Consider the following 58,167-nt stretch of genomic DNA (forward strand, 5'->3'; position numbering starts at 1 on the left):
ATAAATTTGGCATTATCCGCTCTCAATTAGGGTATTGGAAGAGGGGCAATAAAACTTGAAACCCCTTGACCTTTCGAATAACCAATAAAGTAGCAACTAACGTTCTTGAGTCCGTTTTTCTTTCATTAGGCCTATATGGCCTAGCCTCATTTGGACAACCCCAAATATGTAAATGCCTTATCTTGGGTTTCTTTCGGTCCATAATTCATATGGGGTTTTAGTTCTTGCTTTACTAGGTACTTTCGGTTAAGGATATATTTGCAGCCTTTTAAGGCTTCACCCCAAAGAGACTCTGGTAAGGTAGAATGACAAATCATACTCCTAACCATGTCCTTTAGAGTCCGATTTCGTCTCTCAGATACACCATTTTGACGTGGAGTCCCTGGCATGGTGTATTGAGGAACGATACCACATTCCTCCAAGTATCTTGCAAATGGTCCTGGATGTTGGCCTTTTCCATCATACCTACCATAGTATTCACCACCACGGTCGGATCTGATAGCTTTAATTTTCTTAGAATGTTGATTTTCAACTTCAGCTTTATAGGCCTTAAATACATCCAGTGACTGTGATTTTTCATGAATTAAGTATAGATACCCATAACGAGAATAGTCATCGTCAAAGCGTGATAAAATACCGTTGACCATTCCAAGAAGCCGAGGAAATGGACCACAAATATCGGTATATATCAAGTCTAAGACACTTGAACTCCTGGCGGCACCAAATTTCCTTATATTTGTTTGTTTACCCTTTATACATTCAATACAAACTTTAAAGTCTGAAAAATCAAGGGCACCGAGAGAACTCCATTTGACACAAGCCTTTCAATTCTGTTTTTAGAGATATGACCCAAACGCTTGTGCCACAATGTAGAGGAGTTCTCATTAATTAATCTACGCTTAGTACCATAGTTATTAACATGCAAAGTTTCATTTAACCTTAAGTGAGAGGCAGATATAGAAGATGTATTCACTGAACATGATACAAAAGATAACTCACATTAATACATATGTCATTTTCTTTAATGCATAGACAATAATAAACTGTAATATTATCATTCATTCATTAGTCTAAATGAAAAATTAATAATCAAATAGACAAATGACAAGAAAGAAAAACATTTATAAAACTTTAGTAGTGGGCCTTAATAAGAAACCTAACACACCGTTATAATTCAAGTCTTTGGACAAGCATTTAACGTGTAAGTGGTTTTCTCTAAACACATAAGGCTAATCGACATATGTAAAACAAAGTTAGGCTTGGCCAAACAATAAGTCTTCCTTAGGGCCGACTATTGAATGCATAAGTAACTCCTAAAATTATTTTACATATATTAATTACCTTATACCGTCACTAATCCGGCCAAAATAATAAACTTCCTTTGGGCCGATTATTATTTGCATGGATTAAGACGCAACCATATACAATCTAATAAACTTTACCATTAAACCCAAATAAATTTTCCATGAAAGAGGCCACTTAGGCAGCGTATCACGTTGAACTTACCCAAATTTCATGGTTTAGATTGCTAATTTTCAAATGTTTGGAACATGCTATTATTCAATTCTATTAATTAACATGATAATAGTAGAAAAGAAAATTCCAATAGCAAACTTAAGAAATCCAAACATGATCAAACTGAAATTTAAGTCTGTCTACTTTATTGGGCTTGAAAAACTCTTCGATTTGACTATTCAACCGCCCAAAACGGACTTAAATTGAGTTATATACAACTGAAATAAGGTAATTGGGCTCAAAAAATACCAAATAGGCCCAAAACCGGGTCAAACTAGGTCCATTCAGCATGAGTAGGACCCGGTCAGCACAAGTCAAACTTTGTTTGCAAAGTCAGACTTGGCATACATGGGTCAGACCCAAGCCTAATATAGTTTATGGGTCGAGATGGACTTTGGGCTATGGGGCAGACTTTAATAAAACACAATTTCTCTTTTAGTGGGCTTTAATATAAAACAAAAAGAAAGGCCCAAAAAAAATTTTGTGTTTAGGATCGGTTTTAAAACTCACTTGCACCAGGTGAGTTGACTTTGAGAAAAGAAACTCATCGTCACTTTCAAAGAACAGAGTGCAAAAAAAAACTTTATAGTTTTCCTACCCCAAACTGCCTCCATTAATCCCATCAACTGAACGATACAAAACAAGTTTCGACCGTCAGATATCATCTCGACCATCACACAACCCACCACACCAAATTTCAGCCCCATTGGACACTGCATCTCCGAGATACATAGATTTTAAAAAACGCCAGATTCAATATAAAAACGAGTTTTTAATCACTTTTAACATCAGTTAACGACATGAATCTGAGATCAAAACCTACAAGCCACCGTACGGATTTAAAATATGGTATAAAGAGATCAATCCTGGAAAATCTCAGCACCATACATCCAAACCCGAAGGAGATCCAAAAGTCCAAACTTGACAGAAAAAAAACAGTTTCGGGAATTTTCGATTTCAACCTTCGACGGCGATACCCACCATAACTGGCGATCAAAACCCATCATCCACCGTTGGATATGATCCTTAGATGATGAAGTATTGACTCCACAAATCCCGACCCCAAAAAAAATCCGGTCGCCGGAATCCGACGGTTCAATAACGTTGAAACCGAAAAAAAAACTGATTTTTCTCAATTTTAATTTTAATTGTATAAGAAAATAAACCGTATGTTTTCTTAATGATTAACATCTAGGCCTCCGATACCAATTGTGAGAATTTCTCCAATACCCAGAATACATGTCAATCAATAAAGAAAACCAAATAATAATAGGACATACCGCGAAGCCGTAAGCGTTGATCAAGCAAGTCTATGGCGGCGAAATTTGAACGTTGTTGTCTTTCCACTCCAAAACCTTAACGTGTTACCGGTGGATGGAAAACTTATGAGAATCGGAATAGGGTTTGGGGTGGGGACCTCAACTTATATATTATGGGTGTATTTATTATGGCCCATAAATGATAATAAATCTGGCTTTAAGCCCAAAAAGTATCTCAAGACATATAGTTAAGCCCATACTTCGGCTTTATCTGGCGTGTCATGACGACGGCGTGATTTGAGACATGTAAATGACTTCGGTCATGTTCTTCAAGATCGCGATTTAGTGAGTCTTCTTAATGTCACTTTCGGACGTGGTTCGACAATTAACAATTGTGTAATGTGTATGATCTATGTAGGTACACCTTAAAGAGAAAAGTTCTAACATCCATTTCATTACCATGTCTTTTGCAGTGCATAGTGATGTTGTGGTGCATTGCCACTACTATAGTTTCATGGTGTCTTTTGTTTTGTCCCCCCTTGCATCAATAATGTATTTTGTGTATATTCTACGAGTAGAATTAAAACTAAGTTACATTGACACGGACACGTGCGTCCGTATCCGACATGGATACGGAGTGTCTGACACGGCAAGATATAAAAAATTGAGGTATATTACATACGGGTATGTGTCCATGGTCCGACATGGACACGTGTATACGTATCTGACATGGATTTGTTTGAAATATGGCGTGTCCTTGTGTCCATGTAACATAGAATTAAAACAATGTCCCATTTATTTAGATTATACATACGACTGAAGCGTATCGGACATTATGTATGTATATATATAGGATCGAAACTAGGTTTGAATTGAAACAAATTTTAGTGCATAATTTGAGATTCTTAAGTATAACAAGATGACACGCTGACCGAAAACAAGTTTGGCATTGATCTGTTATATAAATTTAGAAGACGTTAATAAGTCAATACAGATATGGCAATGGAGGATTGCTTCTAGAAATGTTTAAAAGCCTCCAAAAGGCTGTGAGCACCATATGAAGTTTCCGAGATCATTGTTGTTCATTAAAATGAAACGAAAACATTTTGTGACTAGCACGATATAATATTGGTCGTCATTCTTATTCGTTCTTGCAATTGTTTGTCAGAGTTCGGGCTGTTCCTACGCTAGGTATGTCTACATCTAAGTTTCTTTATTACAAAAAAAATGTACACATCTAAGTTGCTTCCATGTGTCTTAGTTTTTGTGATATTCGTTTGTTATGAAAAAAACACATATACTTTGGATCTACTTTTTGTTTTTCCCTGAAAGTTTGATTTGATTTGATTTTATTTGAAACTATTAAAAAAATGTTAGAATGCCAGTGACTTCATTACTCCTGCTCTCATGCTCAAATACTAATCTGTAGTAGAAACACAACAAGCTTATTTGTTCATCAGTATTGACTCAACAAACTTAGTGCACTGAATGGAGTTCAAGAGCATTTGCCTAGCTTCATGTTTTTTTTAAAACATATATTTTTTCCCATTACAGTTGACCTGGGGATTGAGTATTTATAAAAGAGGAATAGCTGATGCACAACGTGTAGCTATTTGAGCATCACTAGCAAAACATTAGCTGATGCACAACGTGTAGCTATTTGAGCATCACTAGCAAAACAAATGTTGGGTGTGATATTGTGAGGTTTATTACTGACAAAATCCTATTTGGATTGGAAGGTGCAGAAATGGTGATCAACTTAAGTTTTAAGGAAGGAGTTGATGACTTTACTGGTGTCATTTTTTTAGGGAAGTACAAAGAAGATAGGGAGGATACTTGCAATCTTGCAGATCCTAAACAAAGCTCGGACTGGGCTTGGAGGCAAATACTGGGTGGTCGTTAAATTATATTTGAATTCCCTTTCTTCTGTTGTAATTTATGGTCTACCAAGCTTGCACCCTGGCCTTTCATGTATGGCCCAGTGGTATATTGTGAATACCAACCTGACTTCAAAGAAAATCCGATTATCTTGCCGAATTACTTAAGCGGCTAATTTTGTTATATATATTTAAAATTTATAGAAGACATTTTCTCATATTTTCGTCACGCATTTTACTAGCCTTGAATTGTTCCAGTTGGGACTCCGGCCATACAAGAAACAAGCTGATTGGTCGTATCTTACTTCTTAGCAGTTCCCTTGAAAAAAGTGTCAGTCCGAGATGTTTTTGTGCTCCCTTTTAATCTAAACAAACTTATGCATGTAGTGTGCAATCAACAACATACATGATCCACTGTCTTGACTCTCGACTCCTAATCCAAGTGCAATGTTAAACCTTGAAAACATATGACATTTCTCTTACAAATTAGAATAGATTTTTTGGTATAATCCTGTACAAAAGTAGTGTACTCATGTTTATTTTGACAGTTCAGAAGGCAAATTAACACAGTTTTCCACTTATAGAATCTTATCACTGACACTTCACAGCGGTGTCTTTCTTCTATCTTGCTATTTTACTTTCAGTTTACGTCCCAAACACAAATTTGTGAAAAAATATAAAATATCCTGCTGTATTTTCAAAATTTAGCTTTCACAACGCCGGTCTTTTCCAGATTGTCTTTCGCTAGACAATTAATATTCATAGATGATAAAGTTTTACACAAGCCTTTTTTCAAAGTAGGAAAAAAAAAAAAGGAAAAAATTGTGTTCCATAGTCGTACTATGTTGTGGGTAGGATTTTTCATTTCATCACCATTGTCATATACAAATGATGTTACGTACGAAGCAAGTCAACATGCATCTTGCTATCTTACCGAAGTATCAAACATAGCATTCAATAATGGAAGACCCGCCAGTCCTAGTCCCACCACCACGTGCAAAGGAAGAAAACTTGAAAGTAAAGTGGAGACTTGAAATATAAGATATTTGCAGTACCTGGTTCACACATTTTCTCTTTATTGACTGTAGGAATTGAGGAAACAGAGTTATTGGTTTTTTTCATTTCATCGCCATTGTCATATACAAACAGCAGAGAGAGTTTTCCATACCTTTTTTGTGGTGGTCTGCTTAGCTTGGTCGATCTTGGACTAGTACTCAGCTTAACATCACTCGATCAATTATTATATTATAAGGTCAGTTTATTATAATTTTTTTCTTTTTGTTTGTTGTTGTTATAATACACTTAATTATTACTCTTTTTTTAATCTGTCAAAAATATTCAAGTGAGTGGAGCTAACGATTTTGGGCCGGGTGGGATATGTAGCCCAAAATACAGTTTGATTTGTTTTTGTCATGTCATCCTCTTTTCTCTCCGCCAAACTCGAAGAAAAAATTCTTGTCTTTCTTTCTCTTTCAATTTCTCTTATTCGCAATCTCTCTCTATTCTCCACCCTCCACCCACACCCCCACTACCACACTTGATTATTTTCGAACATGTTAGTATGTGTGTGGAACACACAAGTTGTAGAACAAGAAGAGCAAATCCTTGAATGGTTCTTCAATCCCATCCTTAAACTATAAATTCTTCTCTTTTAACCATTTTTCTCAAACACTACTTTCTTTCATAACTCCAAAACCATCACTGTCACACCCCGAGACCCATCACGCATCTCGAGGACGAAGAGTGAATCTCGAGCCTGACACCATCCCAATTCTAACGAAATTTCGGCGAAGTTTCCTTTGTTTATATTAATCGACGTTTCGTAAACTCAAAACCTGTCATAAAACATGGACATCGCCTAAGAAGTCCATCCAACACCCATATATATACAATCTTAACTTTCTAAACAACAGTGAGGTATCTATATACATTTCCACAACCATTAAAAGCAACTATTTCCAATACATCGAGTAAATACATCCAAAACGAGCTAGCTCTCAATATATACAACAAAAGAATGAACTAGACTATCTCTATACAACCTAAAATATGAGCTTGACTCTGTCCCTCGTTAAGCATGGGGGAACCCACCCAAATCCCCATAACTATCATCCTCGGTAGTAGGGAAAGTCTCCTCCGTAACGGGCTCGGCTGAAATGTTAATATAGGATGAGCAAAACAACTATGCCCAGTAGAAACGCACATAACCAATAAATTGACTACTTATAGTAAAACATTTAAAACATGCAGATTTCCATAATAATATCCAAATATCGTGACTATATAGTACATCACTAACTAGCAGAAATCATTTCGACATGCTTCGTAAATATTCAAAATATAGTTTTCACAAACATCATACAACTATTGTGGCCGCTGCATCCTATTAGAATGGTGAGGTACGACTGGTACTCAGCCCCAGTCACAAGCAATCTCGGTTCAGTACTTTCCAGTGTAAACCATGCACCGTTGTTTTCCTTATTTTACCTGGTGAAATGCGAAATTTATTGTCGTGTTCGATACACACAAAATCCCCAAAGCTTTTAGGGCTCGGTGGGCCCTATGACCACGACCCCATACCGGGTTTGTCACCTAACTTACGGTGGTCAACCGTTCGACGATAATCGCAGACCGCGGGATCGACACACATCCAGAGGGTGGACTAAACTCTCATCTCGCGTCTAAACCTCATCGAGGTAACATATAACCTCACACAAGCTACCTTACAGCGTGACACGTACAAGCATGGTTATCTAGAAAAGTAGAAAGGGAATTCCCGGACTCCATCCTGTGATGCATCCCTTTAAAGATGGCCCACCACCTCGAAAGGTGTACACCACAGTTGGGATCCTAGAGCGAACTATCGTCTCCGGAAATGTGACAACAGTTCCTTCTATATAGGAATTCACCAGTTCTTTTCCGAATCCCCTCGTGATACACGAATAGTACTATATACGCGTATTACCGGTTATTTCAAAATACTATAATTACATAGTTAGTTTTCTTTTTAAAACGGTTGATTCAGTATGTGTGGGTTCCTGGATTTCCCACAATCGAGTAATACAACCTATGACTCTCATACGGGCCAGTCATAGTAAATGACAACCGATGATTCCTGATATATGCTTGTTTACTACTACTTAGAGATATGAACTCTCTAAATTGATGCAAAAGCACTCAAAGTTCCTTACTCACGATCTTCGTTTCGTAGAGTTGGAATAAGGATTCGAACTAACCTAAGGTTTAGAACAACTACAATTTTTTTGGACATGTTCGGCCATTAAAGAACTGCCTCAAGGGATGGAAAAGTTGGTCAACCTAAGAAGCCTTGATCTCAGTCGCAATTATAAATTGAAAGAAATGATCCCCTGGGGATTGATATCCAAGTTTTCCTTACTTCAAGAGTTACAATTGTTTGGAATAAAATCGGAATATGTGTATGCGCGAGAAAGAGGGAGAGATTTTGTGCGGGAACTCTCAAGCTTGACACAATTGGAAAATCTTCAAATCGAATTTCACGAGTTGTCGGACTTTATTGCCTATGGCGAATTTGGAAACTTTGAAAGGTTAAAAAAGTATTTTATTGTGATGGAATGGGAAGACATAGATACCATCAATCAGCGTCAGCGTGAGAGATTTGTTTGGTTGTTCAATTCAAAGGGTATTCCTTGCAATGCCCTCTCACTTCCGAAACACACTCGATTTCTTTGTGTTGGACATTTCAATGAAATCACAAGGTTATCTGAGTTGCCCTTGAATGATTTGTCGGACCTAAGAGAACTTTTGATTAATTCCTGCAATTCAATCAAATTCATAGTACGGAAAGAAGAAGAAGGCATCTTCCTACAACTGATTGAGATCATGGTTATTAGTCAATGTCAACGTCTAAGCAAGATATATGAGAAGGTTCCAGAACACGGAGCTTTTCCTTGTTTGAAGAGCTTAACAATCGGGGATTGTGGTAATATCAAAATTTTATTGTCATCTAGGTTGCTTCAACAACTTCAAAACCTGGAAAAGATTATCGTGGAGAATTGTGCGGAATTGGAGGAGCTAATTGTAGAAGAAGAAGAAGAACCAGTTGAAGACATTGGTACTGGAATTGATTTTACTGTTGCACTCCCAAGGTTGAAGATATTGTACTTCGTCGATCTACCGAAACTGAAGAGCATTTGGAAGGGCGTGATGGTTTGTGACTCTATTCGAAAAGTTTATGTACGCAATTGTCCTGAATTGAAAAGGCTCCCTCTGTTCAACCGAGAACATAAGTCAGCCTTTAAAGTAATTTATGGAAGCAGAGAGTGGTGGGATTCACTCGAGTGGGATTATCCATGTCTTGAACATCTCTTTCAAGACCATTTCTTTCTAGAGCTCGAAAGTGATGACGATGATGAAGATGGTTGTGATAATGATGATGATGATCGTGATGATGACAAAGAAGAAGTTGAAAAAGAAGAAGAAGATAAAATCGATCTATCTCTGTCTCTCTCATCCACCCATTATCGATCTATGACCCTCTACAAAGAAGAAGTTGAAAAAGTAGAAGAAGATGAAGATGAAGAAAGAGAAGAAGATAATGACCCTCTTAAAATTGATCTATCTCTGTCTCTCTCATCCGCCCATTATCGATCTATGACCCTCTAAAAATTTATCTCAAATACCGTTTGTGGTGGTCTGTTTAGCTTGGTCTATTATGTCCTGAACATCTCTTTCGAGAGGACATTTATTAGGTTAGTGAAGGCTTTTATTCATTTTAATTATCTTTTCACTTAATAGTAGGCAAAATGTACAACGTACTTTATCTTTCTTTTCTTTTTCATTTTAGATACTTTATTTTTGTTTTTACACTGCAGTACAGTGTACATTAATTTTTCTTTCTGTTAACGACCATGAGCCAAATTCCGTTCAACAAATGTTGACATGTCATTTTCTTTTGCTTATATAGCATTAAGTCACTGTTTTGTATACCATAACAGTTGAAAACAGCCACATGAAAGACACATGACCCCTACTCTCCTCCCCTGGTTTTCTTGTGCACAATAATTTCTAATCTTGTTTGAAAATTAAAAAAGGATATAACTAAAAAGACATTAATTAATTAGTAAGTGTCAAAACCTTGTTAATTAGTTGGGTGTGAAGAATTCAACAAGAAGAAGAGAAACAGATAGGGTAAAGCTTGGTGGATTTCGGCTTCTTCGTTCTCTTTACTTAAGGCTAGTATTAAAAGCTACTACTCCGTCTCAATATCAATCTTCAACTATTCCTAACAAATGGGGTAAATATGAAGTTCACTTTCTTTGCTTTCAATTTAGTATTATGAGATGATAGATTGTAACTATAAAGGTAGAAAGAAATTCTAAGCTTTGGGTGCTGATTGAATTTGAATTATAATGAAAAAAGGATCTAAGTTGTTTATTGTAGTGTGAATGTGAATGGGGTTTAAGAGATTATTATGTTTGTTTCGTTTATGCAAGTGGAGAAAGAATTTTTTTAAAAAGGGTTTATGTAAACTAGTTTTGTAGAGAAGAAAAAGTTGTGAATTTTGACATTTAATTATTTTTTTCAGTTTTTAAGGAAAAAAATCACATGCTTCTCATGAAATGACCGGACACGTTGTATATTTTGGTGGCCACATCAGCATTGACCGACTAGAATTGAGTCATAGTCTCAAAATACAAAAAAACTAATTTTACATTCTATTGCAGTGCAAAAATAAAATAATAATAATAATGTAAAGTACATTGCGTATTAAGTGATTATCCTTTCAACATTTTCATATTATGATCTAATGAAAATTTCCTTACTGTATAAAATCAAGGGCCGGAAGATTTGATACTACATGATTCTAGTTTCACGGTTGCTGATCAGGCGCATCAATTTAGAGTCGCCAGCAACTTGCATTTGCAGGGCAACAAGATATCTCTGAAGAGGTTTCCGTTTCTGGAAAGCAGTTTCTTTGTTTGTGATTTGGTGTACTGTAATAAGGTTACCCGTTTATATAATGTCTACTTAAGTATGTTGTTGTACCCTTTGGGCGAAGTACTTTAAAGACGTAATCTTTGTTTCTATTGACTACTGCACCCATTCTTTTGGTGGTATTGCCTATTAAGCTGTATCTGGAGGCAACCTGACAGTTTTTAATGATCCTGGAAGCCTGTAACAGCCTGATTAAATCATTTTTGTGTCATTTTTGTATAATCTAAGTTGGTATTGCTCCAACGACTTCTTTGTATGTGGACAACATATGCAAATTGCTCGTCAAGGTTTTAGCCATTGGTATGTTGTATAAAAAATGAATCTTCTACAACATCTCCAAAGGGAGTTGTAAAACCTATAATAGACAAACTTTACACCTCCAACCTTAAAAAACCACTCCTAATAGAGTGTGTAAACCGTAGCTGTTAGAGCATTCCCAATGCAAGTCATTACGGTGGGTTTGTGACTTTATTCACTTCCAAATGGTTTAAAACTTTTGCCCAATGCAAAGGTTAATACTAAGGTGACTATTTTCCAAGTCAAAACGAAAGTGAAATCTTCAACCAAGATAGTAGCTGAGTTATGAACTTCGGACGGGATGTTGGATTCTATCTCGTGTGTGTGTTTTTTTTTTTAAAAATGGGTTTTTTTGATGAGAATATTTCATTCCGTTTTTTTTTTTTTTTGAACGAGAATGTTTCATTCCGGTTCGGTCTCATTCCGTCCGGAGCGTTTTTTCGATTTTTAGGTCTAAACGGAATCTAACATTCCGACCGAAATTAATATTCACCTTTACATTAGGCAGCTTCACCTTGCTTTTCACCAAAACGGTGGAAAATAGGAAAAATATTGTCTACGTGGAGATAAAAAGAGGGAAAAAATAATGACTTGCACTTGTTATCAATGGGTAAACCCGGAGGGAAATATCCACCTACCATACACATCTATCTAATAAAACACAATGGTGTGGGGGATTCGATGGCTTCTGATTGTCGTTACTATCGTTTAAGTTGTGACATGGCAAAATAAGCCAATCTCAAAGAGTATGCTTCTTTACGCTAACACTTTCGGATCACTTGGATCTTTTTCCTCATCTTCAAACAAAACATCAATACCCTATTCTTACTTTAATTTAAGATCCATGGCTTCCATTTATAGTTCTTTAACCCTATCCTTGGTGCTGTCATTTTTGCAGCTGGGAACCTGATCCTGTAGAGGCTGACCCATTGAAGGGTAGCAGGAATAGAAGGAAAATTGACATACTTGGCTCAAAGGATCAGCTCGTCACTAAAAAAGAATAGACGCCATTCAAACTGACGTACCTGTTGTGTTTTACATTGAAAAGTGACATTAAATGAACTGTATACAAATTTTTTTAAGCCTGGGCTACCCCGAGGATATCCCTATAGGGATGAGTGTGCCGATATCGTTGGATCCGAGCCGTTGGATCTCGGATCCATCTCGGATCGGATACAACGGTCCGAAAATCAAAAACAAAAAAGGAAGAGAGAATGTGAATTTGATTTTGATTTTCAGACCGTTGGATCCGAACGGTATTGGATGTCGTCCATATGAGGATATTCTCGGGGTAGACGAACTCATTTTTTTAATATAAAAAGAGACAAAATCAACAACCCACGTGAGGAGTTTGTGGTGTATGTAGTGCTTGCACACTCGTACGTTGATTAATCTGACGTCCATGGTTTTAATTTACCACCTACTAACAGTCCCCATCGGCTTATCACGTAAGAGCAAATCCAATGGATAGCTGTTAAATTGGGCTGCTAAAAGTGCTACATAAGTACTACATAGGCCTTTTATCTTACCCAGCCAAATTTGGCTCTCCAAAATCAAAAAACCAATCCAATTGTGTTTTCTATTTTGAAGTGTTAAATGATGACGGCAATTTTTTTGGACGGACGACACAGTTTCTGCCGTCCGTTGAAATTTAATAGACGGACGGCATAAACCATATCGTCCGTCTCCCAATATTATTATAACAGCTGCTAGCGAATGTCTTAACTTTGACTGGGTTTTTTACTCCTTCTAAATTTAAGACCCTTTTAACAATCCCATTAGAATAACATTTTTGTGGTTGGGGTGCTATATTTGCCTTTATCAACCCATATAGCCCCCATTGGACTTGCTCTAAAGTGTAAATATGAATTATACTTTAAGGTGGGATTTGGGAGTGTAAAAGTCTAGTGGTTCATATGTGGAGCTAGGTGGAAGTGTAAATCTACACTTTCCATTGGAGATGCCCTAAGTGATTATTTTGATATTTTCGTAAGCATTTTAATGGGGATGATAAAATGGTGTGACTAGTAATTGATACAATGGTTAGACTGGAAGATGAATGTGTGAGTTGGGATTGACATCGGCATGTAAGGTTTGCTGCCATTGAAAGCAGGTAGCCAACCTTCCTTTCGCGCTCCAATGTTATCCAGTTTTTATTCTAAACTTTATAATATTGTTTTGAGCAGTGCTCCAATTAAAAACAAATGGGATCGCAAAACAATCGATCAAGCAATCAAGCTATTCTTCCGTAGTTTTGTACTGGTGAATAATACCAACATTTTACATCTACTACTGTCCTCTGGTGCAGTTCCTCACTCTCATAAAAATCATAGGTTCAATCATGGTGGACACCTACCTTAAAGGAAGCAAATATGTTTTGGGGCCAACCAGATGGAAAGGTATTACAGAGTCCTTCACATAGCAGCTTGAGAAGCCCGATGGCGACAAACTAGTCAAGAAAAAGAATGGGCAACTTAGCCCAGTAATGTGTCCCACAGTACTTGTTCACAAGGGAACAATTTCATTTGTCTAAGATGGAACAAAGTCTACATTGTGTACACATGTACATGTTCGGTATTTTTTCACTTGATTACAGTATCTCTATGCAAAACACAATGAAGGATGAGATCAGACCGTATTTGAAGAGAAAACAGGAATCAGAATAATGAAGGAACATAATCAAGACAAACAAAGTTACATGTCTGGCTTGACCATTAAAAGGGGATGAACATTCACAAGGAAGAAAATCATGAGCCAAACTCAATTGGCAGGAGAAAAAAACGACGATATCCTGTATAAAGAGAGCCGAATAGAGGTATATACCAAGAGAACTTCTAGGGATATAAATTCCTGAAACAGCGGAAACTATATTTCCATTTTTTTTTTCTTTTATTGCTCTTCTAGTTGCTCTTAGCCAAACCCATTTTGGTTCTGTAGCTCTGCATCAGTGAGCATCAAAGAGTTATGATGATGAACCAAGAACCACTGCCCATTATGGAACTCATAAACATTTGTGACATGGAATGGCTCCGTCTCCATGTCAACATAGGTCTTCATGGTCAACCAAGCCATGTCTGTTAACAACCGAGCCCGGAGATTTTGTACCTGGAAAGCAACCCCTTGGCCCCAACTAAATGCAAGCTGCCAACTCTGCATAACTGCATCATACCTGTAAATTGGACAAACAGACAATCAGTTATCAATGACTTGAATTCACAACTACTGTGTAGTGATTTGTAATGCATTGAGACATCATAGAGCAAAACTCACTATCTAACTAAACTCTGCTTCTTCAAAAGAATTACTTCATCGCATATCTGTGAACATGACAGGTGCAACCCAACTTGGTGGTCCCATGTTTGAGATTGTACCACCAACAATTTTAGTGGCCAAGATGGGAAAAGTGGGATTTAGTGACAAGTCCTTACACAGCTCTCTACAGCAAGTATTGACTCAATGTTTGTAACCCTTCTCAACTACTTCACTCTTAAACTCATCTATCACCGTTATTAACTAATAATATTCTCAAACGAATATATACTTCCCGAGAGGCTACATTATTAGTTGCTCATCTTGGTCATAACCATATATACTTCTGTTGATGCATTTAGAAACAGATAAAATATATGGCTGAAAGCAGTAACACTGTTTTATTGTTGAGAGTAGGAGCTGTTGCACAATGCCCACTCTTCCACAGAGATGGGGAGGAAAACAAAAGAAAAAACAAAAAGCAGATAAAAAGGAGAAAAAATGGACCAAACACTCAAAATAGTCCACTTGAATACCCAGAAATGTCTAAACCAAATCTTTTGATCAAGAAATCTGCATCACAATCAAATAGACCAACTGCTATGACCATAATGTGGGAATATATCTTAATAACAAGTTATTTCACCAGCCAGGTATTTCCATTATACATTATGTAATACCTTTGAAGAAATGTTGTAACAAAAAACATGAATCAAATTTAACGAGGAAATGGAAAAACACAATAAGATCATTTTAAAGGCAATCATGAACTTCTAGCTTATAGCCTTCCCACGGAAGGTATAAAACAAAAAATACGGATAAAGAGAACCATACCCAGTAAGGAGCTCTCCAGTGCTATGGATACACTTGACATAATCTGCTTGAAGCCAAAAACGTCTCATTGCTGGAAGCGATCTGTCTCTGATGATGTCATAGAACTCTGCATTGACATTTACAATAGCTCTTGTTGCAAAGATAATATGCTTTCCATCCATTAGGTGGTATTACATTATCCTGCTCCACAGTGAAGTCCTGGAGATACATGATGAATAAGTTAAAAACTAAAGAATAAGTTATTGTATAGAAATGAAAGATGTAGATGACAATTAAAAAAAATTGCCCACTTAAAGCTATAATAAAAGGAAAAGAAAAAAATAAAAAAAAATGACGCTTCACTATTTGACAGATAAGCCAAAAGAAAGTTATAATATGCATAATATAATTTCTAAGATACTCAACATCAAATGATGCCGATTTAAAAGTCAAAACTTATTATTCAATATAAGCCATATTATGAAACTACCATAAGTTCGGTTTACCAAACAAAAAATGGAATAGAATTGAATGTGCAATATATGTATACAAAACAAAAACAGCAACCAGACTATAGAATAAGCTTGTGAACCAATCAAAAACCTTGGTGTACCTTTGATGTCCTAGTTCAAAGCATTTAATTTTGTCGATAGAAGGAAACCAATGAATAGAAGTATCAAGCATGTTGGTAATGGTAACACCTTCAATTACGATTCTGTATCCAAATCAAGCACTTCTAATACCAATCCAAAATGCAGAATTCCACATCATTGTTGTATCTAGTGCCACAAAAGAGCAATGAATGAAGAAGTCGGATATTTCCCTTATATAGTAACTTCAACCTATAACTAAAAATCTTAAAACTCAAGCACCAAATTGTGACAGCTTTTGCATCATGGAGTAAAAGAAAACCGAAAGGAAAAGACCTGCCAGTTTTCAAAATGGTTGCAGATATTCGCCACATTCACACGCATGATTTCAAAACAAACCAAGCTAAATTCATTGCTTCCACGATGTCTTCCAAAAACTGAGAAAGAACTAGTTCTGGAAAAGTGTAACTACACCAATGCTTTTAAGTTTTAACTGTTTTCTATCAGGAAAAGCGGCATGCTCATACTATGTAAGCATCAGACCATTAAAAGTTCTCATATGCAAGCTTTCTTAAAAGACATTGATCCCAGAGAAACTGAAAACAAGATTATGCTACTGAACTTCTTCCTCATTCATTATAAACAACAATGTCTTAAGTTATTTCTCTGAAGTTTGTAATCCGTCCTAAAACAGAAAAAATGGCAACCAAACATTCCACTTTTTCTAATAACAAATGTCTAAAATTATTTGCACAGAGCATAGTAATGATGAATTCAGCAAAGTATATCTAGTGAACATTAAATATTCATTCCCTTTACCCTAGTGAACACCTCAATGGTCTCAACCCTTGTTAGTAAGTTTGTGAATTATTCGCGTTTTAAACACGAATTTTTAAGGTATTTTTGGAATCGAATTAAATGGGAATAATTTGGAAATTATTCTGATTCGGGAATAATTCGTCAATCAAAAGTATTAAACGGGTAAAGTTCGGATTCGGGAATAATTCGGCCCAAAAATTCGGAATTTTCATAAAATTTTAAAAAACTTTTATTAGAGAAATTCTTATTTTTTACGATGAGATATGAAATTTAAAAGGAATTTTGAATTTTTTTTTCATTGTTATAGATGTTTGTTTAGTTGGAACACCTAATTCATGTAATTTCATATGGTTTTGACCAGATTTTTGTGAAATGAATGTGGTTCACATCTACGAATTTTTACTACATTATTCACGAACTACAATTTAGATGAATATTTCTGACCGGTTTTTTTTCATGATTTTTTTCGAAATTAAAATCGAATTATACCCGATTGATTCACGTTCCGAATAATTTCCGTCCCCGAACTTACTAACTAGAGTCTCAACAATAAACTTCAAACTTGTTCTAACTATTTGTATTCATAAGTTCATCTTAGTATGCATGCATCACCATTCACAACTTTAAATGAAGTTGTTTCACATTCCTAAATAGTGTTGCCCAATAAATTCATTCTATTCAAAAGAAACTTCAATGGTTGCAAACTCTGCAGTTCTCCATGCCTTTTTTGAATAGAATCATATGTTAACTATAACTAGATTATAATCATATAGTTATTGTACTTGGAAAGATAAAAGAGGAAGTACTCCAAAATTATATTTTCAACGAGTCAACATTCAAAGTTCTTCACATTTTTTCCGCTACAATTGAGGCCAGTAACACTTTTTGTACGTATATACAAGGCTATGGAAAAGGAGAGCATGTATACTTATGATTTTGATACACATAAATGGTACAATGCATTGCTGCATCCAATATGCCAGAGCCTGTATCCCAATTTCACATCCAAAAATCGTATCATCAGCAATACCCATAGCCATAACACTAAAACTTTGATACGCTGCTGGATGCGCTTATTAAAGATGTCAAAAGATAGTCTAGTTTTAAACAATGTAAATACTCTCTCTTAATTATATTCATACTATTGCTTCATAGTTTTTGTTCTGAAAGCTGCTTTGGATTCCAAAACATGACATTCGGGGTGGAAGAGTGGATTCCTCAAACCACACAAAAGCTATTACCCAGTACCACATTTTTAATACATGGCTAGGCGCTAACTAAAGATGTCAAAAGATACTCTAGTTTTAAACAATGTAAATACTCTCTCTTAAGTATATTTACACTATTGCTTCGTAGTTTTTGTTCTAAAAGATTCTTTGGATTTCAAAACAGGAAATTCGCGTGGAAGAGTGGATTCCTCAAACCAAACAAAAGCTATTACCTAGTACCACATTTGAGACTGTTGAGAAGAACAGCCACTTGCATACCCTTTGTTATTAATTTAAAAAAAACAATCGACAATGAAGCTTGAGTTCCTGAGATAAACAGAAAATTTCATGAGATATGTCCACAATCTTTATAGTAAATCCAAATTTTATCTCTCCCTCTCTCCGAATGTCTAGAGTACTATCACATCTTTACAAAGAAAACCATTAAATCTCCTTGCTGAGGAAATGCGGACGACCCTTTTGAGCATTTAGGGGTGGAGTTGGGAAACTTCAATGTATTGACCGCTTGTAGTAGAGAACTCTTCAATTTAGTTTTTGATTAGATATTAATATACAAAATAAAACTAATTCCTTGGTGAGAGAAGTTGCTCCAAACATTTCATAGACTAGAAACGTCTAAAACTTCATGCACCATTATTGCATTCAGCTTCAACTTACGGGGAAATTGGATCGTATCTTAGACAGTCGGGACCTAATCCAATTAAAACTCCATTAATGCCCCTTACTCTGATTATTCCTTATACACTAAAGCGTAAAACTTTGAAAATACTCAAACTATTCACTAAACGATAGACACCAAATAGTCACCATATATAATCTAAAAATTGTATAACCTAAAATTACCATAAATGACAATGAATCAAAGTGATATAAATAAAACGATGTACCTTGCGATATAAAGCTTTCCAGGCAGTATCATCATTAGCAGCTTTCCTCATAGAAGAATTAGTCATAGAAAGTCTACAAAGACTAGGGTAATCCAAATAACTCAAAGTATGTGTAGTTATTTCAGGTACTAATTGTTCCATCATTGACCCACCAGCCGTTTGATTATTATTATTGTTATTATTCCTTTCCATAACAACTACCGGCATTTCGTAATTCGATTTTTCTCGATTTTGATGTAAAGAAGAAGACGAAGAAGCAAGAAAATGCAGTAATGAAAACTGCTATGTATAAATTATCCATTCTTTTGATGAAGTAGACATCAAAACCCTAGAATTAGGGAAAACTAGGGTTTTGGGGAGGGTGATTTTAGGGTTTAGGTTTAATTTAGGGGTTTTTTCTCTTTCTAGGTTTTTGTTTTTGCATGGTCTTGTTTTTTGTGATTTGGGGAGAGTGAAGCTGTTACCTTAAAAAACAAAAAAAAAAAAAAACAATGTTTGGAGGGGTGTTTTGGTGATTTTGTGTATATGTGTATGGGTATTTGTGGAATTATATTATGTTTCTACGTACTTGCGGCAGACAGACGGTTGAGTTTGAATTGAAGGTGTTTACTGTTCAATATGCATCAACTACAATAAGGGTGCTATATAGGCTGCTAAATTTGTAGGGGTTGTCTAGCAGCTGCCATAATTCGGGAGACTCTCTTTTAGGTGAGATACTATCCTAGCATCAAACACTTCCAATAATTTGGTGTTTTTTCATTTTTAGAAGAGATACGTGTTGATGAAAACAGTTAAAAATAAAACCAAACACTAAATTAAGTCAAACAGGCGTTATTTTAAGTGACGTCAGGGCTTTTTGGTGTTGTATCAAATCTCTATTCTACTAAAACTATTACGGTGTTCATAGGCTTGGGTTTTAGATGTAAAATGTGGGTTTCAATCACTATGCAGCATTTTGGCGAAAAGAAAGAGATTTGGAAAGAGATAAAAAAAAAAGAAAGTTGGTGTGGCGACACATTGCGTTTTTTCAGGAAAACCGCTGGTGTTTTGACATTTTAAGATGGGCTTCAATTGGCGAGATTTTGAAAGTAAAGAATAAAGTTGATATATGACATCAGCGATTTATCAAAACAGCGTGGGCTTATTTTAATCGAATTTTTATTTGATGTTTTCTCCGATCATTTTGGTTGGTGTTTTTTGGTTTAGTGTTTTTAGTTTGGTTAAAAATTTGTGTTTTATCCGTTTCTCTCCTAAAAAAAAGCTCTTTAACACTTCAAAGCTTAACAAACTCATTAGAATGTTTTTGATTTTTTTGGGCAGTCTCACGTAGCATAAACTCCAATAGGGTCCAATTCCCCAAACATCAAATGACCTTCCTAAATTTCGTTGGTGTGATATACCCAGTTAAAATTGTAGCATTGTCCGTCCGTGCGGTGAATTTGTAACGATAACAGAATTTTCGCAGTCTGTAATAATTTTGAGTTTTGAAGACAAAGACTGTCAAAATTATAATTTGTTCAAAATACTAATAATTTTGAGTTTTGAAGACAAAGACGGTCAAAATTATAATAATAATTTGACTCTGTGGTCAAAATTAGACACACTCACTCAAGTCAGTTAGAAGTTAGAAGTACTTCTCTCTTTATTGAGAATCACAAACTCGAAAATCCATGGTTCGCCATCACAATGGCAATTGGCAGCCTTAAAACACAGGCCCCACTTCTTGCTAAATATTAGGGCCCCAATTTATTATTTTGTGAAGCCCAACCCGAATAACTGAATAAGCGTTAACAATTAGAAGGCACTCGCTCACTCGTCTGCTTCTGTTTTCAGACCTCTCCTTAAAAATAAAAATACAAATGCTTTTTTCAACATCTAGACTTCATTTCCTAAAAGCAACCCAAATATTACACAAATGTTTCATTATTATTAGGAATTCTAGTTGTTGTTATACTTCATCTGCATCTTTGCCTAGACCAAATAATAATTTTGATGATGATTATGATTCAAAGCAAATAGCTTTATCATTTAAAGATTGGTTTAGAACAACTAGAGAAGAAGATGCTTTACTAGACAGAACATTATTTGACATCTTAGCTGATAATGATGACTTAGCATCATCTGAATTGGAGTTGAGTAAATTAGGATTGAGACTAAATGAGAGGTTTGTTTTGAGAGTGTTGAATTATGGTAGAAGAGATGTTTTGTCTTGTTTGAAATTTTTTGATTGGGCTGGTAGACAACCTGGGTTTTATCATACTCGCGTTACGTTTAATGCCATTTTTAAGATTTTGTCCAAGGAGAAATTGATGTCGTTGGTGTTGGATTTCTTAGAGGCTTATAGAATAATGCAGAAAATGTCACATAGAGTCAGGTTTCATGATACACTTGTTGTTGGTTATGCTGTTGCTGGTAAACCTGATATTGCTTTGAAATTGTTTGGTGCAATGCGGTTTCATGGTACTGATTTGGACCCGTTTGCATATCATGTGCTTCTTAATGCTTTAGTGGAACAAAGTCGTTTTGAATTCGTTCAAGTTGTGTTGAAGCAACTTGAGTTGAGGGGTTTCGAGAACGAGGTTACTTTGTGTCTACGGGTAAAGAATTATTGTAAGCAAAATAAGTTGAGAGAGGCTGTCTTTTATTTGCGCAGGTTGCAGAGTAGAGGTGATGTCGTAAATGATCATATGGTGGGTCTTCTTGTTGATGCACATTGTAAGAAGAATAAGTTTGAGGGGGCACATCGATTGATGGAAGACTTTTGGGGTTTAAGCAGGTTTCCACTTGGGCATACATATGGTATCTGGAATAGGGATCTTGTTCAAGCTGGCAAACTTGATGGGGTAATGGATTTCTTGCAAAGTAAGAAGTCAACGGAAGGGTATGTTCCCGAGGTATTCCGATATAATGTTTTGGTTTTCCGGCTTTTGAGAGAGAACAGGCTCCACGATGTCTGCCACTTGTTGGTGGAGATGATGGAGGGGAGAATTTCTCCTGATAAGGTCACTATGAATGCTGCCATGTGCTTCTTTTGCAAGGCTGGAATGGTTGATGTCACGCTTGACTTGTATCATTCAAGGTCAGACTTCGGGTTATCTCTCAATAACTTGGCTAACAACTATCTTATTAACACGCTTTGTGGAGATGGGAGTGTTGACGACGCATATCGGGTGTTACAGGATTCAATTAAGCTAGGTTATTTTCCTGGCAGGAGGACTTCATCTATTCTTGCAGATGCTCTCTGCAGGGAGGGGAAGTTGGATAAGATGAAGGAGCTATTCGTTATGTCCCTAGAGCTAAATGTTATGCTAAGTGATGATGTATGTGTCAAATTTATCTCAGCTCTCTGCAAGGCCAGAAGGGTGGAAGAGGGGTACATGGTTCATGTGGAACTTAAAAGATTGGGCAAAGTTACACATTGGTACACTTACTTTGAATTGATAGGCGGTTTTAACAGGGCAAATCGTGGGGATATGGCTGCTAGACTTCTGATTGAAATGCAAGAAAATGGTCACAGGCCGACCAGGAAATTGTATAGAGCTGTTATTTGTTGCATTTGCGCCATGGTTAACCCAGAGAATCAGTTCTTTAAACTGCTGGAGATGCAGTTGTCACATCAGGAGCCCACATGTCAGCTTTACAACTTATTCATTGATGGAGCTGGTCATGCTAAGAAACCCGATTTGGCCAGGGAAGTATTTGAAATGATGGCTAGAAATGGTATTGAGCACAATAATGACACCAAATTTTTTATGATGCAGAGTTACCTGAAGGGGGAACGCATCGCCGATGCTCTAAAAATTTTACAATGATTTATGTAAAACCGAAAAAAGGTGCTCTTGGGAGGACACTCAACAATACTATGCTAGTAGGTCTCAGCAAAGCCAACAAGCCAGATCTTGCATTGGAGGTGTTGAGGGATTTGAGAGAAAGGATTGATTCAAGTTTGGAGTCCTATGAGGGGCTTGTGCAATCATTTTGCACAGTTAAGAATTATGATATGGTGGTAGAAGTTGTTGTGACTTGTTGAAAACTGGGACGAAGGTTTCTTCATTTATTGGTAATATACTCTTGTTGCATTAGGTTAGAAGTCGAGAACTTTATCAGGCTTGGGTTCGATCAGGAAATGTGACTACAGAAGCATCTCCATCAGGTGATTTGACTCTTGGAGAGCTAATTGGTTTATTTTCTGGTGTCTACAAGGTGAATGAACCTCTTGAGGACTTGGATGAAGTAATCGAACAATGCTTCCCCTTGACAACTTCACATACAATATGTTGTTGAGGAGACTAAGCATGACAAACAGATTGGACAGCTTAATTGAGTTGTTTAATAAGATGCTTAAAAAAGGATATCAACCCAATTATCGGACTTATGACATTGTCATTACAGAGTTTGTGCAAGCATGGGAGGAGAAATGAGGCTATGAGGTGGGTGGAGGAAATTCATCGGATGGGTTTTGACTTAAATTAGCGTACAAGACGACTCATGTAGGTGACATTACACATCGACAAGTGATTTGGTTGATGATCTGTATATAATCAGCAACAGTCACCTGTCTATGAATTCTCTCACATGCTAATCAGGTAATTTCAGGATCATATATGTATTGTTGAATTTTTCTCATTCAAGGTCCTTGTAGGAGAGGGATTTTAATTTTGTGGATAATCAAGTGTTTGATTTGTATGGGTTTAGGCATAAAGCGTTGTGGAGTTCAAGATTAAGAGAATCAGAAACTAGGCTCTTGAAACCGTTGGAGTATGTAGACCAGTTTGATATTCTCGTCTCCCAGTGCAGAAAGATGATAAGTTGCATAACTTGTGAGTGAGTAGTTTACTTCTGTGTTTCATGAATCTAAATGTTGTAATTTTTTTCAGTCAGTTCTATTTAATAGCATTTTAGAGGTAGTGGGCTTTGTTTGTATTGATTTTACCAAACTGCTTTTGAGAAAACAGAAGTGGATATTTTTAGTTACTACTGTTTTATTCAGATAAGAAGAAATAGTAATTGTTTTGTTAATCCAATTTTGATCTCTTAGTGGGTCTCTTTAGTGTTTCTATTTTAGTTTTGGATATGCTTAACATGTTTTAGTCTTTCAGCTCAATTAGATCTTCTCTTAAATTGGATGTTTGGTAATGTTTGGGACGGTTGTTAGAAACACAGTGGAAATGTTAGATTTCTATTTTAGATTGAAGTCTTTCCCACAAGCGTGGTGCCAGTGCATTCCCCTTCCAACTCACAGATGGTCATTATATCTGAACAATACTAGGAAAAATTTCATTTTCATTGTTCTAGTTCTTATTATCATATTCGTTTCAGATCTTTCTACACCTTTGGTGTACTTACCTTATACTGATACATGTAAGAAGTTTCATTCTAGGGACTGGTGAGTATGACCTGGCTACATTTTTTTGGTTTACGCCAATATGTTTATCTTTGCATCTAAGACTCTGTTTGTTGCAAAGCAAATCTTTAATTGATTCTTGAAAGAAGTGTCTTCAAAGTGTTACTGTGGTCATTACCTAATAGGCTAATATATATTTCGTCTAAAGCCAGGCCATGGATGTGAATTACAATCCCTTTATTCCCCTAGTTTTGAAATAGCAGAAAAGTCTTGATTGTATTTGCATCATCCTTGATAGGGGTTTTGGTAAGTGGGGCCACTTACCAACACAACGAATGCCCTCAAAAGATATCAGTTGTGCTTCTGTTTTGAGCAACAAATTTGGTCACTTTGCTGGTATGGCAAGCGTAAACCTTCATAGTTCAAATTGATGAACCCTTTTTGGCTTTTTTTTTTCCGTAGTTTCAGTGGTTCAAGGATGGCTTATGCGACCAGTTTTGATTTATTTCAGAATTTGTATGTGACACAACAGATGTTTCTTCAGAGATTGTCCTTCATTTTTCCCTTTTTCTCCTCTGCCTCTCCGATCCAATGTTGTGATGAGGCCTTCTCACTCTACTTTGTATAGTACGGTCCCATATCTCTTTGTGGAACATTCTTTTTGCAAGATTTGTAATCACATTTGAAGCCTAGGCAACAAAGTTTGACTTCCAACCTGAAAACATCTAGAATGTGACCCACCAAAGTTAGGGTTTTAAATGTTCTCTTGGTTAACTGAAAATGATGCCAGTTTGAAGGAGTTTGTATTTGCTCTTCATAAGAAAAGTGCCGAGTTGTTGTTGTTTTTTTTGAAATTATGTATTTATTTTTTGACGGCCTTGTTTCCACGTCTGCTTGATGTGTTTTAAGACCATTTTATATATATTTTCTTCCGCTTTTTGTTTGTTGCCTATGTGTGTTCTTTTTTCCTTTCCTTCTTTGGTTACCTCTCAACTATTTGGTCTTATTTTTAAAGTAATTTTTAAGTTCTATCATTTGGAACATGGATACCTTCATGTTGGTCAATGAAAATTGGATATGTTGAATAGGATGATCCTCTGATGTACTCCCAATATAACAATTCTGCATATGCGATGTCTTCCAAGTATCACTCTTTTTGGACTTGTATGCAATTCTATTAGGTAACCCGTCATTGCCTTCGGTAAATAGACTATATGAATCATCTCTTGGGCTTTAGTATATTGTTGAGGCAACCTTGTGGTTCTGCCAATTTGTACTTGATGTAGGTTCTAGCCTATGATTTGTTTCCTTGGATGAAAGGCCTTAATTATTTCCTGAAAGATACATATTAAATAAAGTGTGCACATTCATTGCACACTTTAGATTGCTCTTGAAGGTGTGAAGGTATGTGGAGACTATAAATAGCTCTTTCATTTGGTTTGCAATTAGAGATTGAATTCTTCCATGAGGCATTTCAAGCAACTGGCATATCCTAGAAGCCATTGCACTTGAGCACTTGTTTGCTTTTTGATCTGAAATTGTATATCGTAGTATTCTTCCATTCTCAACGTGTTCAGAATTTGCTTTTTGTGCTTTCAGTGAACAGAGACATCCTTTTCATTTATATACTTATTTTTTTGTTTTCTCAGCTAGATATGTTCTTATCGTCCTTCTTGGCATCCTTCCAAGTCTGAACACTTCAAAAGATAGCTCAGGTTAAAAGAGATGTATTTGAGTTTTGTGCTATGAAATAAGATAGACAGTTTGGACTTTGAAGCCCTGCTAACTTCGGAAAATCTTGTTGTTTCACCTTTCCCAGAAGTTACAATTACAATTACAATTACAATTACAATTGAAGTTCATTGAATTCATGGAGGGAGTTAAGACAATCGTTTGGGTTTTCTCTTACCCTTCCTTTCCTCTCCTTAAAACCTTTCCCACAGCCTCCACGAACAATGTTCCCACTAGAAAAAACCTAACAACTACAAGTCTCTCTCCCTGATCGCCACTCTCTCTCTCTCTATCCTCTCCTGCACAAACTGTTGAAAAACATCCCCCTCTACTCTGTGTCTCTAAATTCAGGAATTCAACAATTTCAAGAGTGCTTGTCTTTGATTGGTTTTGATTACATTTGATTGTCTTTGCACTATGATTATTGGTTCAAACATCAAGTAGTTACTGATTGTCTAAAACTTTTGCTGATGGTTTTGGTTTTAATCCGTTTTGTTTTTTGCCATTTGTTTTGGGAATTCTAATATGGTTTAAATTTTCAATTTACATTGAACTCAAGAACTCTAGAATGGACTTTGGGTTGGTTCATCTCCACTGCACTTTTGTCGCTATATTCTTTTTGTTCTTCTTATCCAGAAAAGCTTGACAAAGGAGAAAGCTTGGTCGTTGTTCCAAATTAGGCAATCCAGCAACCCAAATAATAGCCAGGGATCTAACGAAATAACTAAGTATATATACATCTAATTGAGTTGATCTTTGTTTTTCAAATTATTTAATTTTTTCTTCCTTTTTGTGGTTTGAATGCAGAAACGAAAGCAGAGTAAAATTTCCATAGCAGTATGGCAGGAATTGTTATGCAACTTTGCTAACTTCAAACTAAGGTTAGATAATTGTTTGATTTATTTAATACTTTTTGCCACCATCAGAATCTGAAGAGAACTGACAAATTATTTCAGCAGATCTCCTATTGGAATTCCATGTAGCACAATGGATGTCACCATATAGGCAAATCAAAGGTAGCCAATTTGACTCATTTATTCTATTTTTTGTTTTTTTGTTTTTCTTTCTTGCAAACATTAGATGAAGTTTTGAACTTCAGGTCTAATAAGTGATCCTTTTTGTCTGTATGTAAGTGAAAAAGGAGCTTAGTTTGCACTACTGCATTCCACCTTTGTGGGCATGAAGCAGACAATGAAACTCTTCATAGGTGTGGACCTGCGCAAACCCAGGACTGACGTGCAATGGTGGTATTGGTGAGTTTATGCCTAAGGTAGTTGAGTAGTTAATCATGAATTGTAAAAAGCGCTTGTACTTTGAATAGCATTTTCCCATGAGTAATATATACTACAGGGATTACTTCTTTTATTACCACGACCTCGGCATTCATTGTACTTAGTGTTGGAAGTTGACGGCACAATTATTTTTAAATTGCAAGCTAGCTTTCAATACACAGTTAACTTTGAGTTGCAGGTATGGATAAGGATAACAGGATCACACATTCATCTTTGCAGTGAAAGTACATGATATAAGTATAGACAAATGAGGAGAAAAATCCAACTACAATTGCTATTTTGCATATATTCGGGTAAGGCACAACATGGGCTATATGCCTATATCACAAAATCTCTTTGCCTTGGCGACTTGGCGACTTGGACTCTAAGTCTCTAATCCCTCTCTATGTAATTCGAATTAAACATCTAAAAAACTAGATAATTCGAAGAAATGTTCCTGCAAACTTTCTTTATAATAGACACTCGATTTGAATTTTGAACAGGCCATGTCTTCGTGAGCTGAACAAGCTTGTTAGACTTAAGTGCACACATCTGAGTTTAAGCAAGAGTAATAAAATCCGTGTAAAAAACTGGATTTTTCTCAGTATACAACTGAAATCCCTAGATAAATATTACTGGATTTCGTCCTTGGAAGTTTGAGGTCGGATATTCGTATTGGAATATTACTGAATTTCGTCTTTAAAATCCCAAGCAAAAGGAATATTCGAATAATCAGAATTTGAGACAGGGATCTTGGGCTCTAACTCTTAGGCAGAGTGGTTCAATCACACGTGCAAACCTACAACCCATAACGTACTTAATTACGTCATCACATCTATGCTTCCCTTAACACCTAAGCAAAAAAGTAGACCCCACAGCATCTTCTAGAATATCTAGACCACTAAAAAACGCGTATTTTGTCACTCTTAATGCAGAAATCTATTTCAGAACTCCTTCACATCCACTCTACTGTGACAAGTGTACACGCTTGACTTCACTATAAAAATAGACCCTTGAATTTTTCTTCACAGTTCACATCACAAAAGTTTGATTCTTTACCTCATTTCACACAGCCCCAACGTTGAGTTTCATCAAAAAGTTTGATTAGAAATGGAGAATTTTAACAACAACCAACAGTCTTTTTGGCAGTTTAGTGATCAACTACGTGTTCAAAACACAAACTTTGGTAACCTTTCAATTAATGATGGAATATGGGGAAGTTCTTTAACTTCAAAAAAGAATGAAGAGAGAAGAAACTTTGATGTTAGAGTTGGTGGTGAAAGAGTTTCTGGTGGTACTCAAAATTTGCAACCATCAAAAGGGACTAATTTTAATGGGTTTAATGATGGTTGGAAGAATGAGAGTTATAATAATAGTGGTAATGGAAATGGTGTTTTTCATAAAGGGGTTTATTCAAAGTATGGAAATAATAATAATAATATCAACAAGAAGAATAAGAAGGAAGTGGAAGTTGAGAAGAAAAGCAATAGCAATAGCAACAACAACAACAGTAATAATAATAAAGTAGTTGATAAGAGATTTAAGACTCTTCCAGCAACAGAAGCTTTACCAAGGAATGAAGTGGTTGGTGGATATATTTTTGTCTGCAACAATGATACCATGGAAGAGAACTTGAAGAGGCAGCTTTTTGGTATGTTTTCTATCAATCCAGTTTTATAATTAGTTGCCTCTGCATATTTAATACATATTGTTTTGGAAATTGTATGTTTAATTGAGAGTTTAAGCCTCACAAAGAACTGTGATTAGATTGTAGCTGTGATCAGATGATTCTAGGGTAATACTCAGTAATCATTTATGCATCAATCAGACGGTCAGAATTTTGTTTTTCAGGCTCATAAATTGAGTTTGTTTGATGTTCATCTTGTAATATGGTTAGAATTATAAGTTTTTGTTTGTTTGGGCAAATACTTACTAGTTTACTACTATAATCATGATATGGTTCAAATCTTAGAATTGCTTGTTTAATGTCCACCTTGAGTCCTTCTTTTAACGTTCATCTTAGCAGATAGTTTGACTTGAGGTTGGTAATCTCTCATCTTTCGGTTGGAGACCTTTTATTTTCCCCTGGTTATCTTAATAACTAAAACTGTTTATCACCATCAGTAACTTTGCTAACATTCAGATAGTTTGACTTGGGATATCTTGTGTGATAGAGCAATAATGATCATTAGTAATCTTAATCATCAATAATTGTTGCTTTGGTGTTAATGTCTTGTGTTTTGTTTGATCTTCATATTGTCAGAATTAAATGATATAATCGCCGTCTATATGAAGTACATATCTGTTTGATTTTTATTTCTTGAATGTTACATGATTTCATTTTATCATATGGTCGGAATTTGGTTGATTGATCAATTAATCTGTGTTTGCTGTTCATGTTTTAAATAAAATTTGGTAAACTAACCTCGGTGTTTTGATTTTGTTGAACAGGTCTTCCTCAAGATCTCGAGACTCAGTCAGAGCAATAACACCAGGCCTACCTCTTTCCTCTACAACTACTCCACCCACCAACTTCATGGAATATTTGAGGTTGGTAATCTCTCATCTTTCGGTTAGAGACCTTTTATTTTCACCCCTGGTTATCTTAATAACTAAAACTGTTTATCACCATCAGTAGCCAGATTATTTTATGATTGACACTCAGTTAATTGCTCATAGAGGGTACTTGTGAAAATTTCAGAGAAAAAAAAATAATGCTAATAGTTATAACTTATAACCCTCCAGGAGGAGGAGTGTGATTGTTTGCCTCCTTAGAGTGCATTGTTCGATGGAGTAACCGTGGAAAAGTATAAACATGACATTAAACTTTTCTCTCAAATCGTGTGCTCCAGAAAGTTTTTGATTATGAATCAAAAGTATGGTTGATTTGTTGACCATCACTTAATTTGACTTGGCAAAATACCAGAACTTACTTCTTAAAATTTATTCTACTAGAATGACTAGGCTTTCATGGAATCGTGGAGTTGTCTGCAATGGCTTGGGACAGGCAAATCTTTTGCAGTCTACTGCTGCTCTATCCAACCTTGAATGGTGTTCCCAAATTCAATACATTCATAATTAGCATCTAGCTGCTTGGACCTCATCTATACGAGAAGGTCACTTTTGGCCCTGTTTCATCTGTTGTGACTCAAATCAATTTAGTTTTGCAGACTTGTTTGATCCTTACTGGAGGTGCTCTTACAGTTGCTTTTGGCTAACTCTTATAATGAAGTTTTTGTGTTTCATCTCCATATATCTTATACTTTAATCCTTTGTTCAGGCTGCAAGTTTTGGAGGCACTAACATGACCCATCAGCATGGGGACAAAAAAAGTGTCCTGGGGAATCACGTTTTCCTGCTCAGGTAGACTACTTGGAATTGACTTGCAATTCAGTGAGCCTGTCAAAGTAAAAAGCGACAACTAAAATTAACCAATGTCTTAGATGATATCAGTGATTGAAAGAAGTTAGTCTAGCTGTCACGATAACTATCTTAGATGCTGTAATTCTGATTCATTGTTAATCCCTCGTTGGACAATCGCCAAGTCTGCTTTCAACAGCGTGCTTTGCAGATTTGCCGTGTTGTTCAAGAGACTGTATCTTTTATTCCTCTGGATAGACTAAGTTAACTTCATTTCATTTGGTTATTTTTACTCAAATTAATGTTTTAATGATCGATTTCTATATTAATATGATGTAGGTTCGAGTTGCTACTAGAAAGTTTGCAGCCATTAGAGGAGGACTCTTTCAGGCCTATTCTTCACCACTACGATGGCCCCAAGTTTTGCGTCTAGAACTCAGCGTGCCAGAGGTACTACCGTACTAACAGCTTTTAACAGATCGATGTCAGTTTTAAGTAGCATTTCTATAGTTATCTGGATCTCTAACCATTTATTCCCTTTGTTCCTTTTACCAACAGGCACTGGCACTCTTGGATATATTTGCTGATACCAACCCCTTGAAAGACTTGGATGAATAGTCAGCCAGGAAGGGATCAGTTCTACACATAAATTTAAGTTAAGGAAACAGATGAGAAGAATAGAGATGAGGTTAGATAAAGACATCTATCATAGAGTCAAAAACGGGCAGGGCAGAAAGAAAAGCTTCAACTATGTGAGTGGGATTTACGCAAGACATGGAATGTCTCGACCCGGCTAATAGCCGTGATATGCACTTAGTAAGCAAAGATGATCTCAAACCACCCCTAGATTGCATAGTTCGGGTTGGTCTGTGTAAAATTCATTGCCCATTTTGAAAAATACTTAACTATTGATGTATCCAAAATCTATCATTAATAGCACAATGAAATCAAACATTTTTGAAAAATAAGTGTAAAATAAAAATAAAAAAAAATTGTATACTCGCTCCACAGGTTCACACTTACTCCAACGATGAGTAAAAAGTATTTTACAAAGAATATGCGAGATATATTGTGGACTAAGGCTCCGGCACTTACAACCACACCCTTCAAGTGGAGAGGTCCAGTTACCTTATTGATGTATCCCCTTAAAGCAAAAGATGGAATGGAATGGGAAAGGAATACATCATAAATGAGGATTCAATCCTCGTAGATGGGATCTTAGAGAAGGATTTCTTCGACATCTGTAGACCATAACTCATGAAATGCTTGAGGAGCTGACCATTGACTTTAAAGGTACTGTTGTCCTTATGTTTTTTAAAGTAATAGTCCCATAAGGGGTGACTTCTATTATATTAAAAGGACCAGTCCATTGAGTATTTAGTTTTCCTGGAAAAAGATGCAATCTAGAGTTATAAAGCAAAACTTTTTGACCAACTTCAAAATGGTTTCGTAATATATGCTTGTCATGAATCCTTTTCATGTTGGTTTTGTAATCTTTTGAAAGGTTATAAGCATCGTTTCGAATCTCTTCGAGCTTGTTTATTTGTAGTTTACGCTTTTCACCTGTCGCATCGAGATTATAATTAATGGTTTTTATTGCCTACAGGGCACGATGCTCTAGTTCAACTGACAGACAACAAGGTTTTCCAAAGACAAGCCTATAAGGGGACATCCCTAAAGGTGAAAGCGGTTTTGTATGCCCATGCATCATCATTCGGATGGAGAGACCAGCTTTCCTATTTTGATTAACTGTTTTCTCTAAGATACATTTAATCTCTTGATTAGAGACTTCAACTTGACCACTTGTTTGAGGATGGTATGGAGTTGCAACCTTGTGGGTCACTCCATATTTTTCATGATATGCTCAAAACTCTATTGCAAAATGTGATCCACCATCACCGATGATGGTTGGGACACCAAACCTTAAAAATGTTTTCTTTTATAAACCCGATGACTGTTTTGTTATCATTGTTATTATATGGTATGGCCTCAATCCATTTTGATACATAGTGTACGCTACTAGGATGTAAATGAAACCATTAGAAGTTGGAAAAGGTCCCATGAAATCGATGCCCTGGATGTCAAAAATCTCCACTATGAGAATAGGATTTAAAGGCATCATGTTACGCGGTAGAAATACGATCGAGATGATGTTGGTAACGAGCACATGCCTTGCAATAAAGGAATGCATCGTGGAAGAGTGTTGACCAGCATAATCCTCATTATAAAACCTTAGCAGTGGTTTTATTAGCACTAAAATGCCTTCCATAAGCCGCTCGTGGCGTAGGAAAGAACGCGATTGTTCCTATTCGGAATGCAACGCTAGATGATCCGACCGGCGCGAATTGAAAAGATATGGGCCATCCCAATGATAGTACTTTACTTTAGCCAGAACTTCTTCCTCCGATTTCTTTTCCATAATGGTAAGTCTCTTTCCGCCCCGGATAATTCACAATATTAGCATACCGTGGAGAGGCTCGCGAAGGTGCACATCGAAAAAATAATCTAAAATGGGCCTAATCACCATCACTATCATCCCGGTTTAACCTAGATAGGTGGACTGACCACTACATTTTCAACTCTTTTTTTATCTTTATCTCCAATGTGAATTCTTGTAGGAGGAGAATCCATCGAGATCAACCTCTCTCGCTAGCATCCTTATTCGCGAAGGTACCTAACCTTTGCATGATCGAGTGTAGATTAAGGTTTTGAACCTATTAAATATGGACAAAATTTGTCTAAAGCATTAGACAATGGCTAAGATTCTTTTCAGTGGTCGTGATAATTCCTCGTTGAGCCTCATTTAGAGTTTTACTTGCATAGTAAACAATCAGGTCCTTTATCATGTTTTGACCTAGAACGATTACCAACAAATGAGTCACTGCCATCACACAAATGCCGCCAAACCGAAAGCGGTTTAACCAATCAGAGGTCAATTATAGGTAGTTATTAAAGTGGCTTTCAACTTTTCAAAAGCTTGCATGCATTCAAAGGGTGCATCTTTATAAAGTTAGTTAAAAAGTTTAGCAATTTTTGAGAAATCTTGATGAATCTTCTATAAAATCCAACATGGCCTAGAAAGGCTCATTATGTCCTTCGGATATTCCATGGAATAGGTAGAGTAAAAAATTTGTCTATTTTAGCTTTATCTACTTCTATACCATTTTTAATACCTGTTTGTGACCTAACACTATTCCCACTTTTACCATGAAGTGACACTTTTCCCAATAAAGGACGTTCTTTTCGACAACACGCCAATACTTTGGATAGGTTGGATAAGCAATTGTCGAAAAATCTCCATAGAGGGAAAATTCATCCATAAACACTTCCATGAATCTCTCCACCATATCAATTTGAAAATGTGTAGCATGCGGCGTTGAAATGTGGTAGCGGATGCATTATAGAGACCCGAAGGCATATGTGCATAGGCATATGTTCCAAAAGGGCAAGTGAAGGTAGTCTTTTCTTGATCCGATTCATCAATTAAAATATGAAAGTACCCTGAATACCCATCCAAGAAATAGTAATAAGCATGCCCCGCTAAACGTTCAAGCATCTAATCTACAAATGGCGGGGGAAATTATCTTTTCCTAGTTCTGACATTCACTTCGATAATCAATACAAATCCTCCACATGATGGGAACACGTGATGGTATTAACTTTCCTTCCTCATTCTGCGGACCATAGTAATCCTAGATTTCTATGGCACCACATGAATAGAGTGACCCATTCACTATCGGATATGGGGTAAATGATTCCAACATCTAGCAATCTCAGGATCTCTCGCCTTTACTACCCTCTTTCATACTTGATTTTAACCGGCGTTGTGGCTCTCTTAGAGGTTTTGGCATTTTCTTCCGTGAATCCGGTGGGTGCAAATCTTTGATCAATTCCTTTATATCATCAAGACCAACCAATGGCAAAACGGTGTTTTGAATCACTCTAATCAAAGCCCTCTTCCTCTTTTGACAACTGGGATGAAATGATAATGGGATGTGTACCATATGTATCAAGATAGATATATTTTAGGTCGGGGAGAGAGGTTTAAGAGCATGAGTAGGTGTTATGGGTAACAATGTCTCTACAGATCTTGTTCTTCTATTGAAAACACCGGGCTTGTGATGTCTCTTTTCTCGCTCAAGTAACTCATAATCCGGAAGCGCATAAGGGATTTGATTCCAAAGCTATCGAGGTATCTTCTTTATACCGATCCATGTCGAACTCTGAATCTCAAAGGATAAGAACCGATGCACCTCATTTTCTCGAGAAAGTCCGGTCCGCGACAAGACTCTTGAACTACACCGCCTATCATACTAACTTCATCATCCAACTCTTCCATCTGCTATTGCATCATCTTGAAAACATTGACTTCTCCTAAGAGGTTTTAGAAAGACATGGTCATAGATCCATTTTGGCAATTTATGAAGGCGTTGGCGGTTACCAGAATGGGCTAGAAGAATGATGGGTATGGCATCATGAGCAATTTCGGTGTTGATGATGACGAAATCAATAGGGTAGTTAAAATCCTTAACCTTGACATTTTTTACCACTCTTTTGGGTATTTGATGGATCGGCTCATTAATTTCAATGTCATGGGTGGTAGGTGTAAGCTCGCGGAAACCGAAGTTTTAAAAGAGGTAGTATGGAAGGAGGTTAACACTTGCTCCAAGATCGTAAAGGCGACAGCTAGCTGTGTACTTGTCTCCTATAGTGTAAGGGATGGTAGAGACTGACCAGGGAACTTTATATTTGATGATTTAGTTGGTCTCGTGAGGGATGGAAATTGTTTACGTAAGGAAGGCATCTTTTGGAATGTTAGTTTTTCTTTTGTTGGTGCACATATCCTTAAGAAATTTGGCATGCTTGGGTAAAATGTTTGATGGCATCGAAAAATGACAAGATTTATGGTTAGGCTTTTGAATGTTTATCCGATTTCATCAAAATTTTCATCCTCCTTGGGTGTCATTAGGCGAGCTGGAAAATGTGCCTTTGGTTTGTATTGTCTAACCGGTTTAAGGTGGAGGAATTGATGGTTTAGGGATTGGAACATTGCTAGGGATATGTGGACGATTTTGGTTTGCAATTTCGGTCACGGTACTTGGAAATGGTTACCTCTATAGTGTGTGGTCTTCTACGGTAAGACTATCTTGTTGCTAATAGTTTTGCCATATGCAACGCCGATGTGGATTAATCTTCTCTTAGGTTGGAAGGTTTTAAACTTTTGGCCTTGAAATGAATTTTTCTGGTTTCGCTCTTGGACTAACAAGTTCAGAGATTCTTACATGGATGTTAGGATTTCGTTTCTTTGTTGCATGATAGATAGCATTATTTTGGTGGGCTTATCTGTTTGGACACTAGTTGATGGTTATGTAACGGGACTAGGTCTCTTTGGTTGTTGATAGGTTAGTTTTTGATAGTTCTAGTTAAACCGATAGAACTAATGCTTTGTTCCTCGATTGTTATAGATACCTTGTCCTTGTCCTTGTCTACGAAGGTATTTGTTGGTTTGTTGAAACCCGGTGGTGTTTGGTTTTGTGGAATGTTTGTCCATGCCGAAGTTTGGATGTTGTCTCCATGGTGCATTGGGTACATTGAAAGCACATACTTCTTTTCCGCTGAAGTGACAATAGGTTTGTGATCAATTGATAGGTGGCATATATATGGTTTAAATTTAGACAAAATTGCATGGTAAGGTATTTACGTTCATGACAATGGGGGTTTGGTCTTTTGTTTGGTTGTGAGGGCATCTATCTTTCTTGTGAGGGGTTTCTATTAGGGTTTTGATTTATGGATCTGATTTCACCTCAAAAATACCACTAGCCTTAGTTGTACTTGGTTGGGTTGTTTTGTAATTTTTTATGTCGCCCCAATGGGTACTCTTTTTAGCTTGGTTTTCAAGAAAGGTTAAAACTTCAGTTGCACCTCTATCCAAAAAATTACCATTACTCATGATGTTGAGGGTTACTTTGTGTTAATGGGAGAAGGCCTTTGAAGAAACATTGGACAAGAGTGGATTTTTCTAGTTTATAGTGAGGACATGAATGGAGTAGGTTAAAGAATCTATCCCATACTTCGAGGAAAATGTCTCACTTTCGGACTATGTCGTCGCTAAGAAGCGATCTTGCTTCTTATCTCTTCATTTTCTTTGGAGGAAAGTACTTCTTCATGAAAGAGAACACAACATTTTCCCATGTATCGAAAAGAGTCGGCCTTACGTGAGAGAAGCCAAAGCGTGACTCTTGATCGCCGGTGACACTGGATGATAAAAGGTATTACATACTTCATGTATCCCAAGTAGATGCTCGTGCGGTAACTCATGTTCTAACCCGTGGAAGATGGGTAGAAGATTGAACACTTTCAAAGGGAATCCTAAAATTGCTCGTAAGTGGTGTAAGTCATGTACAAAATGGAAGTCCATCTTGCAATGATGTGTAGAAGTTGGAGAGAGGCTCTTCAAATTGCACTACTTCAATTAGCCATCTTAAAGAGATGGAGGACTAGAAACGGAGATTGTCTAGGGTCGAATTAACTCTCCTACGTGAGTAAGTTTTATTCTTGCTAATACTAAAAGTGCATGAACGCTAGTATCATACACTTTTAGCAAGACCCCAAAACTATCTAACATGCGCAAACAAAGGTAATGCATGCTCAAGAAATCAAAATTCGTTTTTCCAAGGATGGAGTTTTGAAAACTTTGTTTTGGTCTATATTTTACTAAGCCTTGTTCAAAGGAACAGTTGGTAACTAGGATAAGGCTCTACTACACGCCGCCTCGTAAGAGTAGGCAAATCGCTTCACCAAGTGGTCTCTTACCAAGAATCTCACTCCGCGATGAATCTTGAGGAGGGAGTAAGGAAGGTAGTCAGTCCACCTAATCTGTTTTACTCTAAATCTTCGTTGGCTATATTTTTGTCCTTTTCTCGGAGGAGCATGACTACTTGGGCTTTAGTTGATTGATTTTAATTACTTTTTTTTTTTGTCTAGGGCTTTCAAGAATCAAGCAACGCCCAATTTACCTACATTAAAATGACTTTCCAATGGTTGTTATGGCTCGGGTTCAAATTTTACGCATCGAATGTAAATTTGCAATGCCAAAAATAAATTTCAAATAATCACGTAAGCATGCTTGAACACGCAGAAGTATCCTCTTACTTGGGCTTCGAGGAGGTTTAGAATTTACCTCTCAAGCCGTGCTTACACAATACTTGAGGAGAAGACGACGTCGGTTGGCGCTTGATCTGAGAATCGGGCCCAACCTTTCGAACTTTACGCTGTTTTAAGTTACAATAAAGGCCCACTTAAAAAGCCCACAAGTTGGATTTTTGACAATTTATACAACTTTGCCTTCAAGGGCTAAAACTCAAAACTAAACTAAGATTACACTAATCTAATTAACTAGTTTTAGATTAATTACCTAAATTAACTAGAGTCAATTAGACTTAGAGTGTTGATTACTAAGTTGATTCAAAGTGTGTAAGCTATAATACATAACTTGCCTCACACACTTGAACTTCTCAAGGCAATTAAAACTCTAATCCCTTAGTAAGTATTAACTTAAACCAAGTTTAAATCCTGTTCATCATAAGAAATCAATCAAAAACCAAGTTTTCCTTTTTTTTCGTTTTTCTTTTTATCATTAACTATTACAAACAAGTTCCACTGTTTTCTCCTACTTTATTATAAAAATCACGGGCTCGAAGTACAACCGTGTGTCACAAATGAACTGGACCTAGAAAAAAATCGCAAACACTTGTGTTGAAAGGTGACCAAATGTGCGTGGCCGCCCGGCCGGGCCCGGTGGATGGCATTGTCTTTTCACCTATTTGATCACTCCCTCTCCACCTTTGTTTTCCGCAAACTGATTTGCAAAAAGGTATCTCAAGACAGAGAAACAATAAAAATTAAAATGACAAAAAATTAAAAAAAAAAAAATAGAAATGGAGAGGTGAGAATGATGCTCCCTTCTTAGATTCTCAACCAATCACTCTCACTCCTTCAATCCATGGCGGCGTGCCATTTTGAAGATTTAATATTGTAGTGAGTATACTTCAAAAGAGTTTAGAAGTTGAGGATCATCCTAAATTGTTTAGAGTTTGAGTGAGGGAGATAGAAGAAGAAAGGCAAACTCTTGAATATTAGAAAAGTTCTAAGCTAACGAACTTGAAAGCTTTGATTGTTTTTTAAAATGACTTGAAAACATGAAATGAAGATTGATTAAAACATTGAAATGAAATAAGCAAACAAGAACAAGATGAAGATTGAAACAAAGAACAAGTAATAAATGAAATAACAAGAAATTAAAAACATAAATTGAAAAACAAGACAAGAAAATAAACAAACCAAATGGTTTGGATCCTAAGACAATGGATGAGTTCTCTCTCCTTTGCTTTTTTATTATATACCCCTACTTTTGCCATTTATAGATTTGCCCTCATCAATTCTAAATTATACACCTCACTCCTTTCACTTTTGCTTTTGTTTTTGCTTTATCGGTGCCTTTTTACCAAGGTAGGTTTAGGAATAAGTCTTCATAATTTGAAATAAGGGCCTCCATTTTTGGTCTTCTGATTTGAGTCCTTTGATTATTGACTTTGACCGTTGACTTTGACCAATTGACTTTGACTTTTTTAGCACTTTTCCACAGTAACTATTGATCTTCATAATAAGCGTGATTAAGGTTCATTTTGGTGCTAAGACGCGCCTTTTATGATAAATTGGTCCGAAATACTCCTTAATCTGAAAAGGCAAAAAAAGCTATGAGTTGTCTTTTTTCGTTAAAGCGTAGTTGGACCGTAATGCAGCAATATCACGGGTAATAAAATGCATTATTTGGGGAGCCAATCAAACCACTTGGTTCTCACCCTTCTCCTCTTGCTCACACCTGAAGGTGTCATTGGTCCTCTCTAATTGCGGACTTCTTTTCATTAACCTCTTTTTAATTCTTTTCTCTTCTTAACCACTTCATCTAGATTTAATCCACGGATATAATATCCATTCCAATCCTTAGCCGCATTCTAAATGGTTGCATGTCAATTTGGTTTTACCCTCTCGGGAATACTTCTAAGAAGACTATCTATAAAGGCAAAGGCAATACAACCCACAACGCGTCTTGTTGAATCACGTTGTTGTGGTGACACTAACAAATTCACGAGCCCATGATGTGTTCAAATTAACAAAGGGAGCTTGGATCAACACACCTGAGCATATAAGGAATCATTCTCTCCAAATCAAGTTGTTCATCAAAAATTGGTTTCCACTAAGAGAATCATAGGTGCGCTTTCATCTCTTTAAGGTTAAAGACATCAACAATCCAAAGACTACCATGAACTTGAAGATGTATAATTACTCCATTACCCTTTATTGGGTGCGGTTGATTTCTAATCCTTCCTTCAAAGGGGTCCAAATACTCTTTTTAACAATCTCATCCAGATGGTACAAATAAACCATTACCCACTTTCTCATATGGGCTTGCAGCTCAAAAACTTGGTTCTTGTAGCTTTTTCTTGAAGTATCCCATACTCTCTTATGATGAATTTCTACATCCACAAAAGTGATGATGAAGCTTATCAAACTTAAAAAGTATAATGAGTAAGCTTCAAAAGAAACTTAGTATTAAAGTATAGAGAACTCACAAAGAAAGTAAACATCCTCCACAACCCATATACTTCCTCTTATGGAATGGCATGTTCCTTACAGTGCTGCTTATACCACCTTATCAATACCTTGACATATAAGCTGAGAACCTAGAAAAGAATCATATAGTAATTAGCAACAATTAACTTTCTATAGTAGTTTACTTTGCATATTAATACCAAGTTGTTGATAGTTGTAGAGCAAATTACTAATGGTAGATTCATTACCTCACCATCCACCCACTGTCTTCCATGTAATGAATGAAAATTATGCACTGAAATGACTTGATCGTACCCAAAAACTCTTATATCTGGAGAGCTCTGTTGATCCTTCTTCCTACTGAACTTTTTCCAGTAATAATTAACAACATTTACCTCACCTGTGATAGTTGTTTTCTTGTAAAAGGTTGATGACAGAGCAACCTTGATCAATGAGTCACATTCCTTTCCCATTTTCTCTTCCTATAAACTAGTACTTTCTTTTCCTAGTTTTTTTTTTTCCTCCTCCTCCTTCTATGGCCACTCTCTTCAGTTTTCTTATCCATTTCCATTTCCATTTCCATTTCAGTGTGAATGAGTACCACATCAGGGGCCTCCAAATCAGCAGCATCATGCTGACCCACACTCTTTTGATCATCATATACAGATGCCACAACATCTTCAGTGCTTGCACCTTCTGATGGTGATAGGGCTTGGCAATTCGGTTATGTCAGGGACTCTACACTTCCAACCAATAGTGAAGCAAAACTGATTTTTTCCATTTCTCTATTCAGGACTGCTTCCCCATCAATATCACTAGGAGGAAAGACTAAAACACTAGCCAAAGGAGAGTAAAATGGTACATGCAGTAAAATGGTATTGCAGATTCAGCATAAGGTACTATAGCAGTCTGTACCCCCACCAGATCCTCCTCCAGCTTCACAATATGTTCTTGGTATGTCCCTTTTGGTATGTCCTTACTAATCTGTTGCAAAGCACTTGCAGCAACTGACTCCAAATCATTTTGCCCTCTTTGTTGTTGTTCAACATCTTCAACTTCATCTGACTCAACCTGGATCAACTTTCTTCTTTATTTGTGTGTCTCTTCCTCCTTAAGCTTCATCTCCCGTTCCCTTGTTCTCTCTCACTGATTTGATATTTTTTTTTTTAAGTTTTGCCTCTCACTAACCTTTATAGCCTCATCTTTTTCTTGCCCTTGATGGCTGAACTTCGAGATACCACAACCTTTGACCACTTTCCTTTTCTTTATTCCATATCGGGTGGTATTGAAGTATCTCCCGAACTTCAAGGCTTTGATCCTTGTCCAATGCTCTTTTTCTTTGATATGAGGAATTAGGAGAAACCTCAAAGGTAACTTTCTTAGAAGCAGGATGAACTCCCTTTCTTAGGTTCTGAGTGAACATTCTGCTGGGAAGACCTTGTTAGGGTTTTCAGTATAGCATCATCAGCTACATTGCTTGCCTTCTTTGGCCTTCTAGTTCTAGTTCCTTTCATAACCTCAACCTCTAAACTTCTACTCCTTGTTCTAGGCCATTTCACAACCTCAACCTCTGAACTTTCCATACCACCTTTCAACCCACCATGAACAATCTCTTAAATTATTGTTTCCATGCCAGTCCTTATTTCACTCTGGAGTATATCCCCAACAACCCTAACCTCATTAGTAACCTGTTTTAGATTAATCAGAGCACATAACAAAGAATATAATTAAGATCCCACTTCACTATTTGTAAACCACAACAGAAAAACAATATATACATTGTTGCTGACATATATTGTTCAACAATATATTAATTATGGTACCGTAACATATTAGTGCTTCATATAAGAAGAAATGCTGAGACATGCAATTCAACAACAACACATTATTAGTGTTTCATATAACAACCAGTTTCTAACATTTGCGATTCCAATTCAAGACTATATAATAGGGTACCTATATCATATTACAGCTTCTATAACATTATAAGATTATATGAGTACTTCAAATGTCAAAAACTTGTTACCCATATATTATTAGTACTTTTTATAAGTATTGCTGACATATTTGGGGAAACAACATGCAATATTGTTGAAAACAGTAAATTAAAGAAAACAAGTTACTTACTAGGCCTTTAATTAGTTTTGTCTGTCTTTGAAACAGTTCCTCATTATTGTATTTCCTTGAAACTGCTGCACCACTTTGCATGGGCTGTTGAGCCAAAGCATCTTTTATCACTTCTTCATTCATTTCTCTTTCAAACAGATCTAGACTTTCCAATACCACTGCCTTCCCCTTAAAAGGCTGAATATTTTTCTTACAAGTATGTAGATGTATGTTTCTTGAAGGCAAGTCTACCCAATCTAGTATTCTTGGGAACCTACCATCAATTTGTCTTCGAACCCCAAGAGATGGGATGTGAAGATATACCCAAATAACAAAACAAATTAAACAACCATAAACTACGGAAGAATCCTTTCCGACACTCACATGATTATATATGTCTTCCAAATACTCTTCCAACATTTCAAAGCAGGTGTGTGCCCCAAGGAAAGTTGTCAAATGCATTTAAATTCTTGGCAAGATCAATATACCTCCCATCAACCAGTCCCTAGTAGATCCCGGAAGCACAACCGCAATAAAGATACATACAACCTATTCAGCCTAAACACATCATTCTGACTTTCTTCACCAACACTTGATTTTGCCAAGTTTCTAGCTTCCAATATTTCTGTTTCAGAAACCGTGGTTCCTTTAAAAAACCTTGCATGAAATTGGGATGGGATCTTCACGTCTACCGTGACACACTAAGACCCATTATAAGAGCATCACTTTTTTTAAACACTAAATCCTTCTTACCGATTCGGTAGCAAAGTTTACCTACTTGGTGTCCCAATACAGCATAGACTAGCGTAGTAGTGGTGTGCATTCTCTCATTAATGCTTAAGAACTTCCCGAAGCAAGACTTCTTAAAATCTTCCTGCTTTGCAGTAGTGAATGTCTTGAACAATTTATGCATTTTATCGAGTAACATACGAATAGTCAAATTATGTTTTCTCATTTTTGAAAGATTGGAAATGGTCGGAAAATAGGGCTTCAAGGGTTTCAATTTGGGCGATATTTTTTGTCCGAAAAGGAACATCGAATAGTCCTTATAGCACACACATATTACTACCGACACGTGCCAATTAAAGGTTAAAAAACCATCATTTCTTCAACTGTTCGACAAATAATTAATGCTATCGTATCGTTCCTAACACGTGACAAAGATTTTTCCCGCCCAAACTAGATTCTTCATCTCACCAGTTTATTTACGTACAGACATATTCCGAGGTACTAACCATCAGAAACTTCTAATTCTAGTCAATTTTACAAAGGATGGGACTTCAAAACATTTTGGCTATTTGTATAAGAATTTTTTTTTTTAAATATTGAACAATGGACAAGCTGTAACTGAGTTGGGTGGGAACAATGGTGAAATATGGCACTGAGATGCTAGTTACTACTTCTCAACTTCACAACTTCAGTATGTGTTATTAAATGCTACACTTTTGCTTTACTTGATATTAAATAATCTTATCAAAGTTAACTTTTGTTTAACTTGTTATTGGGTAATACTATTTTGTAAGTTATAGGTGTATATTAAAGTCAACCTGATAGTCTTAATTGTGTTTTTGTTTGTGGCTTCAAAATATGTATCATATATTATAGGTTGCCAGTTACCTCAGTTTAGAATGGCACGTCCAGCCCAACACCTACAAGAAATTGTGTTTTTTGCCACGGATGCCCAGTATTTGGAGCCACGGATGCGAGCTGTCACATATTTTCCCACGGCTAATTATTTCTTTGTTGGTAAGTGGCGTGGTTCTTCAACTTTTACCTACGGCTGTTCACAATTTTAGGCCGTGGCTGCTACCCACGGTTTTATCCGTTGGATTCTCGTGTGGGGAAGCCCTTTCCACGGCTTAAAGTTATTTTTCGCCCCTGTAAACCGTAGGCAAAGATCGATTGGAATATAGTTCCATGAATGATAAAGTTGAGAACATAGCAACACAAACACCACCAATGGCAGCCACCTACGGGCCACAGTATGCGACTTTGCTTCACGCTGTAACTGTTATCGTTGCTCTTCATCCTCCGACACTGGTACTTCACTATTTCTTCCTCCTCCTTTTCTTCTTCTTAGTTCTTCCTATGGTTTTGTTTGGGCTTGAAAACCTAGGGTTCTAGGGTTTCCTCTTTATGTTGTTTTCTTCTATTCTTCGTTTAGATTTAAGAGGGTAATGTTTAATTACAATAATTTCTTTAATTTTTACTTTTGGGTTCTGATTTGGGCGTTTTTCAGGTGCATAAAATATTGTTTGGGTTCCTTCATTTCAGATATGGCTTTCTTAAATGAGGGAGACGAATCAAGGTAACCCTAAGCTAGCTTCTTCTTTCTCCTCTATGTATCTGGTTTCTATGTCTAGTTAAATTCTATGTAAACCTTAACAAATTGGTTATCTTTTGCAAAGGGTTTGGTTAATTGAGTTTTTGGTTCGCATCGCAGCAGCTAAACTGAATTAAAGGTTTGTTTGTTACTTTCCCTTTTAGTTGATTATTAATTGGCTTGTTTTGATTGGGTGTTGACTGTTGGGTGATTCAATATGGTAGGGAATTTGTTTGTTGAAATTCTTCTGAGAACAAATTATTCTTGTTCTTCGTTTATTTGAGTTTGGTACAGTCTTTGCATTGGTTTATGTCCTGATTTTTCTTGGTGCTTGTATTTGTTCACTTGGCTTCCTTAGTTTTTCGACTCTGCGTTACAAAATTTTCAGTTGGATTTGGTGTGGTAATCTCGCAACTGATTTATCTAGTTAGAGTTAGATTTGTGTTTTAGTGATCTTGGCAGTAAAGTTAGTGCGTCATGGAGATTTCCCTTGTAGGATTAGTGAGGGACTGTGGGAAGAAGCAAATTTTGTTTTGATATTACCCATGGAACGGGGAAAGGTTGGTTAACAACAAGATGATATCAGCCTATGGATGTCGTGTGGGAAGGAATACAAATTTGCCAAAATGGGTATGTCAAAATAATTCGTTCTAGAATGTGTAATGACGTTTAAATTGAATTAAGGAAGAACCTTGAGGGGACCACTGGCCTTAACACTTGTGAGTTGGTTCCTCGTCTATTTCTCTGTTTTACCTTTCTTAGGAAAGGCCTTAGTGATTTCTCTGATTGAGTTTAGTTGTTTTCCATCGCTTGATGGTGAGGTTTAGTTGCTTGTGTATTGCTTGATGGCAATCCATAGTTCTAGGTCTCTTGTTATTTCCTTTGGCAATTAGTTCCCCGACATTATTTAAACAAAGGCCAAGGTCTTTAGTGTTATTTCCCGTGGCAATTCATTCCTGACATTCTTTAAATAGGTGTCAAGGTCGTTCGAAGTGAAATTGGAGATAAAGCCCCAATTTCTCATTGCTGATTATCTCATTAGTTGTCGATTTTTATTGTGGACATTTGTATTTTGTGTAAAATAGCACAATCACATTTTTAGTTTGTTCGGGGATGCTTTCCTCCTCTCCCATTTAGAGGTCACAATTTTCTGCAAATGGTGCTCTAATGTGTTGATTGGAAGAAAGTTGCAGGAGGCTTTGAAAAGGATAGCTTCTTTCTGTTTTCTTGTCTAGCCTTGTTGTTAGTTGGAGAAGACTTCTGTTTTGGAGACAGATGAGGTCTGAGATTTTTATGTTTTGGACCTTTTCCTGGTTCTCTATGTATTTGTATAAATAGTCGTGTTGACTGAAGCTGATTTAAAGAATCCTTAATAGAATCTTTCTGTTTCTTTCTAGGTTTGTTAGTGATGAAAGCTCTTTATGAAATAAAATGACCTTTTATTTTCGGTTTACGTAGTCTATCTTGGTTATATCAGATTATACTGTAATGTCTCCTTGTTGAACTCACAAACTATGTTCACGTTTTTTTTCCCCTGGCAGCTCTATAGAAATTATTGCCAAATTTGCTCAATTAACTCCACGGGGAAAGGGCAAAAGGTAATATTTAACTCATCTAAATATTATTAACTCCTTAGCATTATTATTATAATTATTAAATCTTCAATGCAATGAGTTGATTGTTCGCATTTTGTTGAAACAGGGAAGTTGGAAAGCCTCTAAGTCAATTGTTTTGGTCTGTTCTCTTTTATGGACCATCGATTGCTATATTTTTAAGCTACGTTTTTCTGTTTCTTTTGAGAGTATAGGCGCTAAAGAAAACATTTAAGAAGTTGGACCACGATGTAAATATTTAGGATTTCTTGGGTACAAGGTACATATTTCTTGGTCTTACATTTTCCTTTTTACTATAGACCTTATTTTGTAATTTCTATTTAGTTTTGTACCTGACTAAGAAATCTTATATTACCGTTTTGCTTTTTTGTAGTACTCAAACTGTTGAGGTAATGCACCTCACCGGCCGAGCTTGAATGTTTTTTTTTTTTTTTTTTCTCTTTATTTTTCAAACCGACAAGGTAAGGCATCCAAGGTATCGGGATTTTGATGTAAGTTGGTTGAACTGCTTTTCGTGGATCCGACGAATCAATCAAGGCCACTCGAAGCTCAATTGTCAGAAATGCATAAAATACTGAGGTAAGACTTCAAATAAAAATATTTTCCAGCTCTTGTATATGATCTCGTGACACTGTATTTCTATTAATTCTGTATCAGTAAGCATTTTAGCCCTTTGTATCTTCTACTGAAGGAGATATTCACACATCATGAACCTATATTCTATAGTCAAGACTTTTTCTTTTGAGAAACTTTTGTCTACACGCTACACTTTCTTTGGTCAACGTAAAATGTAATTGAGCTTAGAAAACATTCTCTAGCTAAGATAGTGTCTCTCTATTTACTCTGTTGATTTGGAGCAGCAAAACACATTAGCTCTTTTTTGTTGCATTTTTGACGAAGCATTTTCAGAGGCCTAAGGGTTAAGCATGAGTGGTTAATGTAATGAGCACTGCATGGCTAGAGTTATGAAAGTAAAAACTAAATTAGAAAATTTTGTACATCAGAAAAGTAAGGACTATATTCTGATAAAGCATAATAGATCAAATGAATAAACAATCTATTGATGATGTTGCTCAATTTAAAGTTTAAAGTAGTCATTACCTTTCAACACCAGTATGAACACATATAGTGCCGAAGTCCCATGCCCATGCCATGTAAAGATCCATGATTTTTACATGGATCTTTTTTTGAGGTTCTTGATTGCGGAACAACTTGAATGAGAATTTTTGTTTAAGATGCAACCAATTTATGTTGCTTAGGTTGATCTGAGTTGCTGTAAATAGATTACTTATCTGAGACACCGGTTTCACCTAAGGATCTTTGGAGAATTATTTCTATGATTGGAAGAACTATAGTTACTAATGCATGTGCCATTGTCTTCTTATGTTACCCTAGTCTGCTATTTGTAGTAGACACATCTTTCGTGTTGCCTAGATATCCTTCATCCAAATTTTTTTTTTTTTAAAAAAAATGGTATTCTTTGTTCTCTCTTGTTGCAGTTTGGTCCTTTGGAAGTAAGTTTTTCAGGAGTTTCTTAATAATGTTTTAGAATCGAATAAGGATGTATACAGTATACTTACTTGGTTATGAATCTTATAATTGTTTACTTAGTTAAGTTGACCTGGAGATGTGATTAAATCACAGGGCGTCCCATAATCTTCGACTTTTCTCCTGGGTGAAGCCACATGTAGGCAATGAGGAGAATGCATGCAATCGCGGTGGCTACTAGTTTAGGCACTTAGTTGGAAAGTTTTTGAGGTACTTTGGTAATGCTTGAAATTAGCATTATATTGACTCAATTCAGGATTGAATGTTTCTTTTATTTTGCTTATGTCTTACAAATTTTACTTTTATGTTATTCTTAGGATACAAGATTCATGAAGTGTTAAGGCCTAAATAGTCGAAGGAGATGAGGATAAGTTTTACTCTCAAATCTAATTGATTTTGAAGAAATGTTTATTTCGTTTTGGTGCATCAAATTTCTGAATTCGCATACTCATTATGTGTGACTTTTTGGTTGTAATTTGTAGTAATAAAAATTAGTATTTGATCAGATGTACTTATCATACTTGTTTTCGGGATATTAGTTAATTCAATCCTTGGCTTTGCGAGCTTTTTTTTATAGATCTTTCGGGATAATTAATAAAGTGTAGGATGGTTATGGTGATTGGTGGTTATTTGTAGGTGTAAGACCTTTGCTAGGTGATTGGTGGTTATTTGTAGGTGTAAGACCTTTGCTAGGTGATTGGTGGTTATTTGTGGATAGCAGGTGAAAAGATCTAAGAATTGAAATATCAATTATTATTATTATTATTATTATTATTATTATTTAAATGACTGCCACGGTCTATAGCTGTAGCAAAAACAGTAGATCCCACAGACTGAACCCGTAGAAACAACTGACTTTTTTCTACGGACCAAAACCGTAGGAAAAAGTGACTTTTTGTTACGGATTATCCAACGGTTTCTGCCATGGCCATACCGATGACAATAGTTGACACAAAGACTGTCGCTATTGGTAGGCTTTATCCACAAATATGATTGGGTAGACCATTTTCGGCCCTTACAAAATGCCCACAAATCTGCTGAATGGTCTAAAACCGAGGGAAAAGACATTTTCCTTCGATTTTGGATCGTGGGGTAAAACCTGTTTTCTTGTAGTTTTGTGAATGCTAAATACTCTTTTCTTATTGAGTTTTCATACAAATTTCTCTCTCATTTATAAACAACACTGATATAATGGTACTCCTGATATTATCACAAACAAAACATGTGAACATTAACAGCCTGATATTATCACAAACAAAACATGTGAACATTAACAGTTACTGTGCTGACACTCAAGCATACTAAACCGGCCGCTTCACAAACAACAAAATACTATTACATCGATTCATTTCCAAACTTATACAAAAAACGTGCCAAAATTCCATAAGGTGATCTGTGAAGTGGAAGTGGGATTTCCAAAAAAACCAAGTTGTTGGCGGTATATGTAAGTGTAGGCGATGGTAGCATCTATCTGATCTTCATTGCTAAAACTGCGAGGCTAGCGGCTGAAAAAGGCAATCTAAGCTCACCACAATAACTGCACAGTTGTCTTCTTCTGCTTTTGAATCATATTCAAGTAGTCAATTTTTTCATTGATCTACAAAGGGACTTGTTCATCAAGTACATCACACAAAAACTCAATTTCATGTGCTTGGACAAGCCTTCCACAAGACACATGAATCCTTCTAATGAAATATACACATCAAACACTTTCAATTTCACCTCACCTGTTACATACTTCTTCACTCTATGCAACAAGAACAAAATCAACATGGAAATAGTAAACACAACTATGGAACCTTTAAAAAATTATATACACTACTACGTAAAAACAAACCCAAAACTACCTAGAAACGAACCAAAGTTCAAAACATATCAATAAACAATGAAAACCGTAGAAAGAGAGGATAATCAAGAAGATGAACCTTAGAAAAATCCATTATCAAGATTTGTGTTCTTGTCCTCCATGAAAAACCTTACCAAAATCACGAAGAAGAGGATAATTAAGAAGATGAAGTAAAAAAACTAGAAACTTTGTCAGTTTGTAAAAACTTTTATAGTTTAGCACAAAAATCGAGGTCAACGTTGTTTTATGTCCTTACAACAAAAACTACGAAACAGTTGCTGATAGTAGAACAAGAAATTGCTACTCCCTCATTTCCACAATAGGTAATTCTACTGGTTTAAATGACTACCAGGTTTTCATTTTTGTTGGGTTGAATCTAACGGGCAACTATCTATGTGCTTGTCAACATCAGAAGTACAAGAGGAGAGAGAGAGTGTTGCAGAGTAGAGAGTGTGGCATGAGGAAAGAGACTGTTGTAAGGAAGGGCAAAAGGGTCAAAAACTTGTTGAAAATGTCAAGATTAAAATGGATGGCTGGTTCGAGCACAACGTGCTTTTATCATGGCCGAATCAAGCAATTACCCATCAAAATTTCAAACTTCTACATTTTTTTTTTCAAACACTTGATATGCAAATCCATGGATTCAAAAAATAACAACAGCGGTAACAGAAATCTGTTCAACAAACAAAAACGGACTACTCCTCAGAGACTTATCGCCAAGACTAGAACCCAAAATTACTTCCTCTGGTCTTAATCTTTGCCCTGGTGTTAAACCATCTATTTGGAATGGTCTACTTAACATTCCTAATCTTCAATTTACTTCCAAAAGGTCAACTTTTAGTCCTCAGGATTTATAAATATTGAACGGTTATTCTATACCCGTACTACGCAGAGTATATATGTGGGATCAAAAGGAAAAGCAATGGATTGAGGTAATTGACTTGGGAGACTCAATATTCTCATTGATTAGGGAACATTCATATCTTTTTCAGCTTTAGATTTTCCTGGATGTTGGGAACTGCATTTTATATGAACAACGGTGAAAGTATACCGGTGTTCAACTTGGAGGATGTTACTTTTACAGAGCTACCGGTTTTTCAAGCTACCTACAGTTATTTTGGCCACCCAACACCCGCATTAAAAAGACTTCAGAGAGCGTTGGAGATACTTGATACTTGGTAGTGTGCTGTAGTTGAAAACCTTTTTTTTTTTCTTGGGTCTTTTTTCTTTGATGGCTGATGCTTAATTAGGATCCATTAAGATCAGTATTATAAGAATTGAGAGCTAACTTATTTAGCTTAGTTTGATAAAAAAAATTTGCTAGGTAAGTCGTAAGTGGAAATTGTATTAGAAATGTAAAGAAAAAACTGGACAAGATTAGGATAGCTCATAGCTAATCCATTCGACAAAACATTAACTAAATCTGACTTACGACGTTTTATATAGTTGTAAAAAGAAGCCAAAGCAATTCAATACATCGATAACCTTTCGGCAGCAACTAAACTAGCTGAATAAAATAGTGAGAGTGAACATCAACTAAATCTGACTAATCACAACACGACTAATTCTACCAATAAACACTAAAACATAAAAAAACATAAAAGAATTTGAACTTTGGGTTTATTTAAACATGCCATGACTAATTGGTGTCTGCCTCACTTCAATCTACCGAGAATCTCTGCAATTTGTTCACAAATTAGAAGAAGAGATGTGTCCACCCTCCACCTTCAAATACCAACGACTTAATTATAACTCTGATTAGGTCACAAAGTTGGGATGGAAGTTTATTTCATTAGGTTGAAGAATAATAGTTACGACCTAGGGCTTTTGAGAAGGGACTAAATTTGTTCGTTCTTCCAATTTTAAAAAATCGGTGCTTGCAATTAAAAAAATCGGTACTTACCTTAATTACCTTGTTGAGATGTGAAGGAGAAAGTGAGAAAAAAAGGTAAGTGGCAGTGGGGGGAGAAGCTAAGTTGGGGAAGGGGAACTGTTTGTGTTGAATTATTTTGTTCTTCTTATTTTAGAGCCCTAATCTCCACGGGCAAAATGAGTGCAATAGCCGTGGTCAAGGTTAAAAATCGTGCCCTGACGGTTTCAGCCGTGGCTGCACCCACAGTCCTGGGGAAACAAAACTATGGTTAAAAATATTAAAGCTACTACTACGATCAAAATTGTGTAGGAAAGTATGCAAAGGTTCATGACCGTGGGCAAAAGTCCATTTTCTTGTAGTGAGGACTCCTTTCACCACTAACCCTATAATGACAACCACCCAACCTCATCACTCAAATCAACTTCACTCGATCTACCTACCCTAGCCTAACCACTCATACTTGAAGAAGTAATCGACATAATAGTTGAAACAATAAAAGGGATTAACCAGATAAAAACGCACCTGTTTACGAAAGTCTAGTTATCTTCTTACTTTATTTTCGTGTGAACTGATGAAGAGAAAACTTGCAAAACAGAAAAACTGCTTATGACCACACAAATTATGTTAGCATAAAACGTTTGGCATTCCCAAAAACCAACGTAATCATTTTATACACTACCTTGGCCCGTATTCACTCCACCATCCGGCCTACAAATCTAAGCCAAAAGTTTCGCCAAAAATCCGAAGTGTTTATTTCCTTTCAAAAATTTACAATTTGGACCGTGTTCACATTCATTTACCTTTATTCTCTCTTTTCACATAGTTGTCATCCTAACAACGATCTAAGAAGGGGGTTGTGTTAGTACCCTCCGTTCTCAACTGTCTCTACAACCCACGGTCTAGAACCAAGTCACAACTTCTTCAGTCGACACCCACGACCTAGGTACCACCTAGGCACATTAGGTCGTGGATACGACCCCGAGATAGGTAAATGTGACACCATCGATTCATTAAATGCACAAGGGATCAAACATCTTGTAACGGACAATTACTCCCAAAGCTCGGTCAACCACAACATTAAATGGTATCATTCTTGTATAGACCCCCACTTTGTGGGTTATTATGCCCACGAATCCAAATCGATACTAGGCCTAGTCCAAAGGCTAAGCCCACGTGCTTAACCCTAGCCCATCTAATTCTTGGTCTATTTATAAATATGTCTAGGTTTATTATTGTAGAAGATAAGGATAGAAGTTCAAAGAGATAACAATTCTTTTGACACAAACAAACCACAATCCTCGTAGGGACTCTTTCTCTTCATCATATAAAAACTACTTTTTCTCAATGTGAACTACGTTAAAACTTGATTCCTAGAGAAACGGATCTTGGGTATGTAGGCAACCATTATCTTGCTTTAGTTTCATCTCTCACAACCATCAATTCCCATCTATTTCTTAGTGCACATTTCATCATATTGCTCGTTATGTTGAAGCAGATTATTGCGAAACATAATTGGCGCCGTCTGTGGTTTTCTAGAATCCATTATCACATGAAGTAATCAAGATGGTAAGCACAAGAAGCAAACCAAACAATCAACATATTCCTCCCCGCCAATAGGAATTGCAACCCTCGAAATTCAAGCCCGGCAAATGCAAGAACCGTTGAACAATCAAGTTGCTCCCAGCGTAGGATCAATCCGCCTCAACATCAAACTGTCGCACCATCGCCTCCACCACCACAAACGTCGGTACAAATGCCACCGTCACCACCCTCAACAGTCTTTGCAACAAGAAAACCTACAAATAGGTAATCCTCCATTAGTGGTCTGCCGTCCGTCCATGTTGATCTTTCAGTTCCACATGGATATGAACGTGGACATTACTCTCACACCAACTAACGGAATGTGATGGTAACAACCAATACACCCCTAATACGGTTGAGTGTGAGTTACGATGAGTCAAAAATTTGAATAGGAACTTGAGAAGGAAGTTGGCAAAGAGAGAAAGGACATTGGACGATGTTGCCAATTCAACTACATCAAAGCGACCCCGCAGAGATTCAGGCCATTCCAGTGTATGTGACCGCTTGAAGATCCAGTTCATCGTCCTCGAAGAATGCTGCTTCCCAAGCACAATCAAACGAAGCACACTCTAATAGTAATGACCCTATTACCCGAACTTATGGAGAGAATCGGATTGGCAAGGATAATTACTACCCTAGACATGTCCGATCTCAAAAGGAAGATTTACCTCCAAGAATCAATTTCAGGAAAGATAGCCATCCGCGATATGTCTGACATGACTGGGAAGTCGGGCATTGCGACCACGAGCAACAAAACATGGAGGAGCGGTATAATTATCATGACCACCCCGCCAAGGGGTGACTACCGCCTATACACGCTAATTACAGGGATAGAGAAAGGCAATCACCGGTCGAAGTTACTCGTGCGTACCGCCAAAAATCTCTAACTCCAATAAGAGATAATGGAAGATATCATTCTCCACATGGGCACGACTGGGGTTTAGGTGTCTAGCTGTTCGAACAAATACTTTAACTCTGACGGAACAACATTTGAAAGAGTTGATTGCAAAAGAACTAAACGAGAGAGAGTCAAGGGATGTTAGAATGAAAAACTTGATGGTCAAGGAAGGGTAATTGATAAGTTATGAAAAAATGTCATTCCACATCCCAGAAAAAAACTATATGGAAAATCCCCATCCTAGATGGGACTGACTTAACAGGGAAGGCAAACCTCATAGAAACTATAAAGAAGGTCGTCATCCCAGACCGGACCGACCTGACAGGGAAGGCCGACCTCGCAGATTTGAGGAAAATCGTCATCCCAGACAGGGAAAGATGACGTCATGGAAGAAAGTATAAGGAAGACCAATATCCCAAATGGACGGACCTAGTAGGGAAGACCGACCTCGCAGATTTGAAGAAAATCGCCATCCCAGACAGGTCCGACCAGATAGGGAAAGAAGGCATCACAGAAGAAAGTATAAGGAAGACCGATATCCCAAACGAGACCAACCAGACAGGGAAGGCCGACCTCGTTAACCTGAGGAAAAATTGTCATCCTAGATAGGTCTGATCTAATAAGGAAGGAAGGTGTCACAAAAGCAACTAGAGGGGAGACCACAATCCCAGACAAGCTACCGGCCTGGATAGGCTAGTTACACGCAAAGAAAAAGACAATCTCCAGTCGGACCGGGGGCAAAATCTCTAACTATTGTAAGAGATAATGGCAGGTGTCATCCTCCACATAGGCTTGACCGGGGGCGCCTATCTGTTTAAATCTTTTGGATGAAATGGATTTCACTCCGCTTAACACAAAGTCCTTTTGATGTAACTTCCAGAAATAATGGTCACGAGCATGAAGAGTTTTGTCGTTTCTTAAGGGGAATTGGGTAAAGGAGTTACTTGGAATTTTGTAGGCTTATAGTACAACGTCGAAATATTCAACTGTGTTATCACCTTTCAACCTTGAATATGGCGCTGAATCAGTTTCATCCACGGAGTTGATTTCCAATTCATCTCAATGGTTACTGTTGAAACAGACTCAAATGACATTTTTGCCGTTACGAATTGAAGTTCTTTTATACTTTTACATTTTATCCATCAATAAAGACATTCAATTTCTATTATCATATGTTTGGTTGTCCTTTATTACATCACTCTATTCTTCTGTACTCCTCCTTTCAACAATGTCATTCATTAGCATTAATTCCAAAAAGGTCATCCATATTATGCCTTCTTTGGTCCAAGTATGTCACATTCATGCCTGCTTGAAGAAAATCCGAGTCAATAAGATGGTTATTCTTGCTTAGTACGATTATTGGAATACTCTCAAATTTTAATATCCGTGTGAATTCCACTACTAAGGCAACGGCGTTGTGTTTTAGTTTGGTTCTACTGCAAAAATGATAACCTTGCACTTCATGAAAATTCGGACATTGCCTCCACGTTTGGTACATGTGTTGTTACACCTGAATAACTAAGGTTATTAAGGACCACCGTGGCCCATTTGCCTTAGTTTTTTCAATAACAACAATGGGGGCGAGACTTACACTTTCTTACAATGATTTTATATTGGGGGCATCTGCATTCCCCCATTATATCGCCATCATATTTTTCTATCAATATTACCTATCAACATGCAGCGAACAATACAAGATAAAAAACAAGAAGTGATGTTGCATTTCCATTAAAGGTTGGTATTATTTTCCTACTTTTATTACACAATCAACGTTCTATTACTTTCCTCCTCGGAAAGACACACCTTCGAGCAACTTTTAACAGTATCCATATACATTAGATATAACTTATCATAGTCTTCCTTTCTCTGTTCATTTTCTTCCAGGACATTTGTGTTTTGCATAATTGCTTGCATCTTTTCCATCTTTTTATTTCCTATCTCTAGAGTAGCTTGTGCTAACAACTTTTTGTTTTCCACAATCTCTTTCTTAGCAGCAATTAATTCCTTTCTAATCCCCCAACATTTTTTCTGTCATCTTTTCATTTGCTTCTTCCTGAGTTTTCACTCAAGCTTTCCAATCTTCTAATTCTTCAGCCCTTACAGCGGCGCTCCGCTTTTATTCTTCCATCTCATTTAATTATTCTATTAAGTTCTGCCTCCTTTCGTTAGTAACTTCTGCCAATAACTTCCACCTCCTTTCGTTAATAACTTATGCCAATAATTTCTGCCTCATTTCGTTAATAACTTCTGCCAATAACTTCCGCCTCCTGTCATCAATAATTTTCGCCCATAATTTTCGCTAAGAAATTCCGCCAATAATTTCGCTATTCGTGACAATAATTGTTGCCAATAATTCTGCCTCCGGTTAAGCCAATTTTTCACCTAGAACTTCCGCTAATAATTTCCGTCTCCTGACGCCCATAATTTCCGCCAATAGTTTCCGTCTCCAATTAGCTTTTCTACTTCTAGAAATATCTTACAACCTAACTTAACTTTTGGGTACTAGTACTATTACTCCCAATATAATTCCAAAACATTCTTTCCAACTACATTATATTTATTTCTCTTTACCTTTGATTTTAGGCCCGGCCATATTTCTTTCTCTAAATGGATCAAAATTGCTCACTAAGCCGACCCTACCATTCCTTTACATGTTTGGTCTTTTACTTCTTCTAACTAAACAAATTGTCAACACATGCAATTTTAACTTGTATTTCATAAGCCAGTCCTACAACATTCTTTTCTAATTTGAAAACCAAGATTTTATTTGGCCGGCCCTACCATTTCTTATTTATCTCTTTTTAACTTTCCTCTAAATTTGTTATATTACTACTCATTCCAAAAAGGTCTTACACTTTGAATCACCTATTCATTGGCCGGTCCTACCAATTCTTACAAATTGTCTTATCTTTTTTCAAGGGAATCTTCTTACTTCTCTTAAGTCTTAACCGTAAGACCCGCCCAAGTCACACTACTTCCTACTATTCTAAAAGAATATAAGCCGGTTCCACTAATTACTATTTCAAACTTCTTATTTAGTAAGTTGGCCCTACTGATTTCACATAGTCAACCTTTCCTTTCTTTTTGAATATAAAAGTGTATATGACAAACCAACTTCCACTATAATACTTTTAGCCGGTCCTACTCTACTCATATATTCAACTTTGGCAATATTAAATGTCGCTCTTACAACCTCTTCCAAAGTCCACAACAATTCTCTCTTTAAACTAATTATTTCCGCCAATAATTTTAAATTTTAATTATTTCCACCAATAATTTTTGCCAATTATCTCTGCCTCCTTTCACCAATAATTTTTGCTAATTATTTTCGCAAATAATTTTTCGCTAATTATTTTCGTTAATTATTTTCACCAATTATTTCTGCCTCCTTTCGCGAATAACTTCTGCCAATAATTTTCGCTAATTATTTCCGCCAATAATTTTCGCTAATTATTATTTCAGCCAATAACTTCCGCCAATAATTTTCGCTAATTATTTCTGCCAATAACTTCGCCAATATTTTTTGCTAATTATTTCTACCAATAATTTCCGCCAATAATTTTCGCTAATTATATCCGTCTCCTGCCACCAATAATTTTCGCCAATAACTTCCGCCAATAATTTTTCGCTAATTATTTTCTCAAATAATTTTTGCCAATTATTTCCGTCTCTTTTCGCCAATAACTTATGCCATACTTTTCACCAATAACTTCCGCCAATAATTTTCGCTAATTATTATTTTCGCTAATAATTTTCGTTAATTATTTTCACCAATAATTTTCGCTAATTATTTGTGCTTAAGGCTTGATCATGTGTTTTGAAAATGAAAAACTTGGATTTTATAGACATTTAATTTGTGGTGCTCATAAAATGAAGATCTCATCATTAGTTCGTTGCCTAGTTCATAATAAGTTTGTTGATGTACATGGAATGTGTAAAGCTTGCCTTTTTCATCTGTCATGGAAAAGAAGTCCAATGCTGAAACTTATAGGTTGTTGGTGGGTAAATTGGGAATTGATCATGAAGGTTTTGTAGATAAGAAATTGCTACTTAAGCATCATATGCTTTCTTCATTGAGTGAAAGTTTGTATACTATATAGGCAGAAAGTATACTTTTAATATTTAAATCATATCATATTCTTAGTGTTTTTGATATAATCGATTCTTTCTAGTTATTAAAATATCTTTACATTTGAAGAATTTTTTGTTTGAAGGTCTTCTTGTCAAATTTTAGTAAAGTTTTTTCCCATGTTTTATATGTATTTTATTTATTTATTGTTTTATAGTTTCTCTTGAAATTTACTGAATGGGTGTCATTAAATGAAATATTTTTTTTTGTTAAAAGACTTGCAAGTATTTGTAGTTAAGCTATAAACATGACACATTAGCCATTAATCAGTAGATTATGTATTTTTCCTTTGATAAAAATTTCATTTATTCATGAAATCATGAACAATTTACAGTCTATACATGACTTACATGAACTCCAAAAATCTTGAGTCAATATCTAATTCTCAACATAAGTTTCATTAAGAAGTTAGTGCACGAAG

The 58,167-nt window shown here is 36.4% G+C and overlaps 2 protein-coding genes, 1 long non-coding RNA gene and 2 pseudogenes across 6 annotated transcripts; 4 read left to right on the forward strand and 1 right to left on the reverse strand.

The window, feature by feature from the left end:
* The first annotated feature begins 7,954 nt into the window (after nucleotides 1-7,954).
* Nucleotides 7,955-10,749, forward strand: LOC147480655 (putative disease resistance protein At4g14610). Of its 2 annotated transcripts, none has more exons than XM_086576074.1 (2): nucleotides 7,955-9,381; nucleotides 10,470-10,749. In XM_086576074.1, the coding sequence occupies exon 1, from the start codon at nucleotides 8,012-8,014 to the stop codon at nucleotides 9,293-9,295; it is 1,284 nt and encodes a 427-aa protein (XP_086432200.1). In that variant the 5' UTR covers nucleotides 7,955-8,011; the 3' UTR covers nucleotides 9,296-9,381; nucleotides 10,470-10,749. The 2 variants fall into 2 exon arrangements, 1 of the variants encoding a protein (XP_086432200.1); XR_015203881.1 differs by lacking the exon at nucleotides 7,955-9,381 and adding an exon at nucleotides 9,638-9,926.
* Nucleotides 10,750-13,562: 2,813 nt separating this feature from the next.
* On the reverse strand, nucleotides 13,563-18,978 carry LOC147480656 (F-box protein SKIP8-like). The gene is given in 4 exon segments (XM_086580317.1): nucleotides 13,563-14,093; nucleotides 15,008-15,144; nucleotides 15,146-15,205; nucleotides 18,512-18,978. Coding segments are annotated over 4 exon segments (663 nt in total). The 5' UTR covers nucleotides 18,719-18,978; the 3' UTR covers nucleotides 13,563-13,834.
* Nucleotides 18,979-20,307: 1,329 nt separating this feature from the next.
* On the forward strand, nucleotides 20,308-28,302 carry LOC147480657 (pentatricopeptide repeat-containing protein At1g71210, mitochondrial pseudogene; annotated as a pseudogene). The gene is made up of 7 exons (XR_015205445.1): nucleotides 20,308-22,302; nucleotides 22,556-23,097; nucleotides 23,207-23,335; nucleotides 26,223-26,467; nucleotides 26,546-26,602; nucleotides 26,720-26,839; nucleotides 27,057-28,302. The product of XR_015205445.1 is annotated as a pentatricopeptide repeat-containing protein At1g71210, mitochondrial pseudogene (transcript).
* On the forward strand, nucleotides 27,818-29,449 carry LOC147480658 (DCD domain-containing protein NRP-like; annotated as a pseudogene). Its single transcript, XR_015205311.1, has 2 exons — nucleotides 27,818-28,512; nucleotides 29,309-29,449. The product of XR_015205311.1 is annotated as a DCD domain-containing protein NRP-like (transcript).
* Nucleotides 29,450-43,828: 14,379 nt separating this feature from the next.
* LOC147480659 (uncharacterized) lies at nucleotides 43,829-47,993 on the forward strand. Its single transcript, XR_015204691.1, has 8 exons — nucleotides 43,829-43,975; nucleotides 44,175-44,243; nucleotides 44,344-44,397; nucleotides 45,800-45,856; nucleotides 45,960-46,130; nucleotides 46,368-46,450; nucleotides 47,516-47,629; nucleotides 47,737-47,993. It is a non-coding gene; the product is annotated as an uncharacterized LOC147480659 (long non-coding RNA).
* The last annotated feature ends 10,174 nt before the right edge of the window (nucleotides 47,994-58,167 follow it).

Source organism: Coptis chinensis, chromosome 8, assembly GCF_015680905.1.
Source record: "Coptis chinensis isolate HL-2020 chromosome 8, ASM1568090v1, whole genome shotgun sequence".
Lineage (NCBI taxonomy): Eukaryota > Viridiplantae > Streptophyta > Magnoliopsida > Ranunculales > Ranunculaceae > Coptis > Coptis chinensis.

Coding starts and splice junctions, on each gene's coding strand:
- LOC147480655 (XM_086576074.1), top strand. CDS start 8,012: ATGATCCCCTGGGGATTGATATCCAAGTTTTCCTTACTTCAAGAGTTA.